General features: G+C 49.4%; 6 protein-coding genes across 6 annotated transcripts; 5 read left to right on the forward strand and 1 right to left on the reverse strand.

Moving 5' to 3' along the window:
- Nucleotides 1-3,764: 3,764 nt before the first annotated feature.
- Nucleotides 3,765-4,669, forward strand: LOC109746641 (FCS-Like Zinc finger 2-like). Its single transcript, XM_020305754.4, has one exon. The coding sequence runs from the start codon at nt 3,860-3,862 to the stop codon at nt 4,148-4,150; it is 291 nt and encodes a 96-aa protein (XP_020161343.1). The 5' UTR covers nt 3,765-3,859; the 3' UTR covers nt 4,151-4,669.
- Nucleotides 4,670-9,431: 4,762 nt separating this feature from the next.
- LOC109746640 (FCS-Like Zinc finger 2) lies at nt 9,432-10,355 on the forward strand. The gene has a single exon (XM_020305753.3). It carries the CDS (start codon nt 9,522-9,524, stop codon nt 9,810-9,812), a length of 291 nt encoding a protein of 96 aa, XP_020161342.1. The 5' UTR covers nt 9,432-9,521; the 3' UTR covers nt 9,813-10,355.
- Nucleotides 10,356-14,670: 4,315 nt separating this feature from the next.
- On the forward strand, nt 14,671-15,419 carry LOC109746639 (uncharacterized). The gene has a single exon (XM_020305752.4). The coding sequence runs from the start codon at nt 14,822-14,824 to the stop codon at nt 15,113-15,115; it is 294 nt and encodes a 97-aa protein (XP_020161341.1). The 5' UTR covers nt 14,671-14,821; the 3' UTR covers nt 15,116-15,419.
- A 6,724-nt stretch (nt 15,420-22,143) lies between these two features.
- Nucleotides 22,144-23,393, forward strand: LOC109746642 (uncharacterized). The gene has a single exon (XM_020305756.4). The coding sequence runs from the start codon at nt 22,601-22,603 to the stop codon at nt 22,889-22,891; it is 291 nt and encodes a 96-aa protein (XP_020161345.1). The 5' UTR covers nt 22,144-22,600; the 3' UTR covers nt 22,892-23,393.
- Nucleotides 23,394-42,704: 19,311 nt separating this feature from the next.
- Nucleotides 42,705-43,457, reverse strand: LOC141041265 (uncharacterized). The gene has a single exon (XM_073507393.1). The coding sequence runs from the start codon at nt 43,455-43,457 to the stop codon at nt 42,705-42,707; it is 753 nt and encodes a 250-aa protein (XP_073363494.1).
- Nucleotides 43,458-57,361: 13,904 nt separating this feature from the next.
- On the forward strand, nt 57,362-58,309 carry LOC109737603 (FCS-Like Zinc finger 2-like). The gene has a single exon (XM_020296732.4). The coding sequence runs from the start codon at nt 57,540-57,542 to the stop codon at nt 57,828-57,830; it is 291 nt and encodes a 96-aa protein (XP_020152321.1). The 5' UTR covers nt 57,362-57,539; the 3' UTR covers nt 57,831-58,309.
- The last annotated feature ends 12,847 nt before the right edge of the window (nt 58,310-71,156 follow it).

Here is a 71,156-nt window from a genome sequence, read left to right on the forward strand (position 1 = left end):
GATCATTTTCTGCATCAATTCCTGCTGCGTTTTCTCCATGATCCTGCACAGGTGGAGACACAATACTGGTGGTGGTAGAATTATCAGTTTGGTTAGTGCAACTGTCGCCCCCATGATCAAAACTTTGGAGATGTGGCGGAAGAAGAAGAATTTCTTTTCGAAGAAGTGCTCCGACATTTGGATGAAGTGAGGCAAATGGAAAAACGGACTCGTCAAATACAACATCACGAGAGATATAGGCCCTGCCGGTAGAAACATCTAGGCATTTTACTCCTTTGTGAATTGGACTATATCCAAGAAATACACATTTCTTAGAACGAAAAGCGAGTTTGTGGGCATTGTATGGTCTAAGGTTGGGCCAGCAAGCACAACCAAATACACTAAGTGATTTGTAATCAGGAGTGATATTGAAAAGACGTGTGATGGGAGTTTCAAAATTTATAACTTTGCTAGGGAGCAAGTTAATGAGATATGTGGCAGTCAAGAAAGCTTCATCCCAAAATTTTAGTGGCATGGATGAATTAGCTAGCAAGGCTAGTCCTACCTCAACAACATGGCGATGTTTTCGTTCGGCAGAACCATTCTGTTGATGCGCATGAGGACACGAAACATGATGTGAGATGCCAAGTTGTTGGAAAAAGGAATTGAGTTTCTTGTACTCACCTCCCCAGTCAGTTTGCATGGCAATGATCTTAGTGTTTAATTTCCGTTCAACAAGGTTTTGGAAATTCTTGAAAACTTGAAACACTTTAGATCGTTTCTTAAGAAGGTAGATCCAAGTAAATTTGCTAAAATCATCGATAAAGCTTACATAGTATGAATGTCTACCAACTGAAGTAGGGGCTGGCCCCCAAACATCTGAGAATACAAGTTGTAAGGGTGCAGTAGATATGCTGGTAGAAATAGGGTATGGTAGCTGATGACTTTTAGCTTGTTGACATGGATCACAAACTGACTCAGTACTAGACTCATAAGAGTAGGGAAGTTTATTCTTACTAAGAACGAGCTTAACAATAACTGATGATGGATGACCTAATCTACTATGCCACTTTGCTGAAGATGCCTTGACAGCAACAAAAGCTTGTTTATTTGACGATGATGACGAAGATATGAGTGGGTAGAGTCCTCCCACGCACTTGCCCCTAAGAAGTACTCTCCTCGTGTCCAAATCCTTAACCAAAAAGAAATAAGGATAGAATTCAATGAGCACACGATTATCAAGGGTAAACCTATGAACAGAGAGAAGATTCTTCGATGTTTCAGGCACATATAGAATTTTGTTTAGATGTAAATTTTTCGTGGGGGTTTTGACAATTGAACTACCAATGTGAGTAATTTTCATACCATAACCACTTGCAGTGTGTATTTGATCTTGTCCACGATACTTGTCCTTGGTTGTCAGCTTCTCGAGCTCCCCGGTGATGTGATGTGTAGCACCAGTATCCGCGTACCAATTCGTGTCGATGCCGTAGGAGTCGGTGACAGCATTGGCCTCCTTCTCCTCATATTCATCTTCCTCATAACGATCCCAACACTCACGGGCGCCCCCTCGGTGATGCTTGAAGCATATCTCGCATTCAGGGTAATCCCTAGACGGTTGACGTTGCTGCTGATTTTGTTGTGGACGACCTCGAGAACTTCTGCCGCTGTTGCCAAAAGAGGAAGGAGGGCGTCTCCCTCGTCCACGCCCTCTGGTGCCACGGGCGCGCCCTCTCGATCTGTACTGTCCGCGTCCCCTGTATGCAAATTTGCAGAGGAGTTGAAACCTCCTTCTCCTCCATCGCCTAGCATCTCCATGCGTTGGTCAAACGCAGCAATCTGAGCGAAGAGATCATCCACTGTGATGGAGGTCTTGACGGCACCGATGGCTGCAACAACGGGGTCATATTCACGGTCAAGCCCGGCGAGCACATAGTCCACCATCTCGGGGTCAGAAACAGGACGTCCTGCTGCTGCAAGTTCGTCACCAAGAGACTTCATCTTGGCTATGTAGGAGGAGCTGTTCATGGAGCCCTTCTTTGTGCTGGTAATGGCGATTCTGAGGTTGGTGATGCGAGATTGGGATTGTGAGGTGAAAGTGTGGTGAGGGCAGTCCAGAGATCAAAGGTATTTTCTTTCCCGATGACTTGCGCGAGGATCTCCTTCGACAGAGAGTTCAGCGGATAGCTCAGAACCTGCTGATCCTTCGAGAGCCACGGGCCATAAAGGGGATTTGGCACCATGGCCGTGGTTTTGTCTTGCTGCTGCTGCTCCGTTTGCTTCGGAGGCGCTGCATCCGATCCATCCAAGAGCCCTGTCACCTGTACTCCTCGCAGGGCGGGCATTACCTGGGCCTTCCAGAGGAGGTAGTTGCCCCTCGTCAGCTTTTCTGATGGAGGTTGTCCAAGGTTGAGGACGACCGGAGCTGAAGAGGAAGACATGATCGGCGATGGGTGGTTTGATTTCTTTTCGTAGCTAGATTGGAAGAGGATTGGCTCTGTATACCATGTAGGTAGAAGCGTTCCTACTCCCTGGAAGGGAGCCGCGTGTAGTTATATTGATCGAGGCGAGGAAGCCCCTGCCGTGGCGTACAAGATTCCATCTATCGCTGGAGATACGATGGTTACAGGAGATAAGAGAAAGAAAGAGTTACGGGAGAGGAGATAGAGATAGATTGAGATTACATGTTTAAATCATATATCTAACACTATTCACTACGGCAACCAAACACGCCCAAGATGATTCATCATGGCTTGGCGCGTTGGTTGGTGTCGGGTGTCGACATACAACCAATGATGTGCCCCATCGCCGCTATGCAGCCCGTGGCTCAGCCAAGGTTAGTTGTGGTCGGCACTCGATCAGCAGTCGAGCGCGAGTACTTCCAAGAGATCGCCGTGCCTGCCAGCATTACCTAGTCAGATACTCCCAAGTTTCACTCCTCTGCCGGAGGAAGATGTCGACCTCCTCCCGATGTTTGCACATCCCGACGATTACGTCCGATGCGTCATGAGGAAGCTGCAAAAACAAATTGCGCGCAGATCTCGAGAAAAGCTGCCCCCTAGGGCGAGACCTGCCTGCCTCGCCGGCAAGAAAGACCGAGGTGCCAATGGAATCTTGAGTTGATCCCTTCAACGCTCAACGACAAACCCATGATACGAAACGTGGAAGATCCCCGAACGAGCTAAACAAACCTGGCTGGCAACCTCTCCAGTTAAACAGCTTAATAATCTCGCATTTTTCTCCAGCAGCATCCTTGATCCTGAGGTTTTTAACGCTGCAAATGGCCGCACACATTGCTTGCAGCTGCCGCTAGCCGGTGCGTAGACAAGATCTGCAAGTACGCGCGCGAGTCCACTGTTCACAAATTGCTGGTGTTCATTTTCTTTTTCCTTCATCTCGTCTCGTGTTTGTTCAAAATATCACATACTCTAGCACAGTGCACGACAGGCATTGGTGTCTATTATTAGCCATGTGGGGCACCTGTCTCGTATGTTGGCAAAAAAGCCTGGCGGGCTAATAATCAGCGCTAATTTAAGCAAACCTGCCTAATCTTATATACTCACACAAGTACAGCCGGCAGATATTTCTAGCCTTGAGAAAATATCACAACTTACATCAACAGGGACGTTCCAGAGCGATGTCTCCTTCGGGACCTGGTCGACCTAGCACGATTGTCGTCGTTTTCCTCTCGGTGGAGCCGACCGCAGTACTGCCCGACCCGTGGTCTCCATGCACCATATATACCTGAGCCTTCCCCTCCTTTCTTCACACACCTCGATCGCTCTCGTCTTCCTCCCTCTCCTCGCAGCTGCAAGCAAGCGCACCACCAAGCTAAGCTCTGCTCCGCATTTTGCTCGAAAACCACCTACACACACGTACCATGGCGCCATCAGTGGCCTGCTCCTTCTTCTTCGACAACGAGCTGCTCGGCGAGCCCGGCATGCCGGCGATGGACGCGTGCGCGCTCTGCGCCAAGCCGCTGGCGCGCGACAGCGACGTCTTCATGTACAGAGGGGACACGCCCTACTGCAGCGAGGAGTGCCGCCACGAGCAGATGCACCTCGACGCCGTCTGCGCCAAGCAGGCCGCGCGGAGGCAGCAGCGGTTCTCGGTGGGGGCGGAGTCTCACCGTGGGCAGCGGCAGTCCAGCAAGGTGTCCGTCGCGAGCTAAGAGCGCGTGGCCGAGGAAAGTTATGCGTGGATGGACAAGATCTGAATTCTGAAGAAAATAGCATCTGTATTCTGAAGAACCGTCGATACTTTCTGGTTGGGCGTCTGATGCCTCCGTCTCTCCGGCCGGTGCAATTGCCTGAACCGGAGGAGGTCTCAGATGCGCCTTGGCGCCACCTACCGGAGGCAGGGCAGGGCAGCATCAGATGGTCGGTGCCTGTAGCTTCCCACATGTGTCCATGCCAAGCTGATTGAGCTGCCCGGATGGGAGGAAATTGTACTTGGTTCTCGGTCGGCCTGTGCTGCGCTGTGCCCATGAATTTTTTTGTTAGAAACGAATTCAGAAAAAAAAAATGGATCTGAAGATAGCAATCAAACATCATTCACATTTGTTTAGCTTCAGTTCGGGTAGCTCGTCTGCTCCATCTCTTATTTGTTCCCCTTGATGTCTACAGTGTGCTAGAGCCAGTGTGGCTGTAAATAATTCAAGGGAATCAATATAAATTATCGTTACCCTCAATTTTGTTATGCTCTTCGCAATCTAGAAAAATAATGCATGTCACGATTGAAGATAAATAAATCGAATGTTTCCCCGAAAAAAGAGCGCAGCCGTACTGGCTGCATGGTAACCAGTTTCAATAAGGAAAAAATCATTTCAAAATTCTTTTAATCATTTCAAAAAGGGCGATGATAGGTGTCGGTGCGACGGCCCAAATTCCAATTCGCCTTGTTACACCCGTCAGATACGGGTCCTTCTCCTTCCTCCCTTCTGTCAAGGCACGCGATCTGCAAACAAAAAAAAACTCATGTTCGCCAGCCGCCGTGTTCGTCCCCTTTGCCGCCCACGCTCGCCGGCGACCCGAAGCCACCGTTGCCCGCCGTTTTGTCGCTCCTGCTCGCCGGCCACCCTTGCCGACTACGCTCATCCCCCAGCCGCCCCATGCTTCTGACATTGGTGACTGTAGCTCACCCGCCGTCTGCCCTTGCCACAAACTGGTTCGCCAACATGGCCGTCCGCCCTTGCCGCTGGTTCGTCAGCATGGCTTACCGGCCGCCGGTTGCAGCTCGATGCACGTCGTTCGTGTGTGGCCGGTCACCGTCGCCTCACACGCCCTTGCAGCTTTTCTCAACGTTGGTTCCAGCTTTTTATGTCGCCGGTTCCAGCAAATTTCCTTCGTCGCAGCAACTTGATTCACCGGTTCTAACTTTTTACTTCGCCGGAAGAAGCTGTTCTCAACGCAGCTGGAAGCTTCGCAGTGCCGGTTGTTGCAAAACCAATCATCATCGCAAAACCGCACCCATTCTGGTTGCACATGCTTAATGTGGACCAACATTGCTCTTTTATTTTCTCGTCCAAGCATACCCTCGGCAATGTATAACTTTATTATTTTACTGATGTGGTCCTTTGTATATTCCGTTAATGTTTATTGTGTACGTTTTAGTCGTGCAGAGGTCGGGTATGTCCTCACTGTATTTTGTATCCTCTTGACGCTACATGAAACACAATCCTGTACTTTTCCCTTGCCATAAGGACAAAAAATGGATGTCTAGCCTTCCGAGAGAACATCAGATGCTACCACACATTACGTGCTATCATGTACCATTTTTCCAAAAACACATCTAAATGTTTCAAAAAATTCCAGAAAAATGTGAGTGTTCACAAGGCACGTCACTACAAATTGGAAAAACTTCAAATCAAAATTCTAAACACAGAAGGAGAAACGAAAAAATAAATCAAAATGAATAGTGCCACAAAAGGCGAAAAGCCAAAATGACACTATTCATTTGTGTTTGTTTTGAACGTTGATCTCAGATCCACAGCTGAGCTCATGTTGGAGCACGCGAGCTTAGCAGCTCCCGTATGACCTTAGTGTCCCTTCATACTAGTAATTTCAAGGGTGTGGCTAGGTTCTAGACGACTGAGGCTTAACCAAGCCTCACTCAAGTGACATATATAACATGTAAGAAAAAAAATTGAAACTATAATTTTGCACGGATCTCGATGTAAGAGCTCACGAATTTAGCATCGACTGAGACGTAACAAAGTCTTAGCCGATTGAGATTTAGCAAGACTGTAAATTTAAATATTGTAAACTTTGTCACAACAACAAAATGGAGTTTACCATTCCATGTGTTGTGCTTGAATTTGAGTATGCTGATGCTGTAAAGGAAATCACTCTTACTCTATGTTTTATCTACATATATTACTCGCACGTCACAAACACTGTACAATGCCGAATTTAACTACGCTTCCGCTGCTAGCAATCACAGGAGAGAATAAAAACGAAGCAAGATTTGCAGCGCGTTGAGTGAGTAAGCAAAAGGCCAGAGCGGATAAAAATATCCCACATTCACACGTCAGATTGGCTGATCCGTCATCCGTGCACGTCTCTCTCGCCACCCATCAGGAGATGGATGATTCATCATGGCTCGGCGCGTTTTCTTTTTTCTTTTTTGGTTGGTGTGGAGTATACAACCAACGATGTGCGCCGTGACCGCTATGCAGCCCGTGACTCAGCGAGTATGCAGCAACAACCTCTTTTTTGTTTTTGTTTTTTGCCGCAAAAAAAAAACAACCTCTTTTTTGTTCCTGGAAGCTAAAATTAGCGAGCCCAATACTTCAGTGCACACTCTGCAGCCAAAGTTTGTTGTGGTCGGCAGCACTCAGAGCAGTCGATCGCGAGTACTTCCAAGGGATCGCCGCGCGTGCCAGCAATTTGTAGTCAGATACTTACTCCCAAATTTGACGTGCTGCATGTCCTAGCTAATTTGAGCGATTTGGAACGGTGCATGCTGTTGATGATCTTCTGAAGAGGCTGGTATGTAAGGAATGAGCTAGTACACTCAAAGCCTGCTCCGCCAATGAACGTATCCATCAGGTTCTTGCAAAGCTATATGGAGTCCTTGATGACAGTAAAGTCAAACTCATGTTGTGACCCTGCTAAAGGGAAGATGGCGATCGTTCTGGACGGTGCCACTAAGCATACAAGTGCAGCGGTGGGTGCTCTGCCGACGTGGTCTAGCCGGTGAATGGATGAGTAAAACTTAATACAGATGGGTCTTTTGTCTCAAGTGAAATAGCTGGAGCAGGGATGATTCTGAGAGACTCGGATGGCAAGATCATCTTCTCGGCGTGCAGGGCTCTATTCTCCTGTAGAGATGCTTTGAAGGCTGAACTGTGTGCCTGTATGGAGGGCATCTCCTATGCTTTGCGGCGGTCAGATTTGCCTATTGCAGTCGAATTGGACTCTCTTGTGGCGGTATCTATGATCACATGTGATGGTTGTGATCGGTCTGCTCATGCTTTTCTGGTAAAGGAGATTAGATATCTTCTTAGTCTTCGTCAATCTTGTATTACTCATGTCTCGTCAATCTTCGTAAAGGAGATAGTCTAGCTGCTTTTGGTAGAGCTCAAGATAGAACCATGACCTGGATTGGTTCGGCTCCTCCGGATGTGTTAGAACTGGTTGCGATTGATTGTACTGATACTATCTGAGTAATACAAGTTTTGAACCCGCAAAAAAAAAGATACTTAGGGCGTGTTCGGGAGCCCTCCCGCTTCTCAAATTCTCAACTCCACGTGAGGAGTGCAGCCGAACGGTCGAAATCCCGGCTATGGGCGAGAGAAGCTGGCGATCAGCGCAGTGCAAATTTCGCGGAGTCGAGGAGTTGGAAAACCCGTGCTCTCCAAAAACTGCGAAGTAGGAGTTGAGGGAAATTACGCGCGTATGCCACCGCAAAGTGAACTTGCAGCGTACCGGTTCGCTAGCTATTCCTCTCCCCGAGCCCTGACACAGCGCCTCGGCCACCATTCCTCTCCCGACGAGCAAACCCTAGGCGTCGCACGCCGCTGCGAGGAGGCAGTCGCCACGCTGCTCTCGCCCTTCTCTGCCCCCACCAGCACGAGCTCGGCCGCGAGGTGGTAGTCTGCACGCTAACCTCGCCGTTGTCCGTACGGCCGGAACCGCGTCAAGATCGTCGGCACCGGTGCGGTGCCGGCGCTCGTGGAGCTGTTGCTGGACGAACCCGAACGGCGGGTCTGCGAGCTCGCGCCAGCCGTGCTACAGGAGATGGCACAGGCCGGCGCCGTGGTCTGCCTGCTCAGTCGTCGTCTCCAATCCAGATGGGATCGGCTGATGCTAATTTCCTTCCTTGTTGGGTTGAAAGCCCATGGTGCTTCCCTCCCGAGCCAGGCCACATCAAAGCCAAATGGGCCAAAATTGCTCACTTTGGGCTTCCAGCCTTTTTAGTACGCCCAGGAGAGAAGCTGCCCAGCCGAATGGATCGCTAACTCCTGGCGATTTGGAGAGAAGCTGGCAGCTGGTTATGGGCGACGGAGTTGAGGAGTTTCCAGCCACAGAGGGCTACCGAACACGCCCTTACTCCCAAATTTCACTCCTCTCCCGGAGGAAGAAAGATGTCGAGCTTCTCCCGATGTTTGCATACTCCCATGATTACGTCCGACGCGTCAGTGTTACTAACTGAGGAAGCCGTAAACACAAATTAAACGCAGATCTCCAGAAAAGCTGCGCCCCAGGCCGAGGCCTCGCCGGAGAGAGGTGCCAATGGAATCTGAGTCGATCCGTTCAACGCTCAACGGCAACTGCAGCTGGAACTAGGAGGTGGTTCCCGCCATGATACGAATAGTTTAAAAGACTGGCGCACTGCAACGGCAACTGAAGTTTGAATGACTGCAAATGGCCGCACACATTGCTTGCAGCAGCCGCTAGCTGGTGCGTACACAAGGTGTGCAAGTGCGAGCGCGAGTCCACTGCTCACAAGTTGCTCCCGCGGATGCACCACAGCTCAATTTTTTTCCCCTTCATCTCATGGTTGTTCAAAATATCACATCACATACCATAAAAGTGCACGATACTACGACTATACGATAGGCATTGGTGTCCATTATTAGCCATGTGATGTGGGGCACCTGTCTCGTATGTTGGCTAATTATCAGCGCTAAGCATCATCGCTATTCCAAGCAAAGCCGCCTAATCTTAATATCTTATACTCACACAAGTACAGCCGGAAGATATTTTCAAATACGGCTACATTCCTAGCCTTCACAAAATATCACAACTTGGATCAACAGGGACGTGCCAGAGCGATGTCTCCTTTCATTATTCAGGACCTGGCCGACCTCACCCGGACATAGCACGATCGCCGTCGTTTTCCTCAGCCGAGCGCAGTATTGCCCGACCCGTGGGCGCACCCGACCACAGTATTCCGACGCCCTTGCCGTGTCCGTCTCCACGCACCATATATACCTGAGCCTTCCACTCCTTTCTTCACACAACTCGCTCGCTCTCCTCGCACCACCAAGCCAAGCTCTGATCAGCATTTTGCTCCAAAATCACCTACACACACATACCATGGTGGCTTCAGTGGCCTGCTCCTTCTTCTTCGACGACGAGCTGCTCGGCGAGCCCGGCATGCCGGCGATGGACGCGTGCGCGCTCTGCGCCAAGCCGCTGGCGCGCGACAGCGACGTCTTCATGTACAGAGGAGACACGCCCTACTGCAGCGAGGAGTGCCGGCGCGAGCAGATGCACCTCGACGTCGTCTGCGCCAAGCAGGACGCGCGGAGACAGCAGCGGTTCTCGGCGGAGACGGAGTCCCACCGTGGGCAGCGGCAGTCCAGCAAGGTGTCGATCGCAAGCTAACCGGCCGGCCTGGCCGGATAGCGTGGCCGAGGAAAGTTATGCGTGGATGGACAAGATCTGAATTCTGAAGAAAACAACATCTGTAATTCTGAAGAACCATCGATGCTTCCTGGTTGGGCGTCTGATGCCTCCGTCTCTCCGGCCGGTTATCTTGCCTGAACCGGAGGATGTATCAGATGCACCTTGGCCTTGGCACCGCCAACCGGAGGCAGGGCAGGGCAGCATCAGGTGGTCGGTGCCTGTAGCTTCTCACATGTGTCCATGGCAAGCTGATTAAGCTGCCCGGATGGGAGGAAATTGTACTTGGTTCTCGGTCGGCCCGTGTTGCGCTGTGCCCATGAATTTTTTTTGTTAGAAACGAATTCAGAAAAAAAAAATGGATCTGAAGATAGCAATCAAACATCATTCACATTTGTTTAGCTTCAGTTGGGGTAGCTCGCCTGCTCCATCTCTTATTTGTTCCCCTTGATGACTGACACAGTGCTAGAGCACTGTCGCTGTAAATAATTCAAGGCAATTGATATAAATTGTTGTTCCCCTAAATTTTGTAATGTTCATCGCAATCTGGAAAAATAATGCAAGTTACATATACACTAATGCGCAGCCGTACCTCATTTCAAAATTCTTTTAATCATTTCAAAGAAAGGAAAAATCCTTACACGACTAGGTCTCCCCTACGAAACGAACAACCTTATCGATTGAATGACACGTGGATTCGTGAATCTCAAAGCAATCAACCGAATCACACATTCCTCATCAGTCCATCACCAATTCCTGCCCGAGCTTTGCTACACCTACATAAATTCTTTAGCTGCTCTGGCTTAATTGGATTTGATTAGAAAGAGGCCCAGGCACACCCCCTGATTTCTTTTTTTTGGCCAGGGGGGGGGGGGGGGGGGGGGGGGGGGTGTGATTAGTTTTTGCAAGGAAAAGAACGTAGAAGGTTACGTAGGTCTAGTGCTTTCGTTCCTGCCTCGGCGCAACGCGTCGCCGTACCGGCTAGCAGCCTTGCACCCGTCCCGCGCGTGAATCTCCTCCGGCAACCTTTCCATGGCGCCAGGAAGCTTGCGGGGAGCTCGAGGAGTTGGTGCTCGCCAAATTGTTAAATCCATGAAGAAAAGAACGACAGTGGAGGGTTTTTTCCTTGGTCATGCAGCTCTTGTTACTTTTCATGGCACTTCTCTCGCCGGACGGCGACCCACGTGGTGGTGGCGACATGTCACCCAAACAACCTCCTCGCAACATGCCCTTCCTGGGAAACCTCGCCGCCATCGGCGTCCTCCGCATCGTGTGGTCATGCGACCGGTCCTGTTGCTACTAGGATGACATCCGTTGCGACGGAGCTGGACGCATCACGGTGCTCCGCCTACCCGACATGAACGGTCTCATCAAGTAGCGACTCTCTTGTCAGGATAACCCGATAAGTATGTTTGTCTCTATAAAATCCTCTCTATATTTTAGGGTCTTCAGTGTAAACTGCCATAGCCACGCGTCGTCGATTGGCAGAGAACGACCCAGTCCTATAGAATATTTTCCATTTAAATTCGGTCTCCTCTCTATTGTGTTCGTATTGATATGCCAATACAATATTTTTACCGTATTTTTTCCATGATGTTGGTAAACCTAAGTCGACTGATTTACGCTAACTCCAACTTAAAAAAAAGTCGGCTGATTTACCACGTCAACATTCTAATCGCATTGGTGTCTTTACCATGCATCCGGCACCCAAAGGGCGAACCCTAGCATCATCTACACCCCCTCCCTCATGCCCAAATCCCCTCGCCGCTGCGAGGTGTCACCACTGAGTAAAGCTCGTGTTAACGTCGACAACGGTGAGAATATGGCTAAGAGACAAAACTTTTGTCTTCGTTTAAAAAGTATATGTCAACAACATTTCCCAACTTCCCGCCAAAAAAACAACATTGCCCAACAAATGATGCCATTGTTATGTATTATTCTTTTGAAATTTATCTTGAAGTTACCAAATTTAGGTGCAATAGTCCCGCATTTATCAAATTCAAGAATGAATTGCAATCTGGTCATGGCTGGGCTACACACCAAACACACATTCTCCTTCCGAAGAAAAAAAGCACAGACATTCTCCCCACGTATGGCGAGCGAGTCTGACCCTTAGATAAACCTCGGGATGGGAATGGGCCGACCCGGCCCTGGCCTTGGACCCGGCCCTCATGGCCCCAAGGCCAATTTGAGAAGCCACGGGTCAACCCATATAAAGAATAGTCAATGGCCTTGATTTACATTGTCTTGTGCACAAATGAGATGTTAAAATTAGACGCACTTTAATGGAATCTAACTAGTGTAAGAATTAATAAGATATTTAATACATGGTAATAGGAAAAAATTAAGCCGTCTACTTGTGAATTTGTACATGCGCATTTTGATGAAACATATCAAGACAAATTTCTTGTTCATATATGCGAGCGCGTTCGCCAAAAATTATACAACTGATTGCGTTGTAAAATCGGCTCTTACGACAACGTTGGCGGGATGAAGACTGCGGTTGTTGTGAGCTTAAGGCGGGCCGGCCCTGCTGACCCAACGGGTCAATCGGTGCCGGCCCTGTTGACCCAAATTTTGTTTGAGGCCGACCCACGTGACCCGGCGGGCCGACCCGGCCCATTCCCATCCTGAGATAAACCTGGTTGGGCCCCTTGAAATATAGGCCGAGCAAGATTGGCAAGGTGTGAAGTGAGTAGGCAAAACGCCCGAGCGGAGGAAAATATCACACACATCCCCACGTGAGATTGGTTGAACACATCTGTTTATATTCCTTTGTGCACGTCTTTGTCGCCACTCATCGCTGAGTCAGAGCCGTGAGGAGTTGATGTATCATGGCTTGGCGCCCTGGTTGGCGTCGACATACAACAACCAATGTATCGCCCCGTCACCACCAAGTAGGCCGTGGCTCGTTGAGTATGCAGCAGCAGCCAACAGCTATGGCGTATGAGGGACAGTGGTATCCCCAGCCTATCAGGGTTCAAGTTCTGGTGCTCGCATTATTTTTAAATTTATTTCAGGATTTTCGACGATGCGCTTTTAATGGGAGGAGACGTTCCCGTCGATAACGAGGCGTCTATGGTGACTTCGTAAATTTCAAGATGACATGCCGGCTCAGTCTCTCGGAGGTGCTCATAGGAGTAGAGTGTGCATGTGTGCGTTCATAGGGATGAGTGCATGCGCGTATGTATGAGCGTTTGCGTTTGTACTGATGTTAAAAAAAAAGCAGCCAACGGCTATCGTGCACGGGAACGCCTCTTTTTTGTTCCTGGAAGCTGTCCTACGAAAATTAGCAAGCCCAGTACTCCAAGGTTCGTTGTGAGCAGTCGACACCGAATGCTTCCGAAAAAATATCACGGTGCGTGTCAGCAATGTGTAGGTTCACTCTATGAAAGAGAGAAAATGTTGATCTTCTCCCGATGTTTGCGTATTCCGATGATGCGTACGTCCAATGCGTCAGCGTTACTCGAGCAAGCCGCACAAACAAATTGCTCGCAGATCTCGAGAAAAGCTGCCCCCCAGGACGAGGCCTGCCTGCCGGCCTAGCTCACCAAAAAGAACGGTGGACTCCGAAGCGGCCAACGGAATCTTGAGCCGGGCAACGCCAACTGCAACTGCAACTGGGTGGTGCTTCCCCCTCGATACGAAACGTGCACGATCCCCGAGCGAGCTAAACAAACCCGGCGTGCAAGTAGCAACCCCTCCGTTCAATAAACAGCTCATTTCCCATTTTTCTCCAGCAGCGTCCTTCACCATGAAGACTGCAAATGGCTGCACGCATTGCTTGCAGCTGCCGCTAGCTGGTGCGTGACCAGGGCGTCCGGTTGAGCGCCCGCCGAGCGCAGACAAGATGTGCAAGTGTGGGCGCGAGTCCACTGTTCACAAGCTGCTACCGTGGCGTGCATGCACCATCGCACGGATGCACCACACCTCAAGATTCCCACCCGTATGACACTAACTTAGAGGGGACCTCAAATTATTTTTCTGTTGATTTTTTTCTTCATTTATTATGTTTGAAAAAGAATCACATACAGATACAGTACAGTGCACGATAGGCATTGATGTCTATTATTAGCGCGGCCAGGCATGTGGGGCACCTGTCTCGTATGTTGGAGAAAAGCCTGGCGCGATAATTATCATCACCAAGCATTAGCACTAGTTTAAGCAAAGTTGCCTGGTTTTATACTGATACAAGTACAGGCAGAATACATTGGCGCCCAAGTCTCCGACTAGAGGATGCACGACGAATTCTTCTGCAATGATTATGGACGCCAATACTGATCTACTCCGCTCTTTTGCTGCCTTGAGTATTGACGTTTCCGAAGGACGATATGGTTCTCCTGCTAGTACAGACTGACGGATTTTAAATTGGCTGTAGAATGACGACTTCTATAGACCTCTGTCTTCTCTCAGCTTTTAAAAACCGAGTTGAACAACATTACAAAAGCTTCTCGAATTCAGGAAACCTTTTTTACAAACCTTGTTACCGACTTACTACCTTTTTGACTAGTTTTGAAAAAATGGCGCACTTGGATCAACAGGGACGTTCAAAGGGCGATGTCTGCTCTTTCATCATTGGGGGCCTAGGTCGACCTCTTCACGGACATGGCACGACCGCCGTCGTTTTCGTCTCGGTGGAGCCGGGAGAGCGCATGCGTGTCCCACGTCCACCATGAAAGCCAACCACTGCACTCCACCGTGGCCCATGCGCGAATAAACAAGCCGCCGAACCGCTCCAATACCCATGGCTACCCCCGCCCCGGCCGTCCGGACTCCGGCGCGCGGTATCGCCCGACCCGTGGGCGCACCGGACCACAGTTTCCCGACGGCCTTGCCGTGTCCGTCCCCGCGCACCATATATACCCAGCCTTTCCCCTTCCGCTTCACCCACCCAACTCATTCGCCCGCTCTCCTCTTCCTCCCTCTGCCCGCACAAAAAGCAGCAAGCTCTGCTCAGCATTTTGCTCCAAAGAAACCTACACACGCATACCATGGCGGCATCAGCGGCCTGCTCCTTCTTCTTCTTCGATGCCGAGCCGCTCGGCGAGCCCGGCATGCCGGCGCAGGACGCGTGCGCGCTCTGCACCAAGCCGTTCGCGCGCGACAGCGACATCTTCATGTACAAGGGCGACACGCCCTTCTGCAGCGAGGAGTGCCGCGACGAGCAGATGCAGCTCGACGCCATCGCCGCGAGGCAGGCCGCCCGGAGGCAGCAGCGGTTCTCGTCGGGGACGGAGGCCCGAAGCGGGCACCAGGAGTCCAGGAAGGTGTCCGTCGCAAGCTAGCCGGCGAAGCGAGCTCGGCTTGAATCAACGGGATCCCAAGAATCGCCGATCTGGCGAGACCAAGGAGATTGATCTCTCTCTTTTTGTCTCGCCTGAGCCGGAGAAGCAGTGAAGGATCTGAGAAAGCTCATGCTGAGGCTCCGGCCATCTGGGTCGCCCGCTGGACGCATCCTTCTCCCGGCTCCTTTTTGCCTCTGTGTGCGTGTTTGTTTGAGGCTTTTGAGCCGCGGTTGTCGCAACACCATACCATATGTAAATCGAAACCATCTGGAAATCCCTATTTCGACACAAAATTTTGCACAAAGATCATGACTTGTCTGAGCTTTCGTTTTCCGATCACCGTTCATCTTTCGATGGATCCTTTGCACCCTGAAACCTCGCCAGACAAGTACTCCTAGCTTGAACGAGACTATATGTAAATCGAAACCATCTGGAAATCCCTGTTTCAACACAAATTTCTGCCCAAAGATCATGGCTTGTCTGAGCTTTACGTTTTCCGATCACCCTTTATCTTTTGTCGATCATTCATGCATGTGCCTTAACGTTAACCGAGTATTCGTAGAGCATCTAGTTGCGTTAGTGCACGCTACAGCAAAAGGTGGGAATATAGACATGAAAAAGGATTCGTTAAGCATTAACTTTACTTTTGTGTTGTCGTTGATTTAACGAATTTTCTCGTGCTCCTCCTGTAGTCAAGAATCAAGATGGGAGAGGTTTAACTCCATGTTCGCCTGCCCATGCACGAATATTACTAGTACTGCCTTTGCCGTTCCACAGGCCGATGACCGTGGAACGAATTGTACTGCAGAGGGGGTAAATGAAAATAGAAGACGACATAGATATTCGTTATACATTCACGTTATTTTCTGTTGTTGATCCGCTAGATCATTAATGAGATGATTTAACGATTTTCCTTGATCCGCTAGATCATGATGATAGGGATTGAACTCCACTTTGACTGGGCATGCACGAACGGGAGTAACTAATCTATTTTTCGTCTAGAGTATTGTATCCTCTGACGACCAATTCATGTTCTGTTAGTAAATTCTTGAAGCAAAACAAAAAAGAAACACCAGAAATCACATTCCCATTTAAAAAGTTGCACGCAAACTCTACATGCTATAGTTGTTCATTTGCTTTTTTTTTTGAAGCCTAGTTCATTTGCATCGCAACCACACATACAGTTCTAGGTAACCGTTGTCTGGTTGAAATACTAGTATAGGGTCTGCACTCTCCACCATTGCAAGTCTGATGACCGTGGAACCAGATGTTATTTTTTCCACCAGAAATCATATTCCTATTTAAAAAGTTGCAAAAATCCTCTACATGATGCTAGTAGTTTATTTGGTTTGCAAGCACACATACAGTTCGAGCTAACCGTTGTCAGATTGAAATACTATAGTATATGTAGGGTCTGCACCGTTGCAAGCAACCCTCGAGGCAACGATCGGTCCCGGAGGAGGCACGTCACGTCCTGGCTGGATCCGACGGACGCATGTCATGTATCCGGCATGTGTCAGAGCCAGACCACCGATGCGTGCGTGCGTGGCAGCGCACGGACGGGCACCGCCCACGCCCACGCCTCACTCGTGCCCCCCGGCCGCTCCGTTGCCGGCACCCGTCCCGTGTGGCCAACGTCGACCGCGTTGGCCGCGCGCGTGCTTCCAAGCAAAATCCTTGGTGAAAACGTCAGCATTTGTTTACTGCTGCTGCTACTGGCCAAGTAGCCAACAAAGCAACCGTGCTTGGGCGTGAAGTTTCGTGAGTATAAAAATTCAGGCACGAATCTCAACGAAGCGAAAGCTAGCTGTGCCTGCTTCCCGGAAAGAGGCCTCGCCGTCACAGCGAGATGCCATTGGCTCCCCGATTCTCTATGCTCCAAGGGGCCGCTGCTGCTCACGAGGGCGGCTATGTAGTAGTAGTAAATTATCAACGTCCAAATCGCAGTGCTGGTGCTAATTAAACCTTCCTGCTCACAGATATGATTCGACGACCCACAGAGCCAAAGGTGGTCCCCGTCTGGCCTACCCGATTCTTGAGCCGTGCAGGGTGTAGGTGCAGGTGCGTCTCCCCCAAGCCAAAGCACATCCACGGAGTACGGCCCTGCTCCCCACGCGAGGCCTGCCACGCCCTCCGAGCTTAAACAACCGCCCTGCCTCCGTAAAGCGCAAGCCTCTTTCCGACGATCATACCATACGTGTTGCACGTAGGTAGGTGCTGCGTAAGTACAAAGTACAAACGGGAATCTGCGAAGGCGTCTTGTCAGTCGTGAAGCGGTTCCCAATGCGGGTGCTACGTATGCTACATGGCGTGCACAGTGCACCAACACGAGCCATGATTCCCGTCCAGGGAAAGCAAAAGCTAGCCGAGGGAGCTATGTAGTAGTAGCTTATTATTCCTGGTCCATGGCATGGAGACTGTTTCATTGCGTGCCTAACCATGTGGGTCAGTGGGCGTGTGTTGCCTTCTCATAGGCTGGCGAGAAAGGCTAACCCATGATTACTTTCACTAGTGTAGTATCGAGGTTGCTTTAGACTAACCAAGTGCTTAGAGGCCGCCTAATGTACGATTAGATTCGAGCGCACATGATCGATCACTCCATCCATTCCCATCCAGGTACACCGAATGTGGTCCGCTAACCACCGTAGGCGTGGGCATAGAGCTGCAATTCCTCGATCGACCTACAAAATTATTTGGGACGTGCATCTCTTAATTTGTCTGAACAACGTACGTATGAACTGGCTATTTTTTTTATTTGAAAGTTTCAGCTGGGTATGAATATGTCAATGCTAAGTTGGTAACAACGCGACGACAGACAATGAGAAACGAATTCCTTTCATGTTGATTTTTGGTGGTTGAATAGCTGAGGCACTGGATCCACGCTCCATGGTGTCTGCTACAATTTCTTTCATGTTGATGTTGGGTGGTTGAGAGTTGAGACGCTGAATTCACGGTTTCAGGGAGAATTTTCTGAGAATTTTAAACGCGGAAATTCTACAGGTGGCCTGCCGTCCGGGTAGACTTCCATTCCTTCTTCCAGCGGCTATCAGGAATCTGGGATCACCCATTCCCATTTGTTTTCCCTAGAAGGATCTTTATTGGCGACACTTGGATTCCCTTGAGTATTTCATTTTTGCGTGTTAGTACAGGATCAGACGAGATATACTTAACAATCAAGGTTAGTTTCCGTATACTTAACAATCGTGTCACAATTTTTTTTGTGCGAATCTACGTCGTGCCATACTTGTGTGACTGATATACTTGTACGAAAGGTTCTTATTCTTTTCTACACGTCTGTAGAGAATACATATACATTAAGGCCTCGTTCGGCAATGCGCCGGCTCCTTGAAATCCGCGGATCTGCGGAGCATCGTTTCGCCCGCTCCAAGACTTTTCGCTGCAGCTCCGTCCGCTCCCGGAGCAGAGCAGCGGAGCGGATGGACACCGAACAGGGCCTAAGGTTCCTTTCTGCCCGATTTAAGAATCTCTAGCTGGGTCATGCATGACTCAGCCGAACATGCATTTTTTTTTTGTGTTCCTTCTGCTATCCTCTTTTGTTGGAGACTAATCTAGTGAACGGCAATCGAATAATCAGTGCAGTTGCCTACAAAAAAAAAAAGAATAACCAGTGCAGTTTTCGTGTCGAATAATCAGGTGAGTAAATTCAGTCAGCTGACCCGGGCAAGTCAAGCGTGACTGTACTCAGAGTGCAATTATTTTTGTCACGTCAGGACGCTATATTTGACCGATGAAAATGGGCTGCTGCTTTCAGCGTCATTGAACCGTTGATCTCTCGTATATTTTACCCCTATCGAGTAAGAAATGGTCCGTTACATTTGACTTTTTCTTCATCTGTTCCCCCTAGCAAGGTTTTCTCCTGTTTCAATTTACATACAGTCTTACTAAGTGTGCGCTAGATCAAATGTTAAAAGCAGCTTCAAACGCTGATAATTCTTTTCTGTATCAGAATTCAGACAAGAGCAACATGGGCCACGGGGGCTATGAACGAGCTAGCCAGCCGGGCCCTGCAGCAAAAACCTCCACCCAATGTCGACACTCTGCATTTGGCACATCAGAGGGGCACTTTTTCCTGTGGCGAGCGTGAATCTCCAGTGATTTCTGATGAAAAGCGCCTGCAATATGAACAAGGTAACAGTGAAAACAGAAGAAGAAAAAGGGAAGCCACACCCAAGATCGATACAGCGTGTTGTGCCCACCGGGCTTCGTCGCGGCCGAAAACGACGACGGTGGGAGTGGCAACAAAATACGTACAGAAAATATTAAGGGAGCAGAAGAATTGGTGGTACTCCGTTTAAAAAAAAGAAATAAATTAAGCAGCCGTTCATTGATTAGCTGAGAGAAGAGCATCTATAACTGGATTTAGCAAATCTGGTTCCTTAAACGTCCGCGGACGCGCTCGGTGAGTGATCGGGCTGTTTGTTTTGAGCCCCTATTTGTTCGTCCATGCAGTCACACTCTTCATTGTTTCCCTTATATGTCCGGTAATTTGCACGTGATTGGTGCTTGAGACGAGAGAAAGAAGAGAATTGAATATAGAAAGTGGTCCTGGGTGGGCCGTGTCCTATCCTCATATCCTCCCTATATTTGTCCTCAATACGAGGGTTCGCGGACAGCCCAGACATATAGGAATGATATGAGGGGTCTTGTTGGGTCACTTTTTTCCTTTTCTCTCACGTCCGGTCACTGACCGAGCGCTTCCGGAGACGTCTGAGGAGAATTTGAGGATGCCTGCTGTAGATGTTCAAAGCGAGAGAGCCCCGCAAAATAAAAGGATTAAGCGAGAGCGAAATTGAACAAAGCGGCTATACCACCTACTGCTACTAACTCGCCGCCTCCCCACATTAAGCTAGTACTTGTTGTTTCACCAGGAGCTGTTATGGTAGGCGCAGTACGAAGAATATTTTGCACCCATTGAGCAAAAATAGGTTGTAATTGTATGGCGGTATCCGAAACATATCTTTTGAACTAAACCACTCATGATATCATCATGAATGTACAAGCGAAAACTGTGAAAACATATAAATATATGTACTCAGTAAGGGTGGGATATGATTACATTTGAGTGAGAAGTAATATGGATCTCACAGGGAGTACTATGATTTAATATCCACGAATAATTGAGATCATTAACATGGAAACCTAACCCAACTTATTATTGTAGGTGGCTGATGATCCGGAGCTGTCACCGATTTTTGGTTTTTAATGTTGGGAATGGGTGCTTCCGGTTGCTACTGCTTGATATTAGGGAGTAGATCGTGAGTGCTTCTTTTTCTATGCGAAAGGTACCATCCATTGTATTGGGTGTCGAAGAAAGCGACCTCTTGACACATGCCATACCGTATCTCAAAGAAAGGTGGCGTTTGGGAGTTAAAAAAAAATGGTGAAGTTTGGCAGAAAGAGCCATGGCATTTACACATATATGTTGATGTCCTCCATATATGTTGATGTCTTATCTCAAATTTTGGGAATCCAAAATAAGGCAAGCAAAAAATATATTTTAATTTCATTTGGCTCCGGTTCAAATTACGAGTTTACTCACTATCCAAAGAACAAAACTCCCCATCTCAATATCCTGTCTGATTTGATATTGCTCCTCTATTTAATTCTTGGAGCCAATATCTACATCTAAACTTATATCTTGTTTCTTTTTTGAGTTCTAAAATATTTTGTCCTCGATGGTAATTAATTTAGTTAAATCCCAGTCATCAGAATTGTAATCCAAAGATGAATTTACTTCATTTATGTTGTCAGCAGATCCATAATATTTCATGTTTATAACAAAGAGTATATGCAAAATATCTCAGGTTAGAAGCTACTCCAAAATATCTCATGTTTTTTGGGATCAAAACAACTATCATTAATCAATGGAAAACAATTGTTTATAATCCTTTGCCAGGGAATATATCGGGTACTCTGGGATGTTGTCGGCAAGCGCAGCAGCTTCGAGGGAATGGATGTTGCATTCCCTCCTAATAACCTTAATGGAAACAACATAAAATATTTCATGTTTCTAACTAAGACTATACACAAATACCTCAAGTTTCTAACAAAGAGTGTATGCAAAAAATCACATGTTGAAGTTCTACAACTGTATACCATTCAAATTATTTCAATAGGTTGATGGTTACATAATTTGTGGCTACATAATCATGTATGTGTTTAGAGGCCACTCGTGGAGTTTATCTATATTGTTTTTCTTCAACTACGAGTGCTATACAACTCCTGTCCTATTTTGAAATGGCAGTTTGTCCAGAAAGATGTGCCAAGATAAGACACATGTTATGGGTTACAAAATATACTACATAAAACCTCCATTTCAAAATTGGTGACGCTTTCAATAACTTGCACCTGACTGCTCGATTTTTGACTATGTATATAAAAATATATTACCAAAAAAATCGAAAGAAAATAACATGTGGCGAAAGTTATTTCTTTGTTGCTTTCACCTTTAAATTTGCAAGCATATATACTACACAAAATAGTGGTAACGTTTTTATCTTAGATGTGTTGTCCAAGTCTAGAGCTTTATGTATTTCAAAAGAGGATGTGATTAAGAGAGAAATATCTAAAAGAAGTAATTTAAATAGTTCTCTTTTTAATTTTGTCCAACCTATCAATGAAAATAATAATCGTTCTTTCACTTCATTAAGAAAACATAATTTTCAAAGGCCTCAGAACATATCATCCGCAATTGCTTCACTAAACTCTTGATCATTATTTCAAAAACATAATATAGATACATACTTTTTTTCCGTACAATACCAATAACTGACAGTACAAGTGTTCGCATATCAATCTAACGCCACTTGAAAATTGCAGTCTAGCTCTCGAAATTTATATTTGATCTAAGAACCTGTACTAGTGGAACATATGTTCACTAATACAGTACTCTTCAAAAATTATAATGATCATTTGCCGATATATTAAAAAACTAATATGTTACATCCACATATGATATTTTATTAAGCATAATATTTGCAGTTGTACTAAGACCATATTATTTCATTTCAGTTTTTTTTTTTGGAAAAGGAGGATATTTCGTTTCAGATAACATGAATATCCATAAAAGAAAAAATTCTAGTATTCTTGAACACTTCGCATTTTGAATGTAAAATCCTGACACTTTGAACTGACGAGATGCCCTTGCGTTTGCCAGGGCCACTTTGCTAGTTTCACATTAAAAAACAAAGGACAAACTTGGGGAACTTTTTCTTGCAACTTGGGGAATTGGCTCTATAGCTAAAGCCACACGCTCATGAGTCATGAACTGTCCTGTATTTCCACGTCCATCCGCACGCACCAGAGCACCATATATACCGGAGCCTTCCCCTCCCCTGCACCCAACTCGCTCGCTTCCCTCTTCCTCTGTCTCCCTTCCCCCCACACCGAAAGCAGCAGGCAAGCGCACCACCATTCTACGCTCTGCTCAGCTTTGCTCGAAACTCGCCTCCACACACGCCCACAATGGCGGCTTCAGTAGCTTGCTCCTTCTTCTTTGACGCGGAGCTGCTCGCCGAGCCCGGCTTGCCCGCGCTGGACGCGTGCGCGCTCTGCGCCAAGCCGCTGGCGCGCGACAGCGACATCTTCATGTACAAGGGCGACACGCCCTTCTGCAGCGAGGAGTGCCGCGACGAGCAGATGCAGCTCGACGCCATCTCCGCCAGGCAGGCCGCCCGGAGGCAGCAGCGGTTCTCGTCGGGAACGGAGGCCCGGCGCGGGCACCAGGAGTCCAGGAAGGTGTCCGTCGCGAGCTAGCCGGCTAGGCTCGTCGCCTAGTAGAGTAGAGCCCGGCTTGAATCAATGGGATCTCAAGAATCACCGATCTGGCGAGACGAAGGAGACAGATATCTCCGGTTTGTCTCGCCTGAACCGGAGAAGCAATGAAGGATCTGAAAAAGTTCATGTGCTGAGGCTCCGGCCATCTGGGTCGCCCGCTGGACGCATGTTTGTTTGAGGCTTTTGAGCCGCGCTTGGTGCAGCACCATAAATCGGAACCACTTTGAATCCATGTTTGGACACAATTTTTTGCCCACAGATCATGACTTGTCTGAGCTTTGCATTTTCCGTTTTCCGATCACCGTTCATCTCTAAATCGATCATACGCCTTAAGGGAAATCGAGTATTCGTAGAGCATCTAGGCGCTGCACCATGAAATCTCGCCAGACTAACACAGGTTAGGCGCGCAGACACCGCTTGAATGAGAGTATGTATGTCGATCTGTTATGAATCAAACGTCCGTGCAAAATTCCTCGGTTAATCATGTAGACAGGGGATGGACTTGCACAAGACTTGAGAAGATTCCAACTTTAGTTAAGTTAGTGCACGCCACAGCAAAAGGTGGAAAGAAGGCATGAGAAGAGATTCGTTAAGCATTCACTTCACTTTGTCCGGAAATCGTAATACATGTGTGAATACATAGACCAACACCTGTCCCTAGTAAGCCTCTAGTTGACTAGCTCGTTGATCAACAGATAGTCATGGTTTCCTGACTATGGACATTGGATGTCATTGATAACGGGATCACATCATTAGGAGAATGATGTGATGGACAAGACCCAATCCTAAGCATAGCATAAAAGATCGTGTAGTTTCGTTTGCTAGAGCTTTTCCAATGTCAAGTATCTTTTCCTTAGACCATGAGATCGTGCAACTCCCGGATACCGTAGGAGTGCTTTGGGTGTGCCAAACGTCACAACGTAACTGGGTGACTATAAAGGTGCATTACGGGTATCTCCGAAAGTGTCTGTTGGGTTGGCACGGATCGAGACTGGGATTTGTCACTCCGTGTGACGGAGAGGTATCTCTGGGCCCACTCGGTAATGCATCATCATAATGAGCTCAATGTGACTAAGGCGTTAGTCACGGGATCATGCATTGCGGTACGAGTAAAGAGACTTGCCGGTAACGAGATTGAACAAGGTATTGGGATACCGACGATCGAATCTCGGGCAAGTAACATACCGTTTGACAAAGGGAATTGTATACGGATTGATTGAATCCTCGACACCGTGGTTCATCCGATGAGATCATCGTGGAACATGTGGGAGCCAACATGGGTATCCAGATCCCGCTGTTGGTTATTGACCGGAGAGGCGTCTCGGTCATGTCTGCATGTCTCCCGAACCCGTAGGGTCTACACACTTAAGGTCCGGTGACGCTAGGGTTGTAGAGATATATGTATGCGGAAACCCGAAAGTTTTTCGGAGTCCCGGATGAGATCCCGGACGTCACGAGAGGTTCCGGAATGATCCGGAGGTGAAGAATTATATATAGGAAGTCAAGTTTCGGCCACCGGGAAAGTTTCGAGGGTTACCGGTATTGTACCGGGACCACCGGAAGGGTCCCGGGGGTCCACCGGGTGGGGCCACCTATCCCGGAGGGCCTCATGGGCTAAAACTGGAAGGGAACCAGCCCCTAGTGGGCTGGGCGCCCCCCATGGGCCTCCCCCCATGCGCCTAGGGTTGGGAACCCTAGGGTGGGGGGACTTCCCCCTTGCCTTGGGGGGCAAGGCAACCCCTTTCCACCCCTTGGCCGCCGCCCCCCAACCCTAGATGGGTTTTGGCCGCCCCCCCTCCCAAGGGGGCCTATATAAAGGGGGGGGAGGGAGGGCAGCAACACACAGCCTTGGGCGCCTCCCTCCTCCCCTGCAACACCTCTCTCTCTCGCAGAAGCTTGGCGAAGCCCTGCCGGAGACCCGCTACATCCACCACCACGCCGTCGTGCTGCTGGATCTCCATCAACCTCTCCTTCCCCCTTACTGGATCAAGAAGGAGGAGACGTCGCTGCACCGTACGTGTGTTGAACGCGGAGGTGCCGTCCGTTCGGCACTCGGTCATCGGTGATTTGGATCACGGCGAGTACGACTCCGTCATCCACGTTCATTGGAACGCTTCCGCTCGCGATCTACAAGGGTATGTAGATGCACTCCTTTCCCCTCGTTGCTAGTAGACTCCATAGATGCATCTTGGTGAGCGTAGGAAAATTTTAAATTATGCTACGATTCCCAACAGTGGCATCATGAGCCAGGTCTATGCGTAGTTACTATGCACAAGTAGAACACAAAGCAGTTGTGGGCGTTGAGTTTGCCAATTCTTCTTGCCGCTACTAGTCTTTTCTTGTTTCGGCGGCATTGTAGGATGAAGCGGCCCGGACCGACCTTACACGTACACTTACGTGAGACAGGTTCCACCGACTGACATGCACAAGTTGCATAAGGTGGCTAGCGGGTGTCTGTCTCTCCTACTTTAGTCGGAACGGATTCGATGAAAAGGGTCCTTATGAAGGGTAAATAGAAATTGGCAAATCACGTTGTGGTCATACGTAGGTAAGAAACGTTCTTGCTAGAAACCTACAAACCACGTAAAAAACTTGCAACAACAATTAGAGGACGTCTAACTTGTTTTTGCAGCAAGTGCTATGTGATGTGATATGGCCAGAAGATGTGATGAATGATATATGTGATGTATGAGATTGATCATATTCTTGTAATAGGAATCATGACTTGCATGTCGATAAGTATGACAACCGGCAGGAGCCATAGGAGTTGTCTTTATTATTTTGCATGACCTGCGTGTCATTGAATAACGCCATGTAAATTACTTTACTTTGTTGCTAAACGCGTTAGCCATAGAAGTAGAAGTAATCGTTGGCGTGACGACTTCAAGAAGACACAATGATGGAGATCATGATGATGGAGATCATGGTGTCATGCCGGTGACGAAGATGATCATGGTGCCCCGAAGATGGAGATCAAAGGAGCACGATGATATTGGCCATATCATGTCACTATTTGATTGCATGTGATGTTTATCATGTTTTTGCATCTTATTTGCTTAGAACGACGGTAGTAAGTAAGATGATCCCTTATAATAATTTCAAGAAAGTGTTCACCCTAACTGTGCACCGTTGCGAAGGTTCGTTGTTTCGAAGCACCACGTGATGATCGGGTGTGATAGATTCTAACGTTCGAATACAACGGGTGTTGACGAGCCTAGCATGTACAGGCATGGCCTCGGAACACACGCAATACACTTAGGTTGACTTGACGAGCCTAGCATGTACAGACATGGCCTCGGAACACGGAGGACCGAAAGGTCGAGCATGAGTCGTATAGAAGATACGATCAACATGGAGATGTTCACCGATCTTGACTAGTCCTTCTCACGTGATGATCGGACATGGCCTAGTTAAACTCGGATCATGTTTCACTTAGATGACTAGAGGGATGTCTATCTGAGTGGGAGTTCATAATCAGATGAACTTCATTATCATGAACATAGTCAAATAGGTATTTGCAAATTATGTCATAGCTTGCGCTTTAGTTCTACTGGTTAAGATATGTTCCTAGAGAAAATTTAGTTGAAAGTTGGTAGTAGCAATTATGCGGACTGGGTCCGTAAACTGAGGATTGTCCTCATTGCTGCACAGAAGGCTTATGTCCTTAATGCACCGCTCGGTGTGCTGAACCTCAGCGTCGTCTGTAGATGTTACGAAACATCTGACATACACGTTTTGATGACTACGTGATAGTTCAGTGCGGTTTAGAATTGTGGCACCAAAGACGTTTTTGAAACGTCGCAGAACATGTGAGATGTTCCGAAGACTGAAATTGGGATTTCATACTAGTGCCCACGTCAAGAGGTATGAGACCTCTGACAAGTTTCTTAAGCCTGCAAACTAAGGGAGAAAAGCTCAATCGTTGAGCGTGTGCTCAGATTGTCTGAGTGCCACAATCGCTTGAATCGAGTGGGAGTTAATCTCCCAGATGAGATAGTGATAGTTCTCCATAGTCACTGCCACCAAGCTAGTAGAGCTTCGTGATGAACTATAACATATCAAGGATAATTATGATGATACTTGAGCTATTCGCGATGTTTGACACCGCGAGAGTAGAAATCAAGAAGGAGCATCAATTGTTGATGGTTAGTAAAACCACTAGTTTAAGAAGGGCAAGGGCAAAAGGGATACTTCATGAAACAGCAAGTCGTTTGCTGCTCTAGTGAAGAATCCCAAGGTTGAACCCAAACCCGAGACTAAGTGCTTCTGTAATGAGAGGAACGGTCACTGAAGCAGTACTACCCTAGATACTTGGTAGATGAGAAGGCAGGCAAGGTCGACAGAAGTATATTGGATATACGTTATATGAATGTGTACTTTACTAGTACTCCTAGCAGCACCACGGTATTAGATACTGGTTCGGTTGCTAAGTGTTAGTAACTCGAAATAAAAGCTGCGGAATAAATGGAGACTAGCTAAAGGTGAGATGACGATATGTGTTGGAAGTGTTTCCAAGGTTGATGTGATCAAGCATCGCATGCTCCCTCTACCATCGAGATTTGGTGTTTGCGTTGAACATGATTGGATTATGTTTACCGCAAAACGGTTATTCATTTAAGGAGAATAATGGTTACTCTGTTTATTTGAATAATACCTTCAATGGTCTTGCACCTAAAATGAATCTCGATCGCAGTGATACACATGTTCGTGACAAAAGATATAAAATAGTAATGATAGTACCACATACTTGTGGCACTGCCATTTGAGTCATATTGGTATAGAACGCATGAAGAAGCTCCATGTAGATGGATTTTTGGACTCAGTCCTTTTTGAAAAGATTGAGACATGCAAACCATGTCTATTGGTATATATGCATGAAGAAACTCCATGCAGATGGATCGTTTGGTCTCACTTGATTTTGAATCACTTGAGACATGCAAATCATACCACATGGGCAAGATGACTGAAAGTCCTCGTTTTCAGTAAGATGGAACAAGAGAGCAACTTATTGGAAGTAATACATTTTGATGTATGCAGTCCAATGAGTGCTGAGGCATGCAGTGGATATTGTTATGTTCTTACTTCACAGATGGTTTGAGTAGATGCTGTGTGTATTTGCTTGATGAAACACAAGTCTGAATTATTGAAAGGTTCAAGTAATTTCAGAGTGAAGTTGAAGATCGTCGTGACAAGAGGATAAAATGTCTGTGATATGATCATAGAGATGAGTATCTGAGTTACGAGTTTGGCACACAATTAAGACATTGTGGAAAGTGTTTCACAATTAATACCGCCTGGAACACCATAGTGTGATGGTGTGTCCGAACATCATAACTGCACCCTATTGGATATGGTGCATACCATGATGTTTCTTATCAAATTACCACTATCGTTTATGGGTTAGGCATTAGAGACAACCGCATTCACTTTAAAAGGGGCACCACGCAATTCCGTTGAGACGACACCGTTTATAGAAACCTAAGTTGTCGTTTCTTAAAAGTTTGGGGCTGCGATGCTTATGTGAAAAAGTTTCAGGCTGATAAGCTCGAACCCAAAGCGGATAAATGCATCTTCATAGAATACCCAAAAACAGTTGGGTATACCTCCTATTTCAGATCTGGAAGCAAAAGTAATTGCTTCTAGAAACGAGTCCTTTCTCGAGGAAAAGTTTCTCTCGAAAGAATTGAGTGGGAGGATGGTGGAGCCTTGATAAGGTTATTGAACCGTCGCTTCAACTAGTATGTAGCAGGGCACAGGAAGTTGTTCCTGTGGCACCTACACCAATTGAAGTGGAAGCTTATGATGGTGATCATGAAACTTCGGATCAAGTCACTACCAAACCTCGTAGGACGACGAGGATGCGCACTACTTCAGAGTAATGCGTGATCCTGCCTTGGAAGTCATGTTGCTAGACAACTATGAACCTACGAGCTATGGAGAAGCGATGGTGGGCCCATATTCCGACGAATGGCTCGAGGCCATGAAATCCGAGATAGAATCCATGTATCAGAACAAAGCATGAACTTTGGTGAACTTGCCCGATGATCGGCAAGCTATTGAGATAAATGGATCTTTAAGAAGAAGACGGGCATGGACGGTAATGTTACCGTCTATGAAGCTCGACTTGTGGCAAAGAGTATTTTCACAAGTTCAAGGAGTTGACTACAATGAGTTTTTTTCTCATCCGTAGCGATGCTTAGGTCCGTCGGAATCATGTTAGCATTAGCTACATTTATGAAATCTGGCAGATGGATGTCAAAACAAGTTTCCTTACCAGTTTTTCGTGAGGAAAGGTTGTATGTGATACAATCAGAAAGGTTTTGTCGATCCTAAGGATGCTAAAAGGTATGCTAGCTCCAGCGATCCTTCCATGGATTAGAGCAAGCATCTCGGAGTCAGAATATACGCTTTGATGGGGTGATCAAAGTTTTTGGGTTTATACAAAGTTTGTTAGAAACTTGTATTTACAATAAAGTGAGTGGGAGCGCTACAACATTTCTGATAAGTATATGTGAATGACATATTGTTGATCCGAAATGATGTAAAATTTCTGAAAAGCATAAAGGGTTGTTTGAAAGGAGTTTTTTCAAAGGAAGACCTGGATAAAGCTGCTTACATATTGGGCATCAAGATCCATAGAGATAGATCAAGACGCCTGATGATACTTTCAAAAGACAGCACACCTTGACATGATTTTGAAAGAGTTCAAAATAGATCAGCAAAGAAGGAGTTCTTGGCTGTGTTACAAGGTGTGAGTATTGAGTGAGACTCAAGACCTGACCACAGCGGAAGATAGAGAAAGGACGAAGGTCGTCCCCTATGCTTTAGACATAGGTTCTATAGTATGCTATGCTGTGTACCGCACATGTAGTGTGCCTTGCCATGAGTTGGTCAAGAGGGTACAATGGTGATCCGGGAAAGGATCTCATGACAGCGGTCAAACTTATCCTTAGTACCTAGTGGATTAAGGAATTTTCTCGATTATGGAGGTGGAAAGGAGTTCGTCGTAAAGGGTTACGTCGATGCGAACTTTGACACTAATCCGGATGACTCTGAGTAGTAAACCGGATTCGTATAGTAGAGCAATTATTTGAAATGGCTCCAAATAGCGCGTGGTAGCATCCACAAGATGACATAGATATTCGTAAAGCACACGGTTCTGAAAGGTTCAGACCCGTTGACTAATAACCTCTCTCACAAGCATAACATGACCAAACCAGAACACATTGAGTGATAATCACATAGTGATGTGAACTAGATTGTTGACTCTAGTAAACTCTTTAGATGTTGGTCACATGGTGATGTGACCAGTGAGTGTTAATCACATGGTGATGTGAACTAGATTATTGACTCTAGTGCAAGTGGGAGACTGTTGGAAATATGCCCTAGAGGCAATAATAAATGGTTATTATTATATTTCTTTGTTCATGGTAATTGTCTATTATTCATGCTATAATTGTATTGTCCGGAAATCGTAATACATGTGTGAATACATAGACCACAACCTGTCCCTAGTAAGCCTCTAGTTGACTAGCTCGTTGATCAACAGATAGTCATGGTTTCCTGACTATGGACATTGGATGTCATTGATAACGGGATCACATCATTAGGAGAATGATGTGATGGACAAGACCCAATCCTAAGCATAGCATAAAAGATCGTGTAGTTTCGTTTGCTAGAGCTTTTCCAATGTCAAGTATCTTTTCCTTAGACCATGAGATCGTGCAACTCCCGGATACCGTAGGAGTGCTTTGGGTGTGCCAAACGTCACAACGTAACTGGGTGACTATAAAGGTGCATTACGGGTATCTCCGAAAGTGTCTGTTGGGTTGGCACGGATCGAGACTGGGATTTGTCACTCCGTGTGACGGAGAGGTATCTCTGGGCCCACTCGGTAATGCATCATCATAATGAGCTCAATGTGACTAAGGCGTTAGTCACGGGATCATGCATTGCGGTACGAGTAAAGAGACTTGCCGGTAACGAGATTGAACAAGGTATTGGGATACCGACGATCGAATCTCGGGCAAGTAACATACCGTTTGACAAAGGGAATTGTATACGGATTGATTGAATCCTCGACACCGTGGTTCATCCGATGAGATCATCGTGGAACATGTGGGAGCCAACATGGGTATCCAGATCCCGCTGTTGGTTATTGACCGGAGAGGCATCTCGGTCATGTCTGCATGTCTCCCGAACCCGTAGGGTCTACACACTTAAGGTCCGGTGACGCTAGGGTTGTAGAGATATATGTATGCGGAAACCCGAAAGTTTTTCGGAGTCCCGGATGAGATCCCGGACGTCACGAGAGGTTCCGGAATGGTCCGGAGGTGAAGAATTATATATAGGAAGTCAAGTTTCGGCCACCAGGAAAGTTTCGAGGGTTACCGGTATTGTACCGGGACCACCGGAAGGGTCCCGGGGGTCCACCGGGTGGGGCCACCTATCCCGGAGGGCCTCATGGGCTAAAACTGGAAGGGAACCAGCCCCTAGTGGGCTGGGCGCCCCCCATGGGCCTCCCCCCATGCGCCTAGGGTTGGGAACCCTAGGGTGGGGGGACTTCCCCCTTGCCTTGGGGGGCAAGGCAACCCCTTTCCACCCCTTGGCCGCCGCCCCCCAACCCTAGATGGGTTTTGGCCGCCCCCCTCCCAAGGGGGCCTATATAAAGGGGGGGGGGGAGGGAGGGCAGCAACACACAGCCTTGGGCGCCTCCCTCCTCCCATGCAACACCTCTCTCTCTCTCGCAGAAGCTTGGCGAAGCCCTGCCGGAGACCCGCTACATCCACCACCACGCCGTCGTGCTGCTGGATCTCCATCAACCTCTCCTTCCCCCTTGCTGGATCAAGAAGGAGGAGACGTCGCTGCACCGTACGTGTGTTGAACGCGGAGGTGCCGTCCGTTCGGCACTCGGTCATCGGTGATTTGGATCACGGCGAGTACGACTCCGTCATCCACGTTCATTGGAACGCTTCCGCTCGCGATCTACAAGGGTATGTAGATGCACTCCTTTCCCCTCGTTGCTAGTAGACTCCATAGATGCATCTTGGTGAGCGTAGGAAAATTTTAAATTATGCTACGATTCCCAACATCCTAAGCATAGCACAAGATCGTGTAGTTCGTTTGCTAGGTTTTTCCAAATGCCAAGTATCATTTCCTTAGACCATGAGATTGTGCAACTCCCGAATACCATAGGAGTGCTTTGGGTGTGCCAAACGTCACAACGTAACTGGGTGGCTATAAAGGTGCACTACGGGTATCTCCGAAAGTGTCTGTTGGGTTGGCACGAATCGAGACTGGGATTTGTCACTCCGTATGACGGAGAGGTATCTCTGGGACCACTCGGTAATGCATCATCATAATGAGCTCAATGTGACCAAGTGTTTGGTCACGGGATCATGCATTACGGTACGAGTAAAGTGACTTGCCGGTAACGAGATTGAACAAGGTATTGGGATACCGACGATCGAATCTCGGGCAAGTAACATACCGATTGACAAAGGGAATTGTATACGGGATTGATTGAATCCTCGACATTGTGGTTCATCCGATGAGATCATCGTGGAACATGTGGGAGCCAACATGGGTATCCAGATCCCGCTGTTGGTTATTGACCAGAGAGTCGTCTCGGTCATGTCTGCATGTCTCCCGAACCCGTAGGGTCTACACACTTAAGGTTCGGTGACGCTAGGGTTGTAGAGATATTAGTATGCGGAAATACAAAAGTTGTTCGGAGTCCCGGATGAGATCCCGGACGTCACGAGGAGTTCCGGAATGGTCCGGAGGTGAAGAATTATATATAGGAAGTCCAGTTTCGACCACCGGGAAAGTTTCGGGGTCACCGGTATTGTACCGGGACTACCGGAAGGGTCCCGGGGGTCCACCGGGTGGGGCCACCTATCCCGGAGGGCCCCATGGGCTGAAGTGGGGAAGGGAACCAGCCCCTGGTGGGCTGGTGCGCCCCCCTTGGGCTCCCCTGCGCCTAGGGTTGGAAACCCTAGGGGTGGGGGGCGCCCCACTTGACTTGGGGGGCAAGTCCCCCCCTTGGCCGCCGCCCCCCCTTTGAGATGGGATCTCTGGGGGCCGGCGCCCCCCTTGGACCCCTATATAAAGAGGGGGGAGGGAGGGCAGCAACACCCAAGCCCCTGGCGCCTCCCTCTCCCTGCCGTGACACCTCTCCCTCTCGATGAGCTTGGCGAAGCCCTGCCGAGATCCCCGCTACTTCCACCACCACGCCGTCGTGCTGCTGGATCTCCATCAACCTCTCCTCCCCCTTGCTGCATCAAGGAGGAAACGTCTTCCCCAACCGTACATGTGTTGAACGCGGAGGTGTCGTCCGTTCGGCGCTCGGTCATCGGTGATTTGGATCACGACGAGTACGACTCCATCAACCCCGTTCTCTTGAACGCTTCCGCTCGCGATCTACAAGGGTATGTAGATGCACTCTTTCCCCTCTCGTTGCTAGAAGACTCCATAGATTGTTCTTGGTGATGCGTAGAAAATTTTAATTTCTGCAACGATCCCCAACAGTGGCATCATGAGCTAGGTCTATGCGTAGTTTCTATGCACGAGTAGAACACAAACTTGTTGTGGGCGTAGATGTTGTCAATTTTCTTGCCACTACTATTCTTATCTTGTTTCGGCGGCATCGTGGGATGAAGCGGCCCGGACCGACCTTACACGTACGCTTACGTGAGACAGGTTCCACCGACTGACATGCACTAGTTGCATAAGGTGGCTAGCGGGTGTCTGTCTCTCCCACTTTAGTTGGAACGGATTCGATGAAAAGGGTCCTTATGAAGGGTAAATAGAAATTGGCATATCACGTTGTGGTTTTGGCGTAGGTAAGAAACGTTCTTGCTAAGAAACCTATAGCAGCCACGTAAAAACTTGCAACAACAATTAGAGGACGTCTAACTTGTTTTTGCAGCATATGCCGTGTGATGTGATATGGCCAAAAGGATGTGATGAATGATATATGTGATGTATGAGATTGATCATGTTCTTGTAATAGGAATCACGACTTGTATGTCGATGAGTATGACAACCGGCAGGAGCCATAGGAGTTGTCTTTATTTTTGTATGACCTGCGTGTCATTGAATAACGCCATGTAAATTACTTTACTTTATTGCTAAACGCGTTAGCCATAGAAGTAGAAGTAATCGTTGGCGTGACAACTTCATGAAGACACGATGATGGAGATCATGGTGTCATGCCGGTGACGAAGATGATCATGGCGCCCCGAAGATGGAGATCAAAAGGAGCAAAATGATATTGGCCATATCATATCACTATTTGATTGCATGTGATGTTTATCATGTTTTACATCTTATTTGCTTAGAACGACGGTAGCTTAAATAAGATGATCCCTCGCAATAATTTCAAGAAAGTGTTCCCCCTAACTGTGCACCGTTGCGAAGGTTCGTTGTTTCGAAGCACCACGTGATGATCGGGTGTGATAGATTCTAACGTTCGAATACAACGGGTGTAAGCCAGATTTACACACGCAATACAGTTAGGTTGACTTGACGAGCCTAGCATGTACAGACATGGCCTCGGAACACGGAAGACCGAAAGGTCGAGCATGAGTCATATAGAAGATACGATCAACATGAAGATGTTCACCGATGTTGACTAGTCCGTCTCACGTGATGATCGGACACGGCCTAGTTGACTCGGATCATATTTCACTTAGATGACTAGAGGGATGTCTATCTGAGTGGGAGTTCATTGAATAATTTGATTAGATGAACTTAATTATCATGAACTTAGTCTAAAATCTTTACAATATGTCTTGTAGATCAAATGGCCCACGCTAATGTTGCCCTCAACTTCAACGCGTTCCTAGAGAAAACCAAGCTAAAAGATGATGGCAGCAACTATACGGACTGGGTCCGGAACCTGAGGATCATCCTCATAGCTGCCAAGAAAGATTATGTCCTAGAAGCACCGCTAGGTGACGCACCCATCCCAGAGAACCAAGACGTTATGAACGCTTGGCAGCAGCGTGCTGATGATTACTCCCTCGTTCAGTGCGGCATGCTTTACAGCTTAGAACCGGGGCTCCAAAAGCATTTTGAGCAACACGGAGCATATGAGATGTTCGAAGAGCTGAAAATGGTTTTCCAAGCTCATGCCCGGGTCGAGAGATATGAAGTCTCCGACAAGTTCTTCAGTTGTAAGATGGAGGAAAATAGTTCTGTCAGTGAGCACATACTCAAAATGTCTGGGTTACACAACCGCTTGACTCAGCTGGGAGTTAATCTCCCGGATGACGCGGTCATTGACAGAATCCTTCAGTCGCTTCCACTGAGCTACAAGAGCTTTGTGATGAACTTCAATATGCAGGGGATGGAAAAGACCATTCCTGAGGTATATTCAATGCTGAAATCAGCGGAGGTGGAGATCAAAAAGGAACATCAAATGTTGATGGTGAATAAAACCACTAAGTTCAAGAAAGGCAAGGGTAAGAAGAACTTCAAGAAGGACGGCAAGGGAGTTGCCGCGCCCGGTAAGCCAGTTGCCGGGAAGAAGCCAAAGAATGGACCCAAGCCTGAGACTGAGTGCTTTTATTGCAAGGGAAGTGGTCACTGAAAGCGGAACTGCCCCAAGTACTTAGCGGATAAGAAGGCCGGCAACACCAAAGGTATATGTGATATACATGTTATTGATGTGTACCTTACCAGCACTCGTAGTAGCTCCTGGGTATTTGATACCGGTGCGGTTGCTCATATTTGTAACTCAAAGCAGGAGCTGCGGAATAAACGGAGACTGGCAAAGGATGAGGTGACGATGCACGTCGGGAATGGTTCCAAGGTCGATGTGATCGCCGTCGGCACGCTACCTCTACATTTACCTACGGGATTAGTTTTAAATCTCAATAATTGTTATTTAGTGCCAGCTTTGAGCATGAACATTGTATCAGGATCTCGTTTAATTCGAGATGGCTACTCATTTAAATCCGAGAATAATGGTTGTTCTATTTATATGAGAGATATGTTTTATGGTCATGCCCTGCTGGTTAATGCTTTATTCTTAATGAATCTCGAACGTAGTGTTACACATATTCATAGATTGAGTACCAAAAGATGTAAGGTTGATAATGATAGTCCCACATACTTGTGGCACTGCCGTCTTGGTCACATTGGTGTCAAGTGTATGAAGAAGCTCCATGCTGATGGACTTTTAGAGTCTCTTGATTACGAATCATTTGACACGTGCGAACCATGCCTCATGGGTAAGATGACCAAGACTCCGTTCTCCGGAACAATGGAGAGAGCAACCAACTTATTGGAAATCATACATACTGATGTGTGTGGTCCAATGAGTGTTGAGGCTCGCGGTGGCTATCGTTATGTTCTCACTCTCACTGATGACTTGAGTAGATATGGGTATGTCTACCTAATGAAACACAAGTCTGAGACCTTTGAAAAGTTCAAGGAATTTCAGAGTGAGGTTGAGAATCAACGTGACAGAAAAATAAAATTCTTACGATCAGATCGTGGAGGGGAATATTTGAGTCACGAATTTGGCACACACTTAAGGAAATGTGGAATAGTTTCACAACTCACGCCGCCTGGAACACCTCAGCGAAATGGTGTGTCCGAATGTCGTAATCGCACTCTATTGGATATGGTGCGATCTATGATGTCTCTTACCGATCTACCGCTCTCATTTTGGGGCTATGCTTTAGAGACTGCCGCATTCACTTTAAATAGGGCTCCGTCGAAATCCGTTGAGACGACACCGTATGAATTATGGTTTGGGAAGAAACCTAAGCTGTCGTTTCTTAAAGTTTGGGGATGCGATGCTTATGTCAAGAAACTTCAACCTGAAAAGCTCGAACCCAAGTCGAAAAAATGCGTCTTCATAGGATACCCTAAGGAAACCATTGGGTATACCTTCTACCTCAGATCCGAAGGCAAGATCTTCGTTGCCAAGAACGGGTCCTTTCTGGAGAAAGAGTTTCTCTCGAAAGAAATAAGTGGGAGGAAGGTGGAACTTGATGAGGTGATAGTCACCCCTTCCGAACCGGAAAGTAGCGCAGTGCGGGAAGATGTTCCTGTGGTGCCTGCACCGACTGGGGAGGAAGTTAATGATGATGATCATGAAGCTTCAGATCAAGTTACTGCTGAACTTCGTAGGTCCACAAGGACACGTTCCGCGCCAGAGTGGTACGGCAACCCTGTCTTGGAAATCATGTTGTTAGACAACGGTGAACCTTCGAACTATGAAGAAGCAATGGCGGGCCCAGATTCCGACAAATGGCTACAAGCCATGAAATCCGAGACAGGATCCATGTATGAAAACGAAGTATGGACTTTGACTGACTTGCCCGATGATCGGCGAGCCATAGAAAATAAATGGATCTTTAAGAAGAAGACGGACGTGGATGGAAATGTTACCATCTATAAAGCTCGACTTGTCGCTATGGGTTATCGACAAGTTCAAGGAGTTGACTACGATGAGACCTTCTCACCCGTAGCGAAGCTGAAGTCCGTCCGAATCATGTTAGCAATTGCCGCATTCTACGATTATGAAATATGGCAAATGGACGTCAAAACGGCATTCCTTAACGGCTTCCTTAAGGAAGAATTGTATATGATGCAGCCGGAAGGTTTTGTCGATCCTAAGAATGCTAACAAGGTATGCAAGCTCCAGCGCTCCATCTATGGGCTGGTGCAAGCATCTCGGAGTTGGAACATTCGCTTTGATGAGATGATCAAAGCGTTTGGGTTTACACAGACTTATGGAGAAGCCTGTGTTTACAAGAAAGTGAGTGGGAGCTCTGTAGCATTTCTCATATTATATGTGGATGACATACTGTTGATGGGAAATGATATAGAATTCTTGGGAAGCATAAAGGCCTACTTGAACAAGTGTTTTTCAATGAAGGACCTTGGAGAAGCTGCTTATATATTAGGCATCAAGATCTATAGAGATAGATCAAGATGCCTCATTGGTCTTTCACAAAGTACGTACCTTGACAAGATATTGAAGAAGTTCAATATGGATCAGTCCAAGAAGGGGTTCTTGCCTGTATTGCAAGGTGTGCAATTGAGCACGGTCAATGCCCGACCACGGCAGAAGATAGAGAAAAGATGAGTGTCGTCCCCTATGCCTCGGCCATAGGGTCTATTATGTATGCCATGCTGTGTACCAGACCTGATGTAAACCTTGCCGTAAGTTTGGTAGGAAGGTACCAAAGTAATCCCGGCATGGAACACTGGACAGCGGTCAAGAATATCCTGAAGTACCTGAAGAGGACTAAGGATATGTTTCTCGTTTATGGAGGTGACGAAGAGCTTGTCGTAAAGGGTTACGTCGATGCTAGTTTCGACACAGATCTGGATGACTCTAAGTCACAAATCGGATACGTGTATATTTTGAATGGTGGGGCAGTAAGCTGGTGCAGTTGCAAGCAAAGCGTTGTGGCGGGATCTACATGTGAAGTGGAATACATGGCGGCCTCAGAGGCAGCACAAGAAGCAATCTGGGTGAAGGAGTTCATTACCGACCTAGGAGTTATTCCCAATGCGTCGGGCCCGATAACTCTCTTCTGTGACAACACTGGAGCTATTGCCCTTGCCAAGGAGCCCAGGTTCCACAGGAAGACCAGGCATATCAAGCGTCGCTTCAACTCCATTCGTGAAAATGTTCAAAATGGAGACATAGATATTTGTAAAGTACATACGGACCTGAATGTAGCAGATCCATTGACTAAACCTCTCCCTAGAGCAAAACATGATCAACACCAGAACTCTATGGGTGTTCGATTCATCACAATGTAACTAGATTATTGACTCTAGTTCAAGTGGGAGACTGTTGGAAATATGCCCTAGAGGCAATAATAAAATGGTTATTATTATATTTCCTTGTTCATGATAATTGTCTATTGTTCATGCTATAATTGTGTTAGCCGGAAATCGTAATACATGTGTAAATACATAGACCACAACATGTCCCTAGTGAGCCTCTAGTTGACTAGCTCATTGATCAACAGATAGTCATGGTTTCCTGACTATGGACATTAGATGTCATTCATAACGGGATCACATCATTAGGAGAATGATGTAATGGACAAGACCCAATCCTAAGCATAGCACAAGATCGTGTAGTTCGTTTGCTAGAGCTTTTCCAAATGTCAAGTATCATTTCCTTAGACCATGAGATTGTGCAACTCCCGGATACCATAGGAGTGCTTTGGGTGTGCCAAACGTCACAACGTAACTGGGTGGCTATAAAGGTGCACTACGGGTATCTCCGAAAGTGTCTGTTGGGTTGGCACGAATCGAGACTGGGATTTGTCACTCCGTATGATGGAGAGGTATCTCTGGGCCCACTCGGTAATGCATCATCATAATGAGCTCAATGTGACCAAGTGTTTGGTCACGGGATCATGCATTACGGTACGAGTAAAGTGACTTGCCGGTAACGAGATTGAACAAGGTATTGGGATACCGACGATCGAATCTCGGGCAAGTAACGTACCAATTGACAAAGGGAATTGTATACGGGATTGATTGAATCCTCGACATCGTGGTTCATCCGATGAGATCATCGTGGAACATGTGGGAGCCAACATGGGTATCCAGATCCCGCTGTTGGTTATTGACCAGAGAGTCGTCTCGGTCATGTCTGCATGTCTCCCGAACCCGTAGGGTCTACACACTTAAGGTTCGGTGACGCCAGGGTTGTAGAGATATTAGTATGCGGAAATCCGAAAGTTGTTCGGAGTCCCGGATGAGATCCCGGACGTCACGAGGAGTTCCGGAATGGTCCGGAGGTGAAGAATTATATATAGGAAGTCAAGTTTCGGCCATCGGGAAAGTTTCGGGGTCACTGGTATTGTACCGGGACCACCGAAAGGGTCCCGGGGGTCCACCGGGTGGGGCCACCTATCCCGGAGGGCCCCATGGGCTGAAGTGGGGAAGGGAACCAGCCCCTGGTGTGCTGGTGCGCCCCCCTTGGGCCTCCCCTGCGTCTAGGGTTGGAAACCCTAGGGGTGGGGGGGGGGGGGCGCCCCACTTGACTTGGGGGGCAAGTCCCCCCCCCTTGGCCGCCGCCCCCCCCTTTGAGATGGGATCTCTGGGGGCCGGCTCCCCCCTGGACCCCTATATAAAGAGGGGGGGAGGGAGGGCAGCAACACCCAAGCCCCTGGCGCCTCCCTCTCCCTCCCGTGACACCTCTCCCTCTCGCTGAGCTTGGCGAAGCCCTGCCGAGATCCCCGCTACTTCCACCACCACGCCGTCGTGCTGCTGGATCTCCATCAACCTCTCCTCCCCCCTTGCTGGATCAAGAAGGAGGAGACGTCTTCCCCAACCGTACGTGTGTTGAACGCGGAGGTGCCGTCCGTTCGGCGCTCAGTCATCGGTGATTTGGATCACGACGAGTACGACTCCATAAACCCCGTTCTCTTGAACGCTTCCGCTCGCGATCTACAAGGGTATGTAGATGCACTCTTTCCCCTCTCGTTGCTAGAAGACTCCATAGATTGTTCTTGGTGATGCGTAGAAAATTTTAATTTCTGCAACGATCCCCAACAGCGGCTTCCGGGGGCCCAAATGGCCTCCGGAAGGCGAGGCGCCCTAAGTCAATAAGGGCCCTCTCAACGGAGATTAAGGGGGCGACAGCAATGGAGAAGAGGTCGGGGAAACGGGCCGCAAAGGGAGAGTCTCCCGCCCACCGGTCGAACCAGAACAGCGTCGCTGTACCCGATCCAACCGCGATGGAGGTTCCGATGCGAAGGACGGGAAGCAGTTGGACAACCGATTGCCAAAACTGGGAGCCGCCGGATCTCTGACAGAAGGCGAGGGGTTGTCCGCGCAGGTACTTGTTCCGGATAATGTCAAGCCAGAGACCGCCGTGTCCTTGCGAAATGCGCCAGAGCCAGCGGGTGAGGAGGGTGATGTTCATGCGTTTAGAGCACATGATACCGAGGCCTCCCTGTTCAGGGGGCTTGCAGATGTCCGGCCAGCTAACCATGTGGTATTTCTGCTTATTGTTGTCACCCGCCCAGAAGAAACGAGATTGAATTTTGGCGATCTCATGGTGAAGGGTCTCATGGAGGTTGTAGAAGCTCATAAGAAATAGGAGGAGGCTAGTGAGGGAGGAATTAATGAGGATCGTCCGAGCCGCCTTTGACAGCCATCGGCCTTGCCAAGGCTCCATGCGCGTTTGTAACTTGGCGACCGTGGGGCGCAAGTCCGCGACAGTGAGGCGAGAATCACTGATGGGGGTTCCCAAGTAAGTCGCGGGAAAGGAGCCGAGGCGGCAATTGAGGCGGTTGGCGATGTCAAAGGCTTCAGCCGGAGAGTAGCCCATAACCATCACATCACTCTTGTCGAAGTTGATCTTGAGGCCAGACATTTGTTGGAAGCAGAGAAGAAGGAACTTGAGGTTAGCGATGTCCGTGTCCGAGCCCTCGACCATGATGATGGTGTCGTCGGCGTACTGGAGCATGGAGATCCCGGAGCCGCCCGCCAGATGAGGGGTAATCCCACGAATATGGCCAGCGGTTTTCGCCTTATCTAGTATGGCGGCAAGCGCGTCCACCACCATGTTGAACAGGAACAGAGAGAAATGATCGCCTTGTCTAACCCCACAGAGGGTGGGGAAGTAAGGACCAATCTCCCCATTGATGTTCACGGCAGTGCGCCCGCAAGACACCATCTGCATCACCCGGGTGATCCAACGATCATCGAAGCCCTTCCGGAGCAAAACTTCCCGAAGGAAGGACCAACTAACAGTGTCGTAGGCCTTGTGAAAGTCAATTTTCAGGAAGACCGCCTTGAGGTGTTTAGAACGCACCTCATGGAGGACTTCATGGAGAACTAATACCCCATCCAGGATATACCGCCCTTTCACGAAGGCGGACTGGTTGGGGTGGGTAATGAGGTCTGCTAGCAAGGTTACCCTATTGGCGTACCCCTTTGCCAGAATCCGGAAGATCACATTGATCACCGTGATCGGGCGGAACTGGCGAATGTCGGAGGCCCCCGGCACTTTGGGAATGAGCGAGATGATCCCATAGTTGAGGTGGCCGAGGTCGATGGTCCCAACGCAGAACTCGTCAAAGATGGCCATGATTTCTGGCTTAATCACATTCCAGAAGGTCTGGAAGAATTTCACCGGAAGGCCGTCCGGACCCGGGGCCGAGGAGGGATTCATGCCTCTAATGGCCGCCCAGACCTCATCCTCCGAGAATGGGGCCGTGAGAGCGGCATTCTCCGCAACGGAGATAAGCTAGCGGCCGGACCAGTAATCGAGGGCCAGAGAAAGGCCGCTCCTAGGAGAGGCGGAGAAAAGGGATCGGAAGAACCCGTCGACATGGGTCCTAATGTCGCTCGGGGACTGCAGAAGGGACGGACCGTCCCAGAGGAGGGGGATGGTGTTGCGTCTACGGTGGCCGTTTGCTATGGCCTGAAAGTAGGCCGTGTTCGCGTCGCCCTTCAGGACCCATTTCTGGGAACCCCGCAAACGCCAGTAAGCTTCCTCGTCCATGTAGATGATGGAGAGTTGGTCTTCCAGGTCATACCAAGAGAGCCACTCATCAGGGGAGAGGCCGACCGTGTCAGCACGGAGGTCAAGTGCCTGAATGGCGGTCAGCAAGGCCTTTTTTCGCTCGCGGAGGTCACGACCCAGGTTGGCACCCCATCCCTTCATGAACTATCGGCCGCGTTTGGCACAGAGGTGCCAAGAGTCAATAGCAGAGGGGGGGCGGAGGTGAGGAAGAGTCCTGGTCTCCACCCAGCGAGCCCCAACAGCCTCCACGAATCCAGTTTGGGACAACTAGAATGTCTCAAACCGAAATCGGGGAGGGATCGGAGGACGCTCGTCGGAGGAGGACAAGAGAAGAGGGACGTGGTCGGAGCCAATCCGAGTGATAGCCCGAAGAGAGGCCAGAGGGCAGCGGAGGTCCCATTCCGGGGAGACTAGGACCCGGTCCAGGACGGACTGGGTCGGGGAGGCTTGCCGATTGGTCCAGGTGAACCTGGCACCGATCCTATCTATTTCGCGAAGACCAAGATCGGCAATGCAGTCATTAAACATCTGCATACGTGCATAGTTGACATGGTCATTGCTCTTGTCTTCCGCGAATCGGAGGAGGTTAAAATCGCCTCCGACAACCACCGGCAGGGAGGCCGCAGAGACCTTCCGGTTAAGCTCCTCGAGGAAGGACGCGGATCTACTGTGGTCAGCCGGGCCATAGACGATGCTAACCTCCCATTTGAAGTTCAGGGCTCGTTCATAGAGCTCCATACTAACAAAGAACTGGCCCCGGTCCATACTCCCCACCTCGAAGGTGGCATCCTTCACACCTAGAAGGATGCCACCCGAATGGCCGGCGTTCCCACTAGAAGGGAGCCAGTGCCACGCAAAGAGGTGGGTGCTCAGCCTGTCAAGCTCTGGCAATGAGAAGTCGGAGCGCATGGTTTCCTGAATCGCCACTATGTCAATATGCTCATCGCGCACGTACTCGATGAGTTGGCGGCGTCGGCCGTCATGGCCGAACCCGCGGATGTTCCAGAATAAGGCACGCATTAGGAAACCATTGGGGGCTGCTTGACCCCAGGACGCGGGAGGCGCTTTGGGTGCGGAGAGCGGCAGTGCGAGAGCGGGTGCGGCCCCGAGGCTCAGCCTCCACCACTGGTGGGCGGCCAGCCGCCCTACGGGGTTGTGACGGGGTAGCCACCAGAGGAGGGCCCGAGGGGATGGAGGGAGCGAGGAGGGTCTGGCGGGCCTCCGCCAACTTCCCATCCAGGATCTCGCGAGCCTGGATGGCCGCAATCTGCACTAAGGGGGAGCAGATTCCCCCCTGAAAACAATCGGGGAGTCTGACGCAACCTTCGCAAGGTGACCTAGAGGAACCGCTTCGAGCGCAGAGAATGAGCAAGTAGAAGCTGAAGGGGGCGGCTGGCGTACCTGGCTCTAGGTTCCGGGCAGCGGCCCGACGCTCCGCCCGCTCGGGGATGGGCAGAGCAAGGCTACCGTCCGGCCGGGCGGCCTCAAGCCTGAGACTCCGGCGGGAGGCCGTCACCGGGGCGGAGGAGAACCGACCACGGCGGGAGTAGGCCGCAGACCATGGGGGAGGGGGCCGGGAAGCCACGGGGGTGGTCACCCGAGTCTCGCCCTCCCCGTCGGGGTCCGCCGTACCCGTGAGGAGGAGAAGCGGCTGGGAGCAGTCGAGGCACCGGGGGGATGAAGCAGGAGCTGGCGACGCGGGATCAGGGGCGGGAGGAACCCCAGTTACCGCCGGCAGCGGTGACGGGGAGGGAGCGGCAGCCGGGGGGTGGGGGGTCCTCGGGGACCATCGCCAGGGGAGGCGAGCTGGGAAGGAGTGGCGCGGCACCCTGGAGCGTCGGTGAGAAGGAGGCCGGGGAGGCGCGCGTCGCGACGGGGGTCCCAGCCATAGGGGAGGCCAGGACGGAGGCGGTCGGCTGCACGTCCAGGATCGTCACGGCAGGGAGCGCGTCGGGGGAGCGGGGAGAGGAGGCCGGGGCGACGATGAGGCTGATGTCGGAGGCATCAGTCCCCTCGGAGGCGGCTGCAACCGGAGAAGGAGGAGGCGCAGCGAGCCCAGCTTGCCGCCCCCACGGCTCGAGGACGGGACCGGGCGAGGTGGCGAAGGGGAGCGGGAAGGGCTGTCCTCAGATCCCTCCTCATCATCGGAGTGGTGCGACCGAGGGTGATGACGACCGCGGTAGTCATCCTGGGACCTAGGAGGAGCGCGGGGGGGGGGGGGGGGTCGTCGAAGAAGCGGGGCCGACCGACATGGTTGGGCGGCTCGGGAGCGATGCGGAGATCAAAGCCCTGGTCGTTGAAGAAGACTCGGATGGTGGCGCGCAGCTTAGGGGAGTCGAGGCACTTGACTTTGACGCGCACCTCCTCCTCCTTGCGGAGGGATAGCTCGTCGACCACCACCATCTTGCCAAGGATCCGACATATTGCGGATCACCCGCTCGGACCGGGCAATGTCAGGAAGCCCGGCGACCAGGATCCAAGCAGTGTCAAGGACCGCGACGGCCTTGGGGTCGAGGATCGGCTCGGAGATGTCGACGACCAACTTGTTGAGGGCGAGAGTGATCTGATCACTGCGCGTGGCGTAGCCGCGGCTGAGAGCGTCGGGTAAGACCACCGAGAAAGCGCCATTGGTGGTGAGGGTGGCCTGCCAGTCCCATTGGCGACGATAGAGGTGGTTGAGCTCAGCCTCAATCATCTCGGGGGAGGCGACACCATCAATCACCGTGACGAGCGCCTAGAGGGAGGGGGAGGGGACGTCCGGGAGCTCGGTGTGGAAGAACCCCAGCCCCTCGATCCCATGGCCGTACATCATCAACTCCTCGTCGATAGGCTTGTCCGGGCACAACAGCGCGGGGTGGGAGGGATCCTTGCAAATGTAGCAGCATGGGGGGTTGACACAATTGACCTGGGAATGACCCGCAATGCCGCAGTTGAAGCACGGCGGACTGGGCGGCCAGAGACAGGGCCAGACACAGCCGAGCGGCCGGAGGCCGGCACATGGGCTGCCTGTTGGTTTGCCCGAGCCTGCCCGCGCCGTTTCTTCTTTTTGGCCGCACCCGGGCGACCGCGAGCCTGGCCACCCCCAGCACCACCGGCGGCAGGGGGACCAGAGGAGTTTGCGGCGTGCGGCAGGACCTACTTCCTGGCCGGGGCAACAGCGGGTTGGGGAGGCGCACGCGGGGAGAGAGGACGGGCCGGGCGGGGAGGGGATGGGCTGCGCTCCCGGCGTCGGGGCGGGGAAGGAGAGCGCCGCCGCAAGGAGCGCCAGTCGCCCGCCGCCGGCGGAGGGGAGCGGGACCGAGCACGCCCATCGGAGCGGCCCGGGGAGCGGCGGTGGTCGCGGCGGTCGTCGAAGCCCTGCGAGCGGCGGCTCTCCCGGTCCCGGAGCTCGCGCGGCAGCTCATCCTCGCGACGGGCGGCGTCCGGGGAGGGACGAGGGGGGTCGCGGCGGTCGTCGTAGAGCCGCTTGCGGCGATCCTCGCCGTCGTCCCACTCCTGCGTCATGGGCGGAGCCAGCGGACAGCAGAGGGAGGCGGACAGGGAGGAATCCGGGCCGGCGGTCACCGGCGAGGGAGGACGAGGAGGCGGGTGGAGCGGGGCGGGGGATGGGAAGGAACTAGAGATCTCTTGGGAGAGGGGGAGACCGTGGCGGCGGGGTGGGGGACGAGGGGCGCGGCAGGCCGTAGGGTAGCCAGATCGATCGAGGGGGCTCAGTGGGCTTAGGGCATGGAGCCGGCCCAAGGATCGAAGGCCCAGCCGCCGCGGCCCGGGGAAGAGGCCTATGAGCCCGGAGGGCCAGGCCAGCTACCCGGCGCGAGCGGGCCACCTCCTCGCAGCCCAAAGGGGCATGGCCCAGGACAGGGAGCGGGGCACCGCGCGGAAGGGTTTCCCCTTCGCAGGGAGGAGCCGCCGCCGCCACCGTCGCCGGGGCAAGGGGGGGGGGGCGAGGCCGCCGGCCAAGGGCGACGAGGGAGGGAGAGAGGACGGAACTGACGCGCGAAGGAGCCAAACGCGGCGATGAAGGGTCGGAACGGGGAGCAGCGGGGCACTATCACGCCGGCGGGCGGGGAGGCGGGAAGAGCCGAGGGAGTCGCCGGCGCTAGCCGAGGAGGGGACGCCGTGGACGCCTGCCACGAGGACCGAGCCGAACCCAAGTCAGACCGGCCCGCCACTCCCCAGGAGCGGCGTCGGCGGCCTCCCGAGCCCCGCAAGGCTGCGCCTTGGCCCCGAGGCGGACGAGCGGAGCTCATTGGCCGGTTCTGCGCGCGCCGCCGCGAGCCGGAGGCAGAACCTCCGCAACGGAGGCTGAGCCAGCGGCCACGCTGGTCGGCGACGCACGAACGGGGGGGGGGGGGGGGGGGGGGAGGGGGAACGGGAGGGGCCAGGGCAGTCGGCCAGGGAGGGTTCGTCCTCCTCGGCGAGGTTCGCCCAACGGATCCGCGGCAACACCTCGAGGGAAGACTGGAGCGGCGAGGAGGCGGGGAAGCCGGGCGGGGTCCGACGAGTAGCTGGGCGGGGAGGGAACGCCGGCCGCGGCGCCCGCCGGGGGCGGGGGCGCGTCGCCAGGGTCGCCAGAGCCCGAGACTTCCATCTTCACGCACCCACCCCACAGTTGATCTGGAGAAAAACTTGTAGTAGTATTCAAGTCCTATCATGAGGGTATTGTATTCGACGAACAACTCATGTTCTTTTAGTAAACGCATCGAGCGGAAACAAGGATTATCTTTTCACCAGAAATCATATTCCTGTTTAAAATGTTGCGCAAAAACTCTACTGTTTTTGACGGTTACATACTTGAGTGTTGACGGTTACATGCTAGTTACATACTTGAGTATATGGTCTGCACCGTTGCAGGTGTGGTGACCGTAGAACCCTGGAGGCGACGTTCGCACAACGATCGCTCCAGGAGGAAGCACGTCACGTCCTGGTCGGATCCGACGGACGCATGAATGTGTCAGAGCACCGGTGCTTTCGAGCGTGACAGCGCATGGACGGCCACCGCCCACGCCTTACTCGTGCAGCCGAGCTTTGCCCCTCGGACGCTCCGTTGCCGGCCGGCCACGCACACCGGCGCACGTCGTTTTAGCCGCGTGCTTCCAAGCAAACCCCTCCGAGCCCGCGCGCACGGATTCTTTTCTATACCTCCTTCTCATCGCCGAGCTGCGCGTTCGGCAAGCGACGTGGTGCTACGGACTCCCCCCGCGTTCGGCATTTGTTTACCGCTGCTACTGGCCAAGTATACGTACTATACAGCCAGTGCCCCCCGCAACAAAGCGACTGTGCTTGGGCGTGAAGTTTCGTGAGTATAAAAATTCGGGCACGAATCTCAGCGAGGCAAAAGCTAGCTGTGCTTGCTTCCCGGAAAGGGGCCTCGCCTTCGCAGCGAGATGCCATTGGCTCCCCGATTCTCTATACTCCAAGTGGCCGCCGCTGCTCACGAGGGCGGCTAAGTAATTATCAACGGCCAAATCGCTGTAGTGGCAGTAGAGTACTAATTAAACCGTCCTGCACAGAGAGATGATTGGACGACGCAAAGCCAAAGGTAGCACCGCGCCCTAGCTCCGATTCTTGAGGGGTGCAGGGTGCAGCTGCAGGTGCGTCTCCCCCAAGCCAAAGCGCGCCAACGTACGGCCCTGTTCCCCACGCGAGGGCGAGGCCTACCACGCCGTTGATTAAAGAACCGGCCCGGCTCCGTGAAGCACAAGCTTGCGACGATCATACCATACTAACGTGTTGGACGTAGGTGCCATCGACTCTGCTACGTAGCCCGGATCGAAGCGGGAATCTGCCAAGGCGTCAAGCGTCCCCTCATCAGCGAATCCCGATGCGGGTACTTCGTACATGGCGTGCACGGTGCACCAACACGAGCCATGATTCCCGTCGAGAGAAAGGAAAAGGTAGCCGAGGGAGCTAGCTTGTTCCTGGTCCACGGCATGGCCACTGTTTTATTGTATGCCTAACCATGTGGGTGTGTGTTGCCTTCTCGTTGGCGGCGAAAAAGCCTACCCATGATTAGTGTCAGTAGTGTGGCGAGGTTGGTTTACTTTAACCCCATGTTTAGGGCCTGTTTGGGACTGCTCTGCTCTTTAAAATTCAACTCTGCTCCGGAAAACACAAGTCAAACAGGGGTAGCTCCACGATATGCTGCTCCGCAAAAAACTAGAATCTGGGATATAGCTCCTAGTTTTTATGAAGCTCCTCAGGGGATGCTTCAAAAAACTCTAGAAGCTGGAGTTGGGTAGAAATTACCCACCACTGCCATCAGTAAGTGGATACCCCTTCGTTTCTCCGCCCTCAACCAATTAAATAGATCCTTTCCACCAAATTTCACATTCTTGAAGCTGGAGCTAGATGGAAGCCAAACATTATCTTTGGTAGTGCTACAACTTCTGCTTGAAACTGCTCCAAAGTGAATTTATTGGAACGAAACTGATTTTGATGAAGCGGAGCAGTCCCAAACAAGCCCTTAAAGACCGCCTAATTTACGATTAGATTCAAGCGCACATGATCGATGACCATACTCTATCCAGGTACGCCGAATGTGGTCTCTGGTCTGCCCTGCAGACTCAGCATTGTCTATCCATCAGATCAGTGTGTGCTGGGAATGGGAAAGGAGCAGCATCACGGCAGGGCGGAGCATGCAAAAAAAAAGAAGGGGTTAACCGGTGTGCAAGTAAAGAAAGGAACTGGTATATGAAAATAAGTGTTTCAACTTGCTTACTACGCCGGCCGGCCGATAGACGTGTAACGGTTGAGATCTAAGCTAGGAGAGGCATGCATGCATGCATGTGCATGTGCCCGCATGCGTCCTCGTCAGCCATGACTATGACACGTACGTATGCACTGGTGAGTGGTGACTGGTGTTTGTCTCGGCTAAGTTGCTGGCCACAATGTGCTTATGGGAACAAACAGCTCTTGTTTGTTCGGTTCATGCTAGCTGGGTATGGGAAACCGTGCGACACCCCCCCCCCCCCCCCCCCCGCTCTCGCGTCGCCCCTCTCAGGGACTCGGGAGCGGCCCCTAAACCCTAGCCGCCGCCTCCTCTCCTCCCTCCTGCCCCCTCCCCGCCGCCACCAGAGGAGCCTGCCGGCTGCCGCGCGTCTTCCGGTGAAGGTGGCGGCGAGGATCTGCTGCCTCGCGCCGGCGTGAGGAGCTTTGGAAGCCAGGGCAGCGGCCCTGGGTGGAGATGGCGGCGTCGATTTCTCCGGCGGATGACGCGCGCGGGTGCTGGCCGTCCCTCCCGGCCGCGTGGGTGGCGTGAGGGCGGCGGTGCTCGATTCCCTTTGTTGCCGGCGTTGGTGGTGGCGTGTGGGTTCTTCCGCATCCTTCAGCGGCTCCTCGCTTTGTTTGCTGGTTGGTCGCCGACCGGCAGTGGGCGTCCGCATGTTCGGCACGGTCTGGACGAAGGGGAGATAGTGGTCTCTCCTCCGGCTGTGGCCCGAGGCGGCGGGCGGTGGAGTCGATGGTTTCCTTCACGCGGTCTGGATCTTCATGGTCACGGCTTTTGCTGTCGCCGGGAGGCTTCAGCCCTGCCGTTCTAGCTGTGCAAGATCTCCGGTGGCTTGATCGTAGTATTTCTTGCTGCCTTATTCTCTGCTGCTCTTGGTTGTAGGGAATTTGGCATGGATTTTTCAGTTTTTGGTCAAGTCTTGGCCTTTGTAATTCAGCACCATTATATCCTAGCCGGTTGATGGCTTCATTAATTTGAAGTCGGGCCTTTGTGCCTTTTCTCTAAAAAAAAGCTGGGTATGGCCACCGTGTCAGCCGAACAACTTGCTCCTTGTTTTTCTTCGTCTTGTCCGCTAAACCACCGTAGGTCATCGAGCTGCAATTCCTTAGCCTCCAACATTATTCGGGACGTGCATCTCTTTGTAGGTATGAATATGTCAATGCTAAGTTGGTAATGACGAGACGACTGACAACGTGAAACGAATTCTTTTCATGTTGATGTTTGGTCGTTGACTAGCTGAGGTGCTGCATCCACGGCGTCTGGTACAATTTCTTCCATGTTCATGTTGGGTGGTTGAGAGTCGGGATGCTGAATTCACGGTTTCAGAAAGAATTCTTGTGACAACTCCAAGAGCAAAAATTCTAGAGGTGGCCGGCCGGCCGCGGGTAGACTTCCGATTCCTTCTTCCAGCGGGTTTCAGAAATCTGGGATCGCCCATTCCCATTTGTTTTTACCTACATTTCTGCGCCACTTGGATTCCCTTGAGTATACTAGTACATCATTTTATGTGTTACAAGTACAAGATGAGAGGAGATATACTTAACAACGAAGGCCAGTTTCCGTATGCTTGTAGGCAAGGTTGCTACGTTGTGTCATACTTTCTTTTTTCCGCGAATCTACGTCGTGTCATACTTGTGTGACTGATACTCGTACGAAAGGTTCTTATTCTTTTCTATTCGTCTGGAGAGAATACATCTACATTAAGGTTCCTTTCTGCCCGATTTAAGAATCTCTCTCGGTCATGCATGACTCAGCCGAACTTGCATTTTATTGTCTTCCTTCTGCTATTCTTTTTTGTTGGTGAGGAATCTAGCAAACGCCAATCAATAATCAGAACAGCTTTGGTGTGGAATAATAAGAGGAGCAAATTCAGTCAGCTGCCCCGGCTAAGTCAAGCGCGGCAGTATACAGAGTGCAACTATTTTGGTCACATCAGGGTGATATAGTTGACCCGAAGAAACAGCCGCTTCAGCCCCATTGAACCGTTGATCTATGATATACAGTATTTTACCACCATCGAGGAAGAAATCGTCCGTTCAATTTGACTTCTTGATCTGTCCCCCTTGCAAGACTTGTTCCCGTTCCAATTTACCTAAGCGCAGTCTTACTAAGTGCACTAGATAACACGCTAAAAGCAGGTTCAAAACACTGATGCCCTATTTTTGTACCCGTATCAAGTTACACGTTGAAGCAGACAAGAGCAACACGCGCCACGGGGGCTATGAGCCTATGATGCCAACAATTGACAGCCGTCCACTCACGAACGAACGAACAAGCTAGCTAGGTAGCCGGGCTCAGCAGTACAAAACGCCTCGTCAGAGCGACACTTTTTCCTGTGGCAACCGTGAATCTCCGGTGACAGCACCTGCAGCATGAACGATGCAACAGTGAAAACAGAAGAAGAAGGGAAAAGGAAAAGAAAAAACGCGCCAAACATCGATGCAGCGCGGCGCGCCCACTGAGTTGATCGCGGCCGAAAACGACGGCGGTGCGAGTGGCAACAAAATACGCACCCCTCAAGCTCGGCGATGAATATGATACCACCACCGACGTCTCTTTCGTCTCGTATCAAAAATATTGCGGGAGCAGAAGAACTGGTACTTCCGGAAATAAATTAAGGAGCCGTTTATTTATTTAGCTGAGTGAAGTAAGCGACAGGAACATCGAACAAGCAATTCTTCATACTGATAGATTCAATAGTCTCAAATAATTGAGATCATTAACGTGGAAACCTAACCCAACTTTTTTTAGTATGGTAGGTGGGTGATGACTCGGAGCTGTCACGGATTTTCAGTTTTTAATGTTGGGAATGGGTGCTTCTGATTGCTACTGTTTAATGTCAGTGAGTTGATCGTGAGTGGTTTTTTTTTCTATGCGAGAAAATGACCCCTTGACAGGTCCATGCCGTATGTATGATTTGTGAGCACTCAATACATGTATATTTTAGAAAGGTAGCGTTTGGCAGAAAGAACCATGCCATTTACATATATGTTGATGTCCTCAATTTATTTTGTATTTGTGCATTATTCCCTGAACTTTATGCACAGAAATGTCACCTCTCCCAAGGGTTACGTAGTAAAAACATTTGTCGTTGCCCGGCTACTAAGAATCAGTAGCCATATGGTGTGGCATTGTGAACGAAAAATTATCATTGAGAAGAAAATAACATGTATGGAAAGAATAGTTGTTGTTCCCTGCCACAGAACGATGGAGCCCTCTCCGGTACTGAACAAAGTCGCCAAGGATATCGTGGATCTTCTTATTCCTCAAGTCCGTCCACCTCCATCGTCGCTTCTTACTCAACTCTTGCCACCTCCTCGTCCTCTTCACCCTCATTCTTGTGGATTTGTTTGGTCTGGGCCTGTCTTTCTTGCTCGCATGCTGACGCTGAGGAGCTCATATCGGGGCTGGTAATTCTTGGTCACCGTCATAGGAGGTGCTTAGATCGGGGCCATCCTTCTTGGATGCCGACACAAAGGTGCTTAGATCGTGGCGGCCTTTCCTGGAAGCCAACGCGATAACAACGGTGCAAGAGCTTGCATCCGGGTCGGTCACACCTCATCGGAAAATATGCCAACCTTCCTACTGAACTTCGGCCACCGCTGCATCCTCAACTCCGGTCGCGACCATCTCCTTATCCCACTGGTAACTCTTGTGCCTCCAATTTTGGGATTCCAAAACAAGGCAACCAAACAACATTTGGAAATTAATTGGCTCCAACTTAAATTATGAGTTTACTCACCATCGAGACAACAAAACTTGGACTGTAGCCCAATTCAATATCTCAGCTCATTTGGTATTGAACCTCAGTCTAATTCCTCCAGCCCATATTTACATCCAAACAAAATTCTTGTTTTTTCTCTGGGATCTAATTTTCATGTTTTGTCTACATGGTCAATAATTTAGTTAAATCACAGTCATCAGATGCATAACCCGAAGCCAAATTTACTTTATGTTTCTCATGATTCTAACGAAGAGTAATGCAAACTATCTCATGTCAGATGCTACTCACAAATGTCTCATGTTTCTAACAAAGTGTATATGCAAAATATCTTTTGTCAGAAGATACATGAAAACTAACGTGTTGTTGGAAGATCCAAAATATCTTATGTTTCTAACAACGGGTATTATGCAAAATATCTCGTGTTAGAAGCAACAATGCAATTTGATCGCCTATCCGTTGAGTTGCTATGGTTCACCAGTCACTACACGGTACTTCGTACATATCTCCAACAACCCTAGATATTATGATGGAATCAAGCATCAGTTGCTTTAGCGCACACTTTATCCCCCAAGTTGCATGGCATGCTTAAAAGAGAAACATGCCATCAACGACACATTGCACGCAATACATCATCCTAGACGAAGACTTCACAGATCACAAATGTGTTGCTTTCTTTAGATTAAACTGAGCTTCCCATCGCAGTTTGCAGGCTCCTCATGGTCTCAAGCCTAGTAGGCGGATTGTCGACAAATCAGGCAGCCGCACCCACTACGCACCTGTTTCTCCATAGACCGGTTCAATTTAGTTTATACAATATTAATTACTACTAGCATGAGAGGAGAGATCCATGGAGCCAACAAGCGGCACACGCTCGAAGCCAGAATCCCTCGAATAATCGGATGTGACGTGCTTAGACCGGTTCAGTTTAGTTTATACTTCTCACAAATGAGAATTGCTTCTAACCTAAACAATGTCTAAACAAAAACCCGAGTCTAAAACCCACGAATAGCAAGTCTATAAAAGGAAAGAATCAATCTATTTTTCGCACCTGGCTTGGCTCACCTAAATTGGGTGTACGTTGCTTCGGTTTGTTTGGCTATACATGACGTGCTTGTATGGATTGCCACCTGTGCCGCGCCTATATGGATTTGTACATGCGCATGAACATTTTTTTCTTGTCTCCCTCTCGCATCTTGACACGTGGCTTATACAATTCTATTAATTCTGCATAAAATAAAAGATTGTGTTGTATTTTTCTCCTAAGCAACAAAATAATATTTATATAATTAATAACAGAAATCATCTGTAAAATATATACTATGTGAAATTTTCGGTCGTATCCAAGGTACCCATATCCACACCAGAGAGATGTTGATAACCGAGTGAGTGAAGATGTAGATGGAGAAGATGAAGGCATCAAAGCATATGGAGCTTGAGAGGAAGAAGGCGATGGAAACATTGAGATTGAGGAGGCGACGAGGGTCATGCGATTCACCGAGAACTAGGAGCCGAGAATCATGTTGGCTGATACTAAGTCATGGATGATGATGCCAAGAAGTGGATCACATCTTTGATTCATTCAGCTATGCAGGAATTATAAAATTACTTGTCGTGGATCATATCTGAATTGTTGGGTTGTTTGATTTTTTTTAACTGTTGAATTGTTATGTGCAATATTTATTGTTGAATGATCTACGTCACATGGGTTGCATAAATTTGGAGATGGGAAATGCGGGATACTGTTGCAGGGAAGAATAAATGGGACTCAATCCCTGCAGTTCGCAGACATGCCTGGACATATTTGCGGACAAATGAGGGTCGAATTTAACACTTATCATTGAAGAAGTTTAGGCAACTCCAATGGGGCGACCCATTTCGTCCGCCCGCGTCCGTTTGGGTTGGCGCGGATAAAAGTGGCGGCCCAACGAGCCGACCCAAACGGACGCGCGTCCGTTTTTCGTCCACGGGCGACCCATTCCAGGCCTAATTTTGAGCCGGATTTGCGTCGGCGCGGACACGAGACGGACGCGCGCGCGCCTAATCCTTTCCCCGGGCCCGCCGGTCGGTGGCAGCCACCAACATTCCCCCCCCCATTTTCCCCAAAAACGCTCCCGCCCGCGCTCGCCCCCGCGCCCCAACCAGCCATGGAGGACGCCATCGACCTTGACGCCGCTGCCGGCCTCGCCTCCCTCGCCTCGTCCGGCGCCGTCGCCCCCTCCGGGGAAGGCAAGCCTCGTGCCCCGCGCAAGACCGCCGCGGCGACCAAGCCGAAGAAGGCGCTGATGCCCGAACAACGGGCATGGGAGTCGGCCAAGAGGAAGGGTCGGAGGCACGCCGCAGACACGAGGGATGAGGCCGCCGCGCAGGCCGCCGCCGCGCAGCAGGAGTTCACCAACACCCGCGTCGCCGCGGCAACGAAGGAGGCGCTCTACATGCTAGGGGTAAACCCTAGCCAGCACAGCGTCCTCCAAGCCGCCGTCGCCGCGGCCAGCACCGGCTCGTCGGCGTTTCCTCGGATGGCTGCCCGACTCACCCCGCGCGTCGGTTTGCAACCCGGTCCCCGGCTTCCACGTCTACCCGCAGGCCTCCCGCCTCCCCGGGGAGTGCTCACCCGACGTGAGCGTGGTCGTGCCTTCCACGCCCGCGCCCGCGCCCATCGACCTGAACGCCACCCCGGAGGTCGGTGGCTCGTCGTCCGGTGGCACGAGGAAACGCGCGCGACAGACGCCGGCCGGCGGGCTCCCGGATGCCCGTAACCTGTTCGAGGAAATGCCGTCCGCCGTCGACGAGGACTACATGCAAAACCTCATCTTCGAGGGTGGTGCGCCGGGCGCTGGCTATGATCCCGACGAGACACAAAGCCAGAACGGCCGCGGGGCGTTCACGCCGGCCGCTGGCTATGATCCCGAGCAGGCAGCCTTCATGCGTGATCAGGTCGGCATCGACCTGGACGGCTTCCCCCTCGACCACGAGTTCCCGAAGGACTATGGGCTAGAGGAAGAGGACGAGTGCGACATCGAAGTGGAGCCTTTGTTCGAGGACGAGCTCGCCAACCAAACCGCCGGTCCTAAGCCGAAGCGCAAGAGTAAGCGCACGAAGGCGTACACAGCTGCCGAGGACAAGCTTCTTTGCGAGTGTTGGCGAGACATTGTACAAGACCCAAAGACGGGCGCCGAGCAAAAGCATTCGACCTTTTGGACTCGTGTGCACCGCGGGTTTCATGAGCGCAAGAAGTTTCCACCTTACCAATTTGTGAGCACGCGCGGGTGGGTCTCCATTTCCAAGCGGTGGAGGGTGATCCAACAAGAGTGCAACAAGTTTTGCGCCACCCTTGAGAGCGTCAAGGCCCGCCCCGTGAACGGCATCGGCGTGCAAGACATGGTATGATAGCAAGCAAGCCGCCCTCTTTTGTGCCATCAAGATCATTCTTTTACGTCTTCATTTGCTATCACTTGCCCATATGCTTGCATGAAAACATTTTGTAGGCATTTCAAGCTTTGGAGGCATTCAAGGTTCAACACAATGGCAAGTGCTTCAACCTCTCCCATTGCTATCGGGTCATCAAGGACGAAGAGAAGTTCAAGGCACAATATGCCGCGCTCAAGGCACGTGGGGGGAAGGGCGCCGTGGAGGATGTTGGGGAGGGCGAGCCGGCACGGCCGCGGGGGAAGACCAACTCCAAGAAGGAGGACAAGCGAGATGCGGCCACCAACGCCTTGATCGCAAGCGTGGACGGCATGATGAATAAGAAGGACTCAAGGGAGGAGGAGCGCCGGCGTTTTAAGGCGGAGCAAATGGATGCTTTCATGGAGATCCAAAGGAGCAGGCTTGATCTTGACGCCGAGAAGCAAGCCAAGATGTTCGAGTTCGAGGCGGAGAAGCAAGCCAAGATGCTAGAGATCGAGGCCGCCAACACCAAGACAAAGGCGAAAGAAGTGGCTCTTGCAAGCATGATGACCGGGGTGGAGATCATGAAGGTGGATCTCAACGCCTTGTCGCCAAGGAAGAGGCCGTGGTTCTAGAAGATGCAGGCCGACATGCTCAAGTTCGACGACGAGTGATCTATGGCATCGAGGGCCATCTTTTTGTATGCCGGCAGGTGTGCCGGCATGACCACGGGAGCCGCGATGGCGTGGTCGAACTCAAGTCCCACCATTTTTTGTGTGCTGGCATGTGTGCCGGCCGGCTGGCAAGTGCGCCAGCATGAACTGTGGTATTTTCTGAAGCCGGCATTGTATGCCTGCGCTGGCATGGTGCCGGCATGAGACATTGCCGCTGGCATGATCGGCCGCGGGCCATTTTTATTTAAAAGTTGAATGCGGACACGAAATGGGTCGGCGCGTTGGGCGCATTGCCGACCCAAATACAAAACTGGGCGGACGCCGGGCGGACGGCCGATCCAAACGGACAAAAAACAGACAAATACGCCGTCCATTTGGGTCGCCCCATTGGAGTTGCTCTTAGAGAACAGAGCTAGTCCATCACCATATATACCGGAGCCTTCCCCTCCGCTTCACCCAACTCACTCGCTTCCCTCTTTCTGTGTCTCGTCTCCCTCTCCCCACACCAAAGCAGCAAGCAAGCAAGCGCACCACAAAGCCAAGCTCTTCTCAGCTTTGCTCGAAACTCGCCCCCACCCACACCCACAATGGCGGCTTCAGTAGCTTGCTTCTTCTTCTTTGATGCGGAGCCGCTCGGCGAGCTCGGCATGCCGGCGCTAGACGCGTGCGCGCTCTGCGCCAAGCCGCTGGCGTGCGACAGCGACATCTTCATGTACAAGGGGGACACGCCCTTTTGCAGCGAGGAGTGCCGCCACGAGCAGATGCACCTCGACGCTATCTGCTCCAGGCAGGCCGCCCGGAGGCAGCAGCGGCTCTCGTCGGGATCGGAGGCCCGGCGCTGGCATCAAGAGTCTGGGAAGGTGTCCGTCGCGAGCTAGCCGGCAAAGCTCGTAACCCAGTAGAGTAGAGTTTGGCTTCAATCCACGGGATCCGAAGAATCACCGATCTGGCGATACGAAGGAGCTTGGTTTCGCTGCTTTATCTCTTGCCTGAGCAGGAGAGGAAGTGAAGGACATATCTATCATAGTTCATGTGCTGAGGCAGTGAGGCTCCGGCCATCTGGGTCGCCCACTGGACGCTTCCTTCTCTTGGCCCCGACTGACTCCTTTGTGCCTCTGTGTGTCTGTGTTTGAGGCTTTTGAGCCGCGGCTTGTGCAACACCATATGTAAATCGAAATCAACCCAAATTTTTGGCCACCGATCGTGACCTGTCTGAGCTTTATGTTTTCGATCAATCATATGCACCCTTAAATCTCGTCAGGCAAGTACAACATTATGCTATACAAGCGCAGACACCGCTTAACGAGATTACGTCGTTTCGCTATGAATCAAACATACGGTTGTGCAACATTCCTCTGTTAATTATGTACTCCCTCCGTCCGAAAAAGCTTGTCCATCAAATTAATGTACTCCCTCCATCTTAAAATTCTTGTCTTAAATTTGTCTAAATACGGATATATCTAGTTACGTTTTAGTGTTAGATACATCCGTATGTAAACAAATCTAAGACAAGAATTTTAGGACGAAGGGAGTATCTAGCACCAAATTAGTGTTAGATATATTCATTTGAGGGATAAACTTGGGACAAATTTTTTCGGACGGAGGGAGTAGACAGCAGATGGACTTGCACAAGATTTGAGAAGATTCCAACTTAGTTACGTTACTAAACTTACAGCAAAAGGTGGGAAAAAGACATGAAAAGATTCGTTAAGCATTCACTTCACTTTGTGTTGCTGTTGATATAACGATTTTCCTTCGTGTCCCGCTATTCAAGATGACAGGGATTTAATTCTATGATCCGTGATCGCCTGGCCATGCAAGGATATTAGTATAAGTCATTTTAGAGATTTTAATATAGACAACACACGAAGCAAATTGAGTGAACCTACACTCTAAAATATGTCTATATACATTCATATATAGTTTGTGTTGAAATCTCTAAAAAACTTGTATTTAGAAACGGGGGGAGTACTACTCTACGAGTTTTGTTAACGACCATTTCTGGTTTGTAAATATTCTCAAAATAAAATCCCGTTGGTAAATGCATAAGAGAAAACAAATGTTGCAACTGAACATTTTCCCCAGGCTGGTGATCGTGGAACGAATGGTACTGCTACACGATTCGCAAGTCTCCAACTTAGCATTAATCTTGAGTATATGCTAGCAAAGGGGGAAATAATTTTTTTGGAAGAGACTCGTTATGCATTCGCATTATTTTGTGTTGTTGTTGATGAGGTGGTTTATCGATTTTCCATGATCCGCTAGATCAGGATGATAGGGATTTAACACCATCTTGACTCCACACAAACTTTGTATTTTCTGACGACCAATTCATGTTCCGTTAAGTAAAGGCATGGAGCAGGAACAAAGGTTATCTTTTCATCAGAAAATCACACATACTAGTACTACATACTAATACAAACAAAAACTGTACATACTAGTACTAGTTCATTTGCATTGCAACCACACATACAATTGTCAGATTGAAATAGTTTGTACTCTGGAGGCGACGTTGGCACAACGATCAATCCTGGTGGCAGCACGTCACGTCCCAGCTGGATCCGACGGACGCACGGCATGTAGTACCTGGCATGTGTCCGTGTCAGACCACCGGTGGGTGCGTGCATGCGCGCGTCACAGCGTATGGACGGCCACTGCACACGCCTTGCTCGTGCAACCGAGCCGAGCCGTGCCCCACGGCCGATCACGCACACGTCCTTAACCGGGTGCTTTCAAGCAAAACCCTACGAGCCCCGCGGTCCTCGGTGAAAACGTCAGCATTGTTTACTGCTGCTAGTTCTGCCAAGGAGTAGCCAACAAAGCGACTGTGCTTGGGCCTGAAGTTTCGTGAGTACAGTAAAATTATTCTGTGGCACGAATCTCAACAAAGCAGAAGCTACTAGGGCCCCCTTTGTTTGGGCTACGGATTCTTGAAAATCAGCTTCAGCTTGGATTCTGAGAATTAGCTGCAGCTGCAGATTCTGGAAATCTGAAGCAGCCTGTTTGTTTGCCCTGAAAATCTGAAGCAGCTGCAGCCCCGAATGTACTGTTTGTTTACCCAACGCCAAGAACAGAGCAGAGATTGGGGGCGGAGCTCGAGCAGCGGAGGTGGAGGTGGGGTTGGGTTGCCGGAGTATGGGGCGGGCAGACATGGAGGCGCCGGATCCGCCCGTCCTAGAGCCAACGGGGCTGGCGTACGCGGAGATCGGGGCGGCGCGTCGCTAGCGGTGCTCGTGGGCAGCGGCGGAGACGCGGCTCCTTGGCCGGAATACGGGGAGGGACGGGGGTGGTGGCGTCTTATCCGCCCGTCCTAGAGCCGATGGTGCAGGCGAAGGTGGCGGCGGAGGCAGAGCTTGGTGGTCGGAAGATGGGGGCGGGCCGCGACCGGAGCCTGCGGGCGAGGCCGAGGGGCGGGGCCCCGCGCGCGGAGCCTGCAGGCGAGGTACTCCTAGGCGCCGCCGCCGTCGGGCTCCGCCTGATTCTCCAGCCACAGCAGGCACGCCTCCTCCGTCGCGGTTGCCGCCGTGGTGGTTGCCATGGGAGGGAGACGAGACGAGGGGGTTTGGGCGTCGTTGACCCGGCCTGCGGGGCAGAAAACGAACCGTTTTGTTTTGCGGGAAGCTGCAGAATCGGCCGAATCATCAAAATCGCTGCTTCCGGGTTCCCTTTGCTGGTAGTTCATTTTTGGAATCGGATTCTAGGAATCTATACGGGAATCTGACGTGTTTGTTTGCGCTTCTGATTTTAGGGCCCTAGAATCTGAGAATCAGAAACTGTAGCCCAAACAAAGGCCACCTAGGGGTGTTTGTTTTTAGGGACTTTTTGATGTAGGGACTAGAAAAAGTCCCTCTTAGAGACTTTCTAACCAAACATGAGGGACTACTAGGATTAAAAGTTACTTTTTGGGACTAAATGAAGAAGACTCTCAAGGAGAGTCTTTGGGATTTTTTGGAACTTTTTCCAACAATGCCCCTCCCTGCACCCATTGTCCCGCAGCCCCATGGTGTTGTTTGCTTGTTAATTTTCTGTATACTAGGGTTACATGGTCATTTAATAACCTCTAAGGAGGGACTAGGGACTTTTTATTCCCTAGAAACAAATAGGGAGAGACCTTTTAGGGGCTAAGGACTTTTTAGTTGGGACTAGAAAAAGTCCTAGGACTTATGAACCAAACAGGGGCCTAGGTGTGCTTGCTTCCCGGAAAGAGGCCTCGCTGTCGCAGCCAGATGCCATTGGCTCCTCGATTCTCTGTACTCCAAGTGACCGCCGCTGCTCACGAGGACGGCTATGTAATTTACAGCTGAGTAATTCTATAGTTATGATTGGACGACCCAAAGGCAAAGGGCGTGCACGGTGCAGGTGCGTACGTCACCCCCAAGCCAAAGCGCATCCGTGTACGGTCCTGTTCCCAACGCGAGGCCTGCCACCCGCGCTTAAACAACGTCCTGCCTCCGTAAACCGCAAGCTTCTGACGATCAATACCATGGGAGTACGTGTTGGTCATTACGCGAATCTGCGAAGGCGCTAGGTTCATAGAGACGGGAATCTGCGAAGCCGTCTCGTTAGTCATGACGCGGTTCCCGTTTGCACGGTGCACCAACACGACCATTCCCGACGAGGGAAAGGAAAAGCTTATTCCTGGTCCATGGTATGGCCAGTGTTTATTGTATGCCTAACCATGTGGCTACGTGTTGCGCTCTCATACGCGGGCGAAAAAGCCTACCCATGATTAGTGTCACTTTTTTTTGTGAATCAAGAGCTTTATAACTCAATTAGGGGGGATTACACGGGAGCTGAGTACAACTATCTAAGAAAGGAGGCATATAATTTATCCACAAGCATCTCCTCCTCTCTTCTGTGGCTTGCTTTGCACATCAATGGGCCGCTTCATTGGCTTCCCTATGTACAAACACCAGACCACAACACATAAATCCTCCCACAAGCTCTTTGATTTCATGGCAAACAGCTGCATCCGCTGCTCTCTCTGAAAGTTCAGAGTTGCACATCCTAACCACCTGCTGAGCATCACTTTCAACACATATCCGTGAGTAACCCATGTCTCTGGCTAGTTGAATCCCGCCCCGAATAGCGTACAGCTCCATAGTGTGGGCACTTGGTGCAAAACGATACCACAAGGCCCGCGCTCTAATTATGTTGCCCTATGAGTCTCGGACCACCAGCCCTGTACTTCCACACCCTGCCCGCTCAAGAAAAGCCGCATCCACATTGATTTTCAGAGTTCCTTGTTCCGGTGCTTGCCAGCGATCTTCCTCCCTGGTCACCACAGGTCGGGTAGTTTCCCCTGCTGTTGGAAGGTCAACAACATTATCAAGAGCCCATCTAACAGAAGCTTGAACTGATCGTCCCTTCTCACCATGAGTACGAGCATTCCTTTCAGACCATGCCGCCCAGCAGCCACATAGTACTATGCATACAAATTGGTCTGATCCCAATTTTCCTTCAATCAAATATGAAGCCCACGAATGCGGATGTAACACTGGGATTTTAATCGGCATCATGGTCTTCATCTCCTTCTAGAAGAGTCTCGCCCAAGTGCATTAGAATAGGGCATGTGTTATAGTTTCCTCCTTGCCACATAGGTCACAGAATGGGGCCTTTTCAATATGTCTGGTAAGCAAGACAGAATTACAGGGGACAAAGCCCCTTATAACTCTCCACCAAAAATTCCTGACTCTTGGTGGTACCGATATCTTCCATAGTTTGTTCCATAAGGCATTTCCTGCCGCTCCTGACGAAGACGGTTCGTAGGAATGTCTCATGCTTGTGCTCAGAAATTTATACGCCGACCGAACTAAAAAGTTACCATTCCTCTCCACCTCCCAGGCCCAACAATCTTCACCCCAGTTCCCTATGGGTGTTTTAGCAATGGCATGCACATCAGGTGCAGCAAAGTTTGCTTCCAAGGCAGCAAGATCCCAACTATTATTCACATGATCAATAAGCTCCTCCACCTTGGTGCATGCAACCCCTAGTAACTGAATAATTGGCCGATGGCCATGATTGGAGGGAATCCAAGGGTCCTCCCAGATGTTAATACTCGCACCATCCCCAACACGTTTAATCAGCCCTAGATTCAGGCATTCTCTCCCATGTAGTATTGCCCTCCAAGTATGAGAGGAGTTCCTCTTTTTTGTAGCTGCCAAGAAATCTGAATCATGATAGTATCGGCCTTTCCTTTGCACAAAGTGATCCAGGGTTGGTCAGAAGCCTCCATCCTTGTTTAGCCAGCATGGCTTGATTAAAGAGGCCAAAATCTCTGAAGCCCATTCCCCCCTCACAATTTGGGATAGCTATGTCCTGCCACTTTTTCCAATGCATTTTCTTTTTCTTTTCATCACCTCCCCACCAAAATCTTGCAACAATACTTGTGATCTTTTTGCAGGTCTTTTTGGAAAGTCTAAAACATCCCATTGAATAGGTAGGGATTGCTCGGCATATGGACTTGATTAGAACTTCTTGTGCTGCACTACTCATCAGTTTTGCAGTCCACCCATTAACCAACTTCTTGATCTGCGTGACAAAGTGCTCAAATTGACTCTCTGATGAGCGCCCAATAGCTGTGGGCAGCCCAAGATACTTTTCAATCAACGCTTCTACATCAATCCCTGAGCTATCATGAGTTGCTGCCTTCATCTCATCTCTGCAATTTGCACTAAAAAATATAGCCGACTTATCTTTATTCACCATCTGTCCTGAACCTTCTCTGTATGTTTCTAAAATCTCATTGATTCTGGTTGCACCTTCACTTGTTGCCTGAGAAAAGACTAGACAGTCGTCCGCAAAAAGCAAGTGAGAGACCCAAGGGGCATGGATACCAACTCTGATTCCTTTCCGTAAATGAGCAGATCCATATGACTTGAGCAAACAAGTTAAACCTTCTGCACATAGAAGAAACAAGTAAGGTGAAATTGGGTCGCCTTGGCGTATACCTTTCGAGGGGTTGAAAGAGTCTGAGAACACCCCATTCACACGAATAGAGAAGGATACTGTCTCCACGCACGCCATCACCCTTTCAACCCACTGATATATGAAACCAAGTTTTAACTGAACTGCTCGGAGATAGGACCACTCTACCCTATCATACGCCTTTGCCATATCAAGCTTGATAGCACAAGCCCCTGCTTTCCCTTTCTTCCTTTTCAAATAGTGTATACACTCATAGCCTGTTAGAGCATTATCCAAAATAAGACGACCCGGTACAAAAGCACTTTGTTCTTCGGAGATGATTTCATCCAGTATTGGTCTCAACCTGAGAGCCATTACCTTAGATACAATTTTGTACAACACATTGCACAGGGAGATCGGTCTGTACTGAGTAAGATCTTGAGGTTCTTTGATTTTTGGGATCAAGACAAGCACTGTCTTATTAATAGCCTCAGGCATATTAGCTATTCCGAAAAACAACTTGACAGCCGTACACACGGACTCCTTCAGCAAGTTCCAGTGCCTAATATAGAAACCTGCAGTAAGACCATCGGGCCCCGGGGACTTACTAGGATGCATCATAAACAAGGCATTTTCTAACCCAACCTCTGTTACTGGCGCACATAATCTTTGGTTCATTTCCTCTGTGACCTTGCCAGGGATAGAGTCTAACTCTCCCCGGTCTAGTATCAGCTGCAACTGTGAAAAGGTTTTGATAGAAATCGATCGCTTCTTTCTCCAGGTCCTCTTGAGCAGTTGCAACTCCTCCGTTTTCACGTTTCAGAGATCTTATACGATTCGTTCTCTGCCTCTCACGGGCCCGTGCATGGAAATACTCTGTATTCCGATCGCCTTTAAGCTTCCAGCCAACCCTCGAACGTCGTTGGGCCATCATTTCTTCCCGTGTTATTAATTCTGATATTCTCTGCATTAAGCTTTTCTCTTGCCTGGATGGCCCCTGGCCCAGCGAATTGAGTCTAATTTCCTCCAGCTTCACCTTTAAGCTCTTGAGCTGCTTTGAGACTGACCCAAACTCGTCACTGCTCCATTTTTGTAGACGTCCTTTTACCCGGGAAAGAGATTCTTGCATGTCCAGTAGAGAGCCAATGCGTGGGACCCAAGCCGTGTCCACCACCTTGTCATAGTTTCCATGACAGTAATCATCTTTTGGCCATGATTACTGTCACTAGTATGGCAATGTTGCTTTAGTTTAACCCAGTGTTTAGAGGCCGCCTAAAGTTGTACGATAGGACTCGAGCGCACATGATCGATCATGACTCCTTCCGTCAAGGTACGGGGAATGTGTTCAGTCGTATACTGTATATACGGTAGTGGTCTGCACTGCAACTCGGCATTCTCTATGTTAAAAATATGAGTAATTTACCATATGATTTTATTAAAAGAAATAGTAGATAAAACGTGATTATTATAGTGGAGATGAAACACGTCATGTAATCTACTCCCTCCGTTCCAAAATAGATGACCCAACTTTGTACTAAAGTTAGTACAAAGTTGGGTCATCTATTTTGGAACGGAGGGAGTAAAAGAGAGAAGGCAAATAGCATCTGCACATGTGAACTAGAATAGAACATTTGTAGAGCAGATATTAGAAGGAGAAACTGTTGGAGGGTCTCAAACAGAAAGAACATGAGAATGTATGGAACAACGGCAGAAGCATTGTCTTGGGGTCGACGTCCTCGCAGGCCATGTCGTCCAAGAGGTTGCCGGCGTCGGGAAAGAAGTCGTCGTTGGGGAAGTGGTCATCGGTGTCCGGAGCGTCCGTGATGAACCGGTCAGTAGTCGCGCAGAGCGCTACCAAAAAACCTTATCACCCTTCTCCCGTAGAGGACTCAAAGAAGGGGTTTCAAAGGCCTGCTGTCCCGACCTGCGGTGCACGCCACAAGCCAGGATGGGGAAGAATCTTGCAGTAGCTCAGAGGTTGGAACTCGGTGGCGAGAGGAAGATCATGTTCTAGTGCGTCTCTCTGAAGAGGAGCGACCTCTGTTTTATAGGCAGAGGAGAAGGAGACGAACAGGCTGCGACGGGAGGTGAAGCAAAAGAGGAAGACGAAGCGAACAACCTGTAGCCGAAGAGGTGGGCCGTTCGGATTCAGTCTCCACTACAGCAAAACGTTTCAGCTCCCGTGTGACCATTCGTATACCCATCATTTAGACATCGGCTTGGCTCATTCCCGCAAGGCGTGACGAGGTGTGGCAAGGCGGGCGGTGGAGGAGGAGCGCGCATGAATGTCCCTCTTGTTCTCACGCTCATATATGTGGGGAAACAACCTCCCTTATAAGGAGGTCCAACTCCTACCAAATTAGCAATGTGAGACTAAACTTTAGTAGCACCCCTTGACTTGCACGAATGGGCTAAGTGGGCTTCTAGGATCTATTAGGAATTTCTGAAATTGCTATTGGGCTGTCCCAAAATAGACTAAATTCCAGCAACCCCCTACCAGATCCGAGAGGCACACAAAATTTGCGTTTGATTCCAAAACACTGTTTTATATACCGGTACTGCAGTGGAGATTGCTAAGTTGAACTTCCACCTAGAACTCTATGCTACACTAATAAGCAACTTGAAGAGTGGACTAGGCCTTGAACTGCAAGTTTTCTGCGAATCTAGCTTCACACAAAGCCTTGATCGATACTAGGCTACCGTGGGACTTCCCCGCGGGTGGAGCTTATGCGTCATACTCCGAGACCTTTCACGAGTATATTAGAGAGCACCCTACTCTCATAGATTGCGACGTTTAAAAATCAGACTCATATAGGTTTGTTCTTCAAAAGATGTTCTGCAGGACAACATATCTGCTTAAATGAGCCACTTAGAACACATTAAGAAATACATCAACCTGCCATGCAGATTAGGAGTGTATCGCATCTTCATGGAGAGGTATTGTCACGCGGGGTCTTCGATCACATAGACGAGGTTACCACTGTGAGCAACTCAAATTGTGGGTCTCATACCCATCTCCTTCGATGCATTATCTATCACATTACATGATCGACCCTTAGTAAAAGGATCTGCCAAATTTTTAGACGTTTGGATATAATCCAATGCAATAACTCCATAGTTTTTCATTTTCCTGACAGACTTTAACCTTCTATGAACATGTCTTGATGACTTCATGTATTCCTTTGAGCTGCTTACTTTAGCGATCGCAGTTTGGTTGTCGCAGTTCATAAGGATATCCGGTACAGGTTTCTCAACAATCGACAAGTCATTCAAGAGCCAACAAAGCCAATCTATTTCGACTGTAGCTGTATCTAGTGTTGTGAGTTCTGCTTCCATGGTTGACCTCGTTAAGATGGTCTGCATGCAAAACTTCCAACAAATAGCGCCACCTCCATGAGTGAATACATATCCACTCGTGGCCTTTATCGCATCAGCATCAGAGATCCCGTTTGAGTCACTACACCCTTCCAGTACCTTTGGGTACCCAGTGAATTCCATAACTCGCAGTGCCTTTCAAGTAACGCATAACTCTTTCTAGAGCTTTCCAATGCACATCTCCTAGTTTTGAGACAAACCGGCTCAGTTTGCTAACAATAAAAGAGATGTGAGGTCTTGTAGCACTTGCTAAGTACATAAGCGAGCAAATAATCTGAGACTATTTCAATTGATCTCTACAATTCTTCGGTTCTTTCTAAGCAACACACTAGCATCATATGGTATTGGAGAGGGCTTGCAGTCACTGTAGCCAAAGCGATTCAAGATCTTTTCCACATCGTGAGATTGAAGCAATGTAATCCCACCATTATCGTCTCTCAACAGTTTGATGTTCATAATTACATCAACCACTCCTAAATCCTTCATCTCAAAACAACAAGATAGGAAATCCTTGATCTCCTTAATAACATTCAGATTTGTTCCAAAAATCAATATGTCATCAACATACAAGCAAAGGATAACTCCCTCACCCCTACCCTGGCGATAGTACACACATTTGTCAGCTTCGTTTACAACAAAGCCTGCAGCTGTTAAAGTTCTTTCAAACTTCTCATGCCACTGTTTGGGTGCTTGCTTAAGTCTATACAAAGACTTTAGCAGCTTGCACACTTTTCCTTCCTGACCATCTACTACAAACCCATCTGGTTGTTCCATATAAATTTCCTCGTCCAACTCTCCATTTAGGAAAGCAGTCTTAACATCCATTTGATGAACGAGAAGATCATGTGAGGCCGATAGTCAAAGTAGTACTCCAATAGTGGTCAGTTGAGCCACATGTGAGTAAGTATCAAAGACTCTTCACCTTCCTTTTGGGTATAACCCTTGGCCACGACCCGTGCCTTGTACTTCTCAATAGTACCATCAGGCGTAAGCTTGTTCTTGAACACCCATTTGCACCCTATAGGTTTGCACCCATAAGGACGATCAGTAATCTCCAAAGTTTCATTTGCCGGGATGGAATCCATCTCACTACGGACCGCTTCCTTCTAGTAGTCAGCATCTTCAGATGCATAGGCCTCTGAAATAAAACTAGGAGTGTCATCTATGAGATACACAAGAAAATCATCACTAAAGGACTTTCCAATTCTCTGTCTCTTGCTCCTAGTAGGAACTTCATTGTTCTCCTCCACAGGATTTTCAAAGTGTTCCATCGAAATGGTAGGTTCAGTAATTGTAGCTAATTCCTGATTCGATGAACTGGGCATCTCCTGATTTGATGAGCTAGCCATATCCTTCATGGGAAAGATATCTTCAAAGAAAGCCACATCATTCGACTCCATGATTGTACCGACATGCATGTAAGATACCTCAGAGTTTACAACCAAGAATCTATAGCCAATGCTACGAAAAGCATATCCCAGGAAAAACAATCCATAGTTTTTGGTCCAAGCTTGCGCTTCATTGGAATTGGCACATTGACTTTCAGCAAACAACCCCAGGTTCGCAGGTAAGAGAGTTTTAACCATTTCTTCTCCCATTCCTCGAATTGAGTTATCTCTTTGTTCTTTGTGAAATCGGTCTAGGACATGGGATGCAAACAATATCGCCTCCTGATGTCTACTACGCAACTTGTTCTTGTAGACTCGTGTTGGGCCTTCAAGCGCAGAGTTTTGTAGGACAACAAAAAATTTCTCTCAAGCGGATGACCTAAGGTTTATCAATCTGTGGGAGGTGTAGGATGAATATGGTCTCTTTAAAACAACCCTGCAATCAAATACAAGAAATCTCTTGTGTCCCCAACACACCAAATACAATGGTAAATTGTATAGGTGCACTAGTTCGGCGAAGAGATGGTGATACAATTGTAGTATGGATAGTATAATAGGTTTTTGCAATATAAAAATATAAAAACAGCAAGGTAGCAAATGATAAAACGGAGCACAAATGGTATTGCAATGCTTGAAACTAGGGTTCATATTTTCACTAGTGCAATCTCTCAACAATGTAACATAATTAAATCATATGGCAATCCCTCAACGTACGACAAAGAGTCACTCCAAAGTTCTTATCTAGCGGAGAACATAAGACAAAATTGTTTGTAGGGTATGAAACCACCTCAAAGCTATCCTTTCTGATAATCTATTGAGCTATTCCTATAAGTGTCACAAACAACCCTAGAGTTCATACTGAAATAACACCAAATGGTACACATCAACCAACTCTAATGTCACCTAAATACTCCAATGTCACCACAAGTATCCGTGAGTTGATTATACGATATGCATGAAACAATTTTAGATTCATAACATTCAATCCAACACAAAGAACTTCAAAGAGTGTCCCAAGATTTCTACCCGAGAAAGTAGGACGAAAACGTGCATCAACCCCTATGCATAGATTACCCCAATGTCACCTCGGGAATCCGCGAGTTGAGTGCCAAAACATACATCAACTAAATCAATATAATACCCCATTGTCACCACGGGTATTCATATGCAAGACATACATCAAGTGTTCTCAAATCCATAAAAGTATTCAATCTGATAATAGTGAAACCTCGAAGGTAAAAAATCAATTTATATCAACAAGATAGAGACAAAGAAACACCATATGATCCAACTATATTAGCAAAGCTCGTGGTACATCAAGATCGTGCCAAATCAAGAACACGAGAGAGAGAGAGAGAGAGAGATCAAACACATAGCTACTTGTACATACCCCTAGCCTCAAGGGTGAACTACTCGCTCCTCGTCATGGTGGCCGCCGGGATGATGAAGATGGCCTCCGGTGATGATTTCCCCCTCCGGCAGGGTGCCGGAACAGGGCCCCGATTGAGTTTTCGTGGATACAAAGGCTGGCGGTGGCAGAACTTCTCATCTAGGGTTATTTCTGGGGGTTTCTGTATTTATAGGATTGTTTGGAGTGGGTCTCATGTCAAGATGGGCTTCGAGGGGCCCACTACCCACCAGGGCGCGTCAGGGGGGTGGCGTGCCCTGGTGCCTGGTGGGCAGCAGCCCCCCTCTAGTGGGTCTTTGCTCCAATATTTTTCTTTTATTCCAAAATAATTCTCCAAAAAGTTTCGTCCAATTCCGAGGACTTTTATTTCTGCACAAAAAACAACATCATGGTAGTTCTGCTCAAAACAGCGTCAGTCTGGGTTAGTTCTATTCAAATCATACCAAAACCATATAGAATTGTTGTAAACATGGCATGAATACTTCATAATTATAGATACGTTGACGACGTATAACCTCCCCCATCATGCCTTGGAGAGACCCGATGAGTCTAACATGGCGTTAACCAAATCTGTTAGAGTACGATTCTTTCTTTAGGCTACCCCATTTGACTGAGGTGAATAGAGAGGTGTCCTCTCATGGATTATACCATGCTCCGCACAAAAAGAATCAAATTCGCTTGAAAAATACTCTCCACCATGATCGGACCTCAGCCTCTTGATCTTTTGATCCAGTTGGTTTTTCGCTTCAGCTTTATAGATCTTGAAAAAGTTTCAAATCCTCATCCTTAGATTTCAGAAGATACACAAGGCAGCATCTAGTGGAGTCATCAATTAACGTCATGATTTTTTTTCACCTTTCGCCAAAACATCATTCATTTCACAAAGATCTGAATGTATGAGCTCTAGTGGTGCAAAATTTCTTATTTCCGCAATCATATGAGATTTACGAGGTTGCTTAGGTTGCACACAAACTTGACACTTAGATCCCTTGACAGTGGTGAAACTAGGATTAAGTTCAACTTGGCTAGTCACGACATGCAACCAAAGTTAACATAAAAAGACGTTAATGTCATACATTTGATTCACTATTGTTGCAAACATGATTAACAACTTTATTGCAAACATT

This window comes from Aegilops tauschii, chromosome 2 (genome assembly GCF_002575655.3).
Source record: "Aegilops tauschii subsp. strangulata cultivar AL8/78 chromosome 2, Aet v6.0, whole genome shotgun sequence".
NCBI lineage: Eukaryota > Viridiplantae > Streptophyta > Magnoliopsida > Poales > Poaceae > Aegilops > Aegilops tauschii.

Excerpts from the sequence above, each read along its gene's own strand:
- LOC109746639 (XM_020305752.4), top strand. The coding sequence starts at position 14,822 with ATGGCGGCATCAGCGGCCTGCTCCTTCTTCTTCTTCGATGCCGAGCCG.
- LOC109746641 (XM_020305754.4), top strand. The coding sequence starts at position 3,860 with ATGGCGCCATCAGTGGCCTGCTCCTTCTTCTTCGACAACGAGCTGCTC.
- LOC109737603 (XM_020296732.4), top strand. The coding sequence starts at position 57,540 with ATGGCGGCTTCAGTAGCTTGCTTCTTCTTCTTTGATGCGGAGCCGCTC.
- LOC141041265 (XM_073507393.1), bottom strand. The coding sequence starts at position 43,457 with ATGCGTGCCTTATTCTGGAACATCCGCGGGTTCGGCCATGACGGCCGA.
- LOC109746640 (XM_020305753.3), top strand. The coding sequence starts at position 9,522 with ATGGTGGCTTCAGTGGCCTGCTCCTTCTTCTTCGACGACGAGCTGCTC.
- LOC109746642 (XM_020305756.4), top strand. The coding sequence starts at position 22,601 with ATGGCGGCTTCAGTAGCTTGCTCCTTCTTCTTTGACGCGGAGCTGCTC.